Raw genomic sequence first — 70,392 nt, forward strand, 5'->3', positions numbered from 1 at the left:
GTGGCATTGGCACAGAAGAATTAGGAGGTGAATATTCTTCTGTAGTGCTGGACGTGGAGCGGAGCACCTCTGCAGCTGACTTCCACTAAAGTATCTGTGACGTACTTTAGTTTTTTTTTTTTTCTTGGTGAAGGTTTTTTTTCTTTTCTTTTTTTTTTTCCTTGTGAAGTAACAAACAACAGAGTCTTTTCAGGGCTGCTGACAAGGACAGAGCCTCTGCAAAATAAACATGGGGGTGAGCTTCCCTACCTTCTGGTTGGTCATCTGCCATGGGATGAATAAACTCCAGGGGCATGGCTTTGAATCAGAAAGTGGACCCAAGCGCCCCACACCACTGGGGATGTGGTGCTTGTGTCTGTGTCTTGGTGCTTTTCTGTTCTGCCTAATTTAAGAGCTGTCCCTGGGTCAGTGGGAGTTTAAACAAGGACAGTTTGACCCCCGTGGGCCCTCCTGTCCCAGCACTTCTGAGTGCAGAAGGCATCTGGGTGAGCAGCAGAGCCTGGAGGAGACCCATCCCAAACAGCCTCTGAGATGGTCCTGGAGGAACTCAGCTGGGAGCACGTCCCACATTGATTTGGAGTTGGAAACCTTTTATCCAGCTTCAACACCCTCCAAGACCAGACAGTATTTCTTGGAGAAGGTTAAAAAAAAAAAAAAAAAAAGATGGAAGCAAGATTTTGTTCCTTCATTTTTTAGCTTTAAATGAGCTTGGAGGAAAGCAACCCACAGTCATCATCCCTGAAAATGATCAGGGCAAGGAAACTAGAGTCTGTGGTTTCCATAAGAAGCTTCCTTCTCCTCTCATCTCAGGTGAAGCAAATAGCTTGGACATTTAACCCACTGGAAGGAGACATCTGCTGAAGGGAGCACCCAGAAATGTTCTTAGAGCAGCTCAGCTCTTGTCTCTCACAGAATCATGGAATGGTTTGGGTTGGAAAGGTCCCATGGAGATCATCTGGTTCCAAACCCTGCTGCCTCTCTGAGGAGTGCGCCTGTGTTTTCCCACTTGGGTTTGCAGTTTTTTGGGAGAAGAGGAAGCAACAAGCTTCCTGCCCATCGTTGTCCACAGGGCATCATGTATCTAAGGGACCAAAGCGTTTCTTGGTGCCGTCAAGGTGTGAGGCCTGGGGCTGGTTTTGTGGCTTTGCTGTCCAGTCCCTGAGGCTGCTGTACGCGTGTGAGAAGGTCAGTGGCAGCCCCATCCTTGCTGGTTTTGGAGCTGTGTGAGGTTATTTCTCTCCCAACAGTGAGAAAAAGGTACAGGGGCTCAAAGGAGCCCACCCCTCATAAAGGTTTGCAAGTGTGAGACAGACAGGGTAATCACGTTGCTTCTGTATTTCTACAGCACCTAGCAGGATGAGGAGCAGGTCCACAGCTGCGATTCCTGAGCTGCAATGGGAAATCACAATATCACATATTTAATAACAGTGCTGCTTGCAGCCAGGTGTGCGTGGCAGAGTAATTTCTCTATATCGCACACTGCACGAAGAAAGCCATTTGTTTCCCATCCGAGGTTACATGTGCGTGCATGCCTGTGCTGGCAGAACCGAGCATCTGCTTTCCCAGGAGCTGCTGCAAGCGTGTTTGTATTGATGCTCAGGGGAATGGCTTCACCCAGCTGCCGTGCATGCATGTGTTTGTGTGAAGAAGGGGTGCAGGCGGTGTCTGCTTAGCAGCACGTGAAGCTTTCAGAGCGTTTTTTTTTTTTTTTTTGGTGTTACACCCTCCATGTGTGCCTGAGCAAGGGACACGCTCAGCTGGCATGGGAACACGCGGGTGCGGGTCGGTCAGGAGCAGACATAGGTGTCGGGGCAGGTTTCTACCGTCAGAGCAGGCAGGGGCCACAACAGCCTTCGGGATGGACCGTGAGACGTTTCTGAGCACGGCCCTGCCGTGTGGCTGCCTGGAACAGCAGGAGGCTGGATTCCCCATCCCAGGAAGCCAGTTCCCACCCGACATCCTATGTGCCCAAGTTTCTTGGCGGCTGTCGCGTGTCTGTGTGTGGCTGGGTGAGACAGACCGTCCCTCCATAGATAGACCATCCACCTCCCCTCGGTTGTGGTCTGCATGTCCGTGCAGGAGGTTGGAGGCAGAGATGATTTATCTCCAGCCATCACCTACGCTTGCTGGGAGAGCTTTGGATCATTTCTCAGGAGATTTCCAAGCAGGTGTCGCCCCTGCGAGCCTGGGGGCTGAGCTGTGGCTGGTGCAGATGTACGTCTGTGCCTGCCTGTAGGCAAGATCTCCATCCACGACGGCAGGCGTGCGTTTGGCACGCGTACACGAAGGCATGTTACCCACGGAGGTGCGTGGTAGGCTCCAAACTCCCGTTGCACCCTCGCGTGCCGATGTGCAAACGCTGCAGCGGCACGCATCGATCGAGCTGCATTTCCCCCAGCTTTTGCACGCCCCGGTGTGTTCAGTTTGCATCTACCCGTGGGATCCCGTGGCTGCTGCACGCAGCTGCGTGTGCGTTGCCTCCCAGAGCTGTTGCATTTAACCCCCCCGAGTTCAGCCAGCCCCGGCAGCTGTTGCGTCTCCCCGCAGCTCACCCCAGGAGCTGCACCGCGCGGGGCGCGCGCGACTCCCCACGGCCGCTGCTTGCGGGCGCGCTCCCGGCCAGCCGCTGCCTCGCGTGTGCGCGCCTGTGCGGGGGCGCGCAGCCCCCCCTTCCACCCCCCCCCCCACCCCCCCCCCCCGGCGGCCGTGCCATGCCCGCCCGTGCCCCGCGGGCAGCCCCCCCGTTTCCCTCCCGCACCGGAGCGGGGCTGAGCCGGCGAGCGATGGAGAGCGGAGCGAACCCAGCGCTCGGCTTTTAAACGCCGATCCGGCCCTTTTTTGCCTTTTTTTTTTTTTTTTTTCCTCCCCCCCCCCCCCAGTGATGCGGTTGCGGAGAAAGCAGCAAATCCCCCGGCTGTGCGCGCCCTGCCCGGGATGCTCCATCCCCGCCTGTGCCGCCCGGGTGCCTGCGCGGCTGGGAGCGCTGCCTAGGGGCGGCGGGGCAGGGGAAAACACGGCTTGAAAGGGGGAGGCACGGGCCTGGGGGGGGCCACCTCCGAGGGGCTGCAGGTGGCTTCGAGGCAGGGCTTTGGGGCTCCTGCCGCCTCGTGGGGCATGGCACGCGTGGGAGCCGGGAGCGCTCGCCCCTGCGGGAGCAGGTAGGTGCGTGTGCGTGTGCGTGTGCCACGTTTGGGGCGTGCGGCCGGCTGGCGTGTCCCCTGCTGTCGTCCTCTCCGAGAGCTCGGAGGGGGTGCAGAGAGAGAAGGGGGGAGGACGGCTTTCTCCCCCCTGCCCGTGCCCCACGGCGGGGCGGATGCCTCCCGCCCGAGGATGAAGGCGAGGGGTGAGTGCGAGGAGGTGGGGAGGAGAAGCGGCCGGGGGAAAAAAGCCCACATGGGGAGATGGGAAGGGAGAAAGGTGCTCCCCTTCAGTGTGTGTGTCTCTGCGTGTGTGTGTGTGCAGCGCTGGGGCTCGGGATGCTGAATAGGTCCAGGGCTTGCAGCTGGGTTTGAGTGCTCTGCTTCTGTTCAGACTCTGCAAGAGGAGGGGATACGTGCATGTGTGGATGTACGTGTGTGTGTGTCTGCGTGTGTGTATACATCTGTATGCACAAATATATCCATAGGTACATGCGTATCCCCCGTATATATAGCTATGGATGCGCAGACACCTATGGATATCGCTCACAGTTATGGTGGGGAGAAAAAGACAGCCTCATCCCACAGCCCCCTGCCTCCTCGCAAACTTTGTCGGGGAGCCTTTGCAGCCGGTGATGTTCCCGTGTGTGTGTGCGCGCGCGCGCGCTGTGTGAACGTCTGCCTGGTTTGGATGCAGGGGAGTGAGTAAATCTCTGCTCTGCTCTTACACCGCTCTGCTGGGAGGCTGGCTGGCTGCAGAAAAGTCATTGCGTGGCGTCTGGCGAGTGCGTGTGCGTGGCGGTGGTGGTGGGATCTGGCTGTTTGCGTAGGGGCCCAGGACAGCTACTCGGGTGCATACGTATGTGCATATGCATTGCTTGCAGGGTGTCTGCGTGCCCGGTTATTCCGCCAGGGAAAGCGTGCCCACATTTTTATGCATAAGGATCCTCCTGCTTTGGGGCATGGGATGGGGGGGAGGAGAAGCTGAATGAATGAATGGGAGCAAGAGGAGGGGGAAGGAGGAGGCGTGGGGGTGGGGGAGAAAGGCGAACAGACGCATCCTATTCTCATCCTAGGACAGGCAGGAGTGCACAGCTGCTGCTGTTCCCATTCCAGAGCTTGGATCTGGTTGGGGAAAGGCAGCATAAATCTGCTAATGCTGCAGCAGGCAGCATATTCGGGAGCTGCTCTGCGTAATGCCCTCTTGTGTGTGTGCTGCCGTGGCTCCCCCCTACCCCTGTACGCACGCATGCATGCCAGCACACGTGTGTGCACGTGTGTACGTGTGCAGGGGCGGCGGGAAGCAGGCTGTGCACAAGCAAAATATGCCTGCAAACATCCTGATGAGCATCTGGAGAAGGAGGTGGTGGGGAGCAGAGCACCGCTCGGGCGCTGCGGGCGCAGGCATCTTGCAGCCATGGTCCATTTGCACCCTCACGCAGGCGCCTGCTGCTGCCGGGGGCCGGTGCGTACACACGAAGTGGGTGCACATGTGCAAGGCCAGGCTTAGGAGCTGCTTCCTCTCCTTTTTCCCCCTGAAGGCTGGAGAGCACAAGCCTTCTGCCCACCTTGGAGGTAGAGAGCTATGAAGCACGGACGGGGAGAGTGCTGCTGATGCTGGAGGAGGAGGGCGATGGTGATGTGCAGGGGAAGGGAGTGTGCGTGGATGTGTAGGGGGGGCCCGCGTCCCTGGAGGGGGCCTAGGGGACCAGGGAGCCTGCATTGCCTGCTGCGAGCCAAGGTATTTGTCATGCACGGGGAGGTGGGAGGAAGAGGGAGTGCGTGATGTGGGGGTGCTGGGTGGAGGGGGTGGATTGGTGCTGTGCCGGGGTATGGGGGGATTGGGGGTGACCCCCTCCCTCCTTCCCCCACCCCGTCCCTGTGTACCCCGCCACTCCTGGCTCTGGGCACACGCAGCCCAGCAGCATCACTAATGCAATATTCCAAGGAAGGCTCATTTGCATGGAGCATGCATTATTAATTTATTTAAATACATCCCCCCTCCCGCCTCACCCCCCCCCCCCCCCCCCCCGTGCAGACTGTACCAGCAGCGGTGAGGGAACTGCAGGGACCGGAGGGCTTCTGCCGCGGTGCCGGGGGTGAGAAGCAGCCACTCCAACCCCACTGATTTCCCTAGCTTAAAAACCTTCCCCTCCAGCCCCTTCCTCACCCGCCACCCTCCTCGCCCCATTATTTTCCCCCCCGCTACGTGCTCGCCTTTCAGGGCACCAAGCCCAGCAGCGGGCAGGTTTGCTGGGATGCGGGGAGCTGCCTTCATTGCTCTCCCCCCCCATCAAAAACCATGCCAGCAGCCGCGGATGCGTGGACTTTCCCTCTCTTCACCCAGCTCCGGGAGAAACGGGTATCTGGGGATGCGTTGTCTGATCTGGTGCAAAGCCACGCCGTGGAGCAGGAGCCGCTTGCAGGGTAGAGAGTGCATTTGGGGCAGCGGGGGGACACTGCGAGCTGTTGTGTTGGCTGTGGGGCAGCCTGCGGTTAAAATCTGAAAGGTAAAACCGCAGGCAGGGAGGAGGGAGGGCAGCAGAGCCGTGATGGTGGTCGTTCCTCCCCGGGTCGTGTCCAGAGCCAGCTGCAGCTCCGGGCAGGGCGAGCTGCCTCGCCTGACCCCGCTGGTGCATGGCGGAGCGTGCTGCCCACCTGGGAGCAGGGCTCGTGGTCACATCGGGGCCTGCCAGAGCCTCCCGGTGCCGTCAGCAGCTGTGGCAGAAAATATCACTACATTTGCTGAGACAGAGAGACCTGGCTGCTCTCTCTCTTAGCCCAAATATATATATATTATATATATATTTGCCTCACGTTAGCAGAGCTATGTCCATGTCCTGGCTTCCCTGTGCTCCCCACCCGGCGTGGCAGCTTTGTGCCCTGTTTGTCGACCCGTGGCCTCCTCTTTAATAGAGCAGACCCCACGGCAGGCTTTGGGTCTCCTGGCAGCTCGGAGGTACCCAGCCATTGCCCGAGATGAACTGCTTTGTTCATGAGTAGGACCGACCAAATAATTCGCTGTTGCTGAGGAGAAATGACCTCATTTGCTCAGCACTGACAAGCCAAGAGGAAGCCCAGTTCCAGCCGACCAGCTGAGGTACAGAAGGAGGGGAGGGCGGTTGTCACTCTCTCCCCGGCGTTACGAGGGGCTGGAAACAAGCTGTTAGGAGCCAGGTGAGTGACCAGAAGGTCAGGCCCGTCCAGGTAGTGGTGAGTGACCTGGAGGGTCTGTGAAGGTCAGGCCCGTCCACCCTCCTGCACTGCCCCAAGCGAGGTGCCAGGGCTAGGCCTTCCTGTCTGCAGCCACCCCACGAGCACATCTCCAGCCTTTTGGCACATAATTTAGTTCCAGGCGATGCTTTATGGAGCTGATGGTGCCACGTGAAGTCTCCAGAGGTGAGATGGGGTGTCTGGGGTCAAGAACCCACGTTCTCTAGACAGAGGCACCCACACTAGAAGTTAACACCTGTCTGAGTTGGTATGCCGTAGGGGAAGTACTCTTTGCAAGAAGCCATGGGTAGTTTTGACTCCTGTAGGTGTCAGTTATTCTGATAGCACAGAGATGGAGCAGATACTTTTGTAAGGAAGGGCCACCAGTAATGTGACATGTGGGTAAAGGGTCCCAGCACATCAGGAAGGATCCCTCGCTCTGCCACAGCTGGCCTGTGGGGAAATCCCTTCCCCTCTGTGCTCCTCAGCACCCACATCGCTTTTGAAAGGTGTTGGTGATAAGCTAATCACCACTGAAGGCACTATGGACATGCAGGCTGTGTCCCAGGATGATGTACAGGCTACCAGTTGCCTTAAGGCAAGGTGTCATATGTTTGTCTTCATTCTTTCTATGGCTCATGAGCTCAGTCTGTTGACCAGATGGGTCAGAGCTGCCTGTGTATTTTAGGTTACTACGAGGGCTCTGTGAGCTCTCCTTTCTCTGGGAACATCAGCATATGCATGAGAACATGTATGTGTGAGCAGGAAGAGTAGCTCTTTCTGCTAGACTGTCTGTCCTATCTTCTTGCATGCACAGGTTACGTGTGTGTGCAAAAAGTCTGCATGTGGCCATTCCCTTCTTTATAGCTTCATCCATATTATCCACATATATGAATGCCTGTGTGCATTTGTGTAAGTGCCTCTGGTAATTGTATGTGCATTTATTTCTGATATGAGTATGTGTGTAATGCACCTTTTCCATGTCTTGGACTTGATTGCTGTTCTCGAGGTTTGTGAGTGTGTAAGTGTTTGTAGCTGTGTGCCATGTTCAGCTGGATGCCATCCATCCTCCGTGTCCATATATCTTCTTCTCCCCCTGTCCTTAACGAAGCTGCTTCTTCAGGTCCCCAGGGAGAGGTCCTGTGCTTTTGGAGATAGACCTGAGTTGTATTCCCTGGTGCCACATGTATGAAGCGAGCTAGCCTTTCTGACATCTGCGTGCTCAGGTACATCCAGAAACATCAAGCCTTGAACCACGAGGCAGGCCTGATTCATGTTATTTCCAAGGCTGTAGTGAGGCCAGTCTGGAAAACCTGGCATTCAAACCTGGGTGCTATTCTAACTGAAGGAGGGTGATAAATTGGAGGGAATTCAGAAAAGAGAAACAAAAAATGATGAAAGGGCTTGAGGGACTTATGAGGGGAGATTAAAAGGACTAAATATGTAGAGCTTGGCTAGATGATGACACGACAATGGTTCACATGTATTTGAGGACTGTAAATACCGAGGAAAGGAAGAGATTATTTTGGAGGGGCAAAGGATGGGCAGAAGTGTGAGATGAGGCTGAGCAAGGGGAAGAACCTTTGGAGAATGTGCAGATAGTGTTGTTGAGGGAGCACAGAAGTGGTACGGGGGGAATGAGTAAATAGAGTCTGATGAGCCCATCCTTTCTGGCTGGAGAGGTAGTCTAGGAAACAATCCTGTGGGAAGTGCCTTGGGTGAAAAGGGGATTTGCCACAACAGCTTTCTAGAAGAGTACAGGCTAAACTTTCCAGAATTAATGGTTCCCTCTTTCCAGGCAAAGATGGTTTGGCATGGGGACAGTGGGGTCAGGAGGATCAGGCTTCTGTCCTCTGACTCCCTAGTCACAGATGGCTCAGAATTGGGACAACAAGGTCAGGAGGATTAACACCCCTCCTTTTTTTTTTTCCCCCATTGCAGTCACAGGCCAGGAAAATTGAGTCAGATCAGAATAAAAGGATTAGTGTGGAGAGGCTGCCGTGAATAGTGTGATAGACAGGTCAGGAAAATGGAAGGGAGTTCAAGAGGGGTTGCCCCCGTTACAGATGGTCTGCTGAAAGGGCTCTGTGTTTATCAGCAGGGAAAGGGGATTTGGTCTCACAAAGTTTGGAACAACACATCGAGGGGACTAGGCACAGATGTTATCCCCAGCAAGGATCTGTACTAGGATGAGTGGTTGAGATGACCTCAGACCTCCTTCCAGCTTTACGGCAGGGAGAAAAAACCCTTCTTGGAAGGGGGTCTGTTTGTTCTGTTGTCTATCCATCTCCAGGAAGACCTCATGCACCAACATGACATTGGTACTCATAGCTCCTACTTGCCCTTGACCTCTTGGTCAGTCTGTCTGTGGAAAGCCATGGGAATGTAGGAAGGATCTTCTGATCCAAGATGGAGGTCCTTCCAGTCCAGTCCAGTATCTCCAACAGTGGCTAACACAGGATGGCCAGAGGGAAGAGCATACCGACAGGAACACTTCCTCTGACCTCCCTTTTAGCCTCTAGTGATGTGTGGCTGAAGTCTTGTGCTAGAAGATCTGCTGTACACCTCTTAGGTCTCTATGGATTTTTTTCTTCCATGACTTTGTTCCACCACTTTTTGAAGTCAGTTCAAGTTTTAACATCAACAGAAACTTAGAGCAGGAAGTTCCACAGCTTAAAAATGCAGAGTGAAACAGCTTCTGCTTGTCTTGAGCCTGTTACATTCTTGTTTGATTTCCCGACCCTTAATTCTTGGGTGGGAGGAGACAGTCAATACCTGTCCCCTCTAACCTTCCTGTGTGGGTTTTATAGATCTCTCTCGTGTTGCAGTCTCTTATCATCTCTTTTCCAGGTCCCACAGAGGTGAATGTTTTTGTGTCAGCTGCAGGGCACGATGTAGAGGAGGGGAAGAAGCTGGGCAAGGGCTCTGAACCAGCTAGGGGTGCCTTGGGCCATAAAGACGGGACTGGGCAGGGCTCTAGGAGGCCTGGAAAAATAGGAAGGAAAGTGTTGAAGTGGACCTCAGGATGCAGGGATGGCTTATGTGGGCAGGAGCTGTGGTGTTCAGCACAGACAGGAGCTAGGACTGGCCAATGTGGAGCAGGTGAGGGGATTGACAGGCCAGAGGTGATGGAGAGCTGGTTAGGACTCTGATCTGAACATGACTAGGTGCTGTTCAGATCAGCAGAGAGGAAAGGGATGATTGATGAAGGGTCAGCCTGCAGACACAAATGCCTTGGGAAAATACGGGTTGGACATCCTGCTGGTGTGATGCTCAGTGAAGGAGAGTGGGAAGAGAGGGTAAGAGGATGTGGACTACATCTGAGAAAGCTCTCAAACTTAAGAACAGCACAGAGAGATCTTGACCCATTTGAAAGAGATGCCCAAGAGTCATCTCCCAGGTCAGCACTAGGCTTTTCTAAAGCAGACTGAGAGATTCAGTAACAAAACCCTCGCTGACATTAAGATTTTCTCAGCCAGCTGATGGAAGAAAGACGAATGAAAATGGAACACCAGCCATCTTGTGGTCATTCTTCAAAGAAAATAGGTTCAGAGGGAGGAAATGGGCTCATGCCAGGATGAAAAAGGGTCTGGGAGAGGGTGAAACAACCTTTTGGACTGGAGGGTTCAGGGAAAGAAGAAGGTACCTTCTGTAGCCCTTAGGACATCTGCCGAGGAAAGCTGTTCTGAGTAAGCTTTGAATTCAGGGCTGTGGGGGACTGAGGTGAGTGATGGGAAGCCTGCTCAGATGCTGTCAGATGGGAGCTGGGCCAGGGGAGGCAGCGGGGAGACTGAGGGATGGTAATGCCAGCAAGGGGTGAGGATGAGGGGAGAGGTTTGATGTGAAGGAAGGGGCAAGAGATGAAGGCAGAGAGGCTTGAGTAGCATCAGGAGGAGAGGCAGCAGCGAGGGGCTGGGGACAGAGCAGGGCTGATCCCTGTAGCAGCCACTGATGTCCTGAGATTTCAGTCTCTGTTCCCTGCAGAGCACCTCTCATGGGGCAGGGAGCTCGTCTCCAACTCCATCAGCGTGCTCCCTGCCCGCTGACACCACGGGGCAGTGCAGCAGCCTCACTCTTCCTCACAGACCAGGGAAGGTGCAGCGACACACTGCACCAAACCAGGTGTGTGTAAGGCTCTCATACCAGTAGCCGAGAGTGGGAATGGCGAGGGAGAAGGCATTTCCCTTCTTAACTTCACTTTCTTCTGCCTGATACCCCATGCTGTTGTAACCTTACATTCCTTTCCTGCCTGCTCAGTTAACACCGGCTGCACCCCGTGCCTCTGTTTGCTTTCCTTTAATCCACGGGATGGATCAGTGACAGACCCCCACTGTAATTTTTTAAATCAAAGCCCTTTATCTTGAATTGAGCAAGGTCGGGGGAAGCATCTTAAGGCATCAGCCGCATTTTCTATCTCTGCCTGAGAGCAACTTAAAGGATGGCTCAACAGGATTAGTAGAAAACGCAAGATTGGACAAATGGATTTGGCAGGGGCTGGCTGGTGGGCCCGAGGGAGCGGGAGCTTGCTGTGCTGGGAAATGGGAAGGCTGGGCTCTGCTCAGGGCCCTGCTCATCCCACTCCATCCCCAGCCTACCCGGCACTGCTGGAGGTGTGGATTAGCAGGCTGGGGGCACGGAAAACAGCCTGTCATTAGAGCCTTCTTCCTTGGCTTGGCTTCTTCTCCCTCGTTTCCTCTCCACGGCCCTCCTGCGCCAGCCTGGCCTCGTGTCCTGGGGCTCTTTGTCAGCGGAGAGCACCCCAGCCCGTGCATGCTGCCCATGGGGGATGCTCCCGCAGTTCCTGCACAGAAAAGGATTTGCATGCATGGTGGGGGAGAGCCGGCCTGGCCTGTTTATTCTTAACGCTCTGCATTATCTCCATTAATAATGCCACCTCTGCCTCACATGCTAATTAAGACTCAAGATTGTTAATGTAATAGGGAATTTGGGCAGAGACCACACAAGACTGGCTGGATTAAGTTAACCTTATGGACTGTTAATGGATCTCCTGGAGGGGCATTTCTGCCTAATGAGAATCCAGCTTGAATGGTAATCAGGGGCTTGCTCTGCCTGCTCAGCAGGGACCTTCAGCTGGAGGATGGGGAAAGGCATGGGCAGGAGCTGCTCACGGGGAAAGGGGGGAGGATGAGGAGGGGAGAAAGGGGCTCAGGGCTGGGGGAGAGACCTTAGGGTGAGGGAAGAGCGGAGGCAAATGGTGGAGGAGCTCCAAGCTGAGAGAGGAGCAGAAATGATGGTGTTGCTGCACTTGGGGAGCCCCAAGTGGCTGCTGTGGCTGGCCCGCACTGGTTGTGTTAAATTTTAACACAAAGCGCTGTTTTTCCTGGTCGTGATTGCCAGCAGTGAAAAGGTCACCCAAACTGCCTCAGCTACGTGCAGGGATCCTCTCTGAGAAAACCAAAAACAACAACAAAAACCACCTGGGGAGATCCTGGCCTGGCTCCCAGACACCTGCACCATGGGTCTGGAGAATCAACGAGATGGACCTTCTCAGTTGTACGGTGTGGGGAAAACATTGGGGAATGGATGGGATGTGCCACTGAGCTCTCTTATTTATAAGGAATTCAGTGTCTTGCTGGTGAGCAACAAGGCGAAAGGCTGGGTCTCTGTTCAGAGGAAACCTGGGGACAAAGTAAAGGAGACAGAATTTGAGTTTGGAGGCTTTCAGCATACAGTGCTGGGTGAAATTTGGGGATATCAGTTTGGTGGATGGATTTTCACATCTGCCTCCAGTGTGCCAGTTTTGTTCTCCACAGGGGATGGGAGCAGAATGGGACACGGGGCAAAGGCAAAGCCTGAAATGGAGGCCGATCACTTGTAGTTTAATTTGGGGAATTATTTAGATCATCGCTCGAACAAATATATATAGCTCAGGGTATGGTGTTTGGGAGGAAGGTAGTGATCTGCAGAACTGGTTAAAGGAATAAAGAAATGGCTTATTTATTTATTTATTTATTTTATTTATTTATTTATTTATTTATTTTTTCTTGATAAAGCCCAATGCCCCAGGATGTCCTCCCAGTGGGCAGGCTCCGTGCTTTGGGTCCCAGCTGGGAGGTTGCTCAGTACGTCTGGGATCTGGCCCTAGGTTTAGCCTTACGAAGTGGGAGCAGTGGCAGAGCAGCCAAGACATGTCCCTTTGGCTCTGGAGGCATGAACTTGAGCTGGGCTGATTGCAATTGGTGCAAAACGTTTCCTGCACCAATCCCGGCTGTGGGTGATGCTGGCTGGGGAATTGAAAATCAGTCAGGTATGACTGCAGGAGTCACTTTATATTCTCAGATACAGGGGCTGCTGTCTCCTAACTGTACCTTGGGCTGTCTTACCTGAGCTGTCTCAGCTTTAGATGGCCCAGGGGCTGGATGTGAACCTCGAGTCTGCTTTGTGGTGGAAATTCAGGGTTTGGGTGAAGGCTCGTGATGCAGTTTCAGGGGGCTGGAAATGGGTGGTAAGGACGCGGAAAAGGAATGGGTTCAGTTCAGGTTGCCCAGCGAGGTTTTCCTTCCTTTTCTGGCTCTTGGTATGGGAAGATACCAGGGAACTGCAAGGAAGGGAGTTCCCTTGCTGTGTGTTACTGTGTGGGAGTCGGTTCCCGGGGCAGAGTACGCTGCTGCCAGTGAGCGAGGGGAACCGAGGGAAGGCGAGAAAGGAGAAGCAGAGACCCGGAGGAGAGGCAGCGCAGGAGCCAGACAGACTCTTCCACCCAGAGAGGGATCCCTTCTCTGCGGACGTGAGCACATCCAAGGGGGCACGTGGCACAGTTCTGTGTGCACTCGTAACATCACAGGGATGCTCAAGCTGCAGATGTACACTAACACAGTCAGTGTATAGAGGCTGCCTGTAGGAAATGCTCACGCACACATGCACAAACATGGTCACACCACTCCCCGTGATTCCTGCACACCCACGTGCACACGTGGCACCACGTTGTCCCTCTTGTCCCCTTCCAGCATTGGCTCACACTCATGGAAACACTGACAGAGGCACATTTTTGCATCTTCCAGGTCTCCTTGCTTGCCAGCACAAAGCAGGTATGTGAGGATGAGGCAGAACAAATCCTTTAGAGATGAACAAGACGAACACCATGCAGATGTACATGTGCAAACACTCATGCACATCCCCCTTGCTCCTGTTCACCCTGCTGCCTCTTTCCCTTGCTGCTTGTTCAGCCCATCGTGGTGCTGCTTTCATGCCCCTGACGCGCAGGAGCAGATGGTTTGGAGGCCAGTTTAGGACGATGGTTCCCTTTTCCACCAACAGCTCTCTTCAGCTGCTTAGCTCAGTGCTAAGTATCTCAGCGATGAAGATCCTCCTTGCCTACCCACACACGACACCTCCGTCTCACCTCCCAGCTCCTATTAGAAACCCTGAGGCCAAAGCCCTCTTTAAATCACCCTCCTGACAGCGCTTTAACCCAAGAGGCACTTAAGGCCGCGGTGGCTTTTCCACCTTCAGCAGCACATGTTAGCTCTGACAAAATGAGGCAGCTCCTTCTCCGCTCCGCTCTGTACACGTGCCTTGCTGAGGCCCAAAAGGCTCTCGCTTGTCCCCTTTCAGCCTGCATTATTCATCTCCTGTAATGCACAATTGATGTTTGTGGGCAGAGGCGAGCAGGTACAGCTGAGCACAACGGAGAGGAAACGCCAGCCCTAGCAGGCAGAGATTGCCCGGCTGCATGGGCCAAGTTGAGACGAGGGAGAGGAAATACTCACCCTTTTGCAGGCACTTCTGAAAGGTAAATGGTGGTGGTGGAAGAGGGGCATGCTGGAGGGGTCGAGGCGGTGCTGGGGGCTTCCCCACAGCTTTTTTTTCCTGGCTCCTCGTGCGCTGCCGCCCGCAGGTGTGAGCAGTGCGTGCGGTGCGTGCGTGGGAAGGTGGGAATGCGCCTGGGGAGGTGTGAAGTAGGTGGCTCTGGGCAGCGTGCGTGGCTGAGTAACGTTGGGGAGGGTGCATTTGCATGTGGTGGTGGGGAGGCTGGGGGATGCTTTGTGAAGAGACATGGAAACCGGTGCGTGTGTGTGTGTGTGAGGGCAGGTAGCCGGCATCAGTCAATTTCAGAGCACTCGGGGCTGGCGGGACCTCGCGCTCTTCTTTGCACACAAATTACGCACATCAGAAGAAAGGTGGAAGGGAGAAGGGATGAGCATTTCACAAGCTCTCTGCTCCACCGACTTTGCCCCAAGGAGCTGCAACCCATGTCAGTGGACAGATACTTGGGCTTTGCTGGGAGGTGGTGGAGCAGGAAGAACTAGAGAAAGCGCAGAAAAAGGAAGATTTGGGGGATGGAGGCAGTAGGTGTGCGTGTGTGCACACGTGCAGGTGCACAGCGTGATGCAGCTGTCTCCAAAGTGAGTTCCAGCTTCCCAACTTCCAAGGATGATGTTATTTTTTTTTGGTGAGTGATGCCGGCTGTCTGCGTTTCATGTGTAGTTTGTGTTTGCCTGCCTGTGCTGGATGTTGATGAGTATTTGTGTTTTCCATGTGACAGAATATGGCTGGTGTTTGATGATGCTGGGGCTAGCGTTTAGGATCCAGAAGGATGGTTTGCCACTGTGTGGGCTGAGTTAGGTAGGTAACAGTGTCTGATGCTATCAGCCTGTGTGCTGCAGGCAATTTGTAAGCATAGTATATCCGTGTGTGATATGCAGCCAGCGGTGCTTGCTTGACTTATGTTCCTAAATGTGTCGGGATGTTTTATGTGCTTTTGTTTTCTTATTGATGGGTGCGTTGTGATATACTGGTGCACCGCTTGCTGCGATGTAGATGTGTGTGTGTGTAGATGGCAGTATTTCTGGTATTGGCACAGAGGTGGGTTTATTAAGTGACGTGTTTCTGTGCGGTGAAAATTATGGATAAGTGGTCAGGGGTTTGTGTGTGGTATAGATATGTTCAGGAATTCAGCATGCAGGGGCCAGCGTTCACTCTGCCACGCAGAAATGCTGCTGCTGCGTGCTCCGGAGCGGCGGCACAGGCTGCGTGTAGCTGATGTGGCTGCGTGGTGGTTGTCTGAAAGGTCAGAGGCATGCCCAAACAGCTGTGCAGCCCCGTCAGTGCGGCACACGCGAAGGAGAGAAGCCAACACCTTGCCTTTTGGGGGGGCTGAGTTGGCGGGGGATCCGTGCAAGGTGGCGTGGCAGGGGTGGGATGCTGGGGGGTGCGAGTGGCAGCACTTTGAGCGTGAGGAGAGCCCGCGGGGGGCACCTCGGGTGGGAGGCTGTGTGTCTGCCAGCCTGGCCCCTGGGGATGCAGGCCACCCTGTCTCCATCCTCCAAACCCCTTTCCGTCGGTCTGTCTGCCTGCTCCGCTGCCTGTGTCCAGCTGCCTGCTCCCACACCGTCTCCTCCGCCCCGGCTCGCTCGCACCCCATGCTGCCTGTGGACTCAGCAGCTGTGCATCTCTCCGTCCCTCCCACACACGCACATTCGCACACACACACACACCCTGGATCTTCATCTGTGGTATATTCAGTTGCCATTGGAAACCTAAGAAAGAAGTGAATCTACCCTCCAAGTCTTAAGCTGGTGTTTTTTTCTTTCTTTTTTTTTTTTTTTTCCTCCCTTTTCTCCTCTCCTCTCCTCGCAGAAGGCGAAGTCTTTCGCGATGAATCCCCGGCAGCTTCGATCGAGCGGTGAGCTGGAGCACCTACCCGCAGGCCACTCCTCGATGTGACTGCACGGAGGCCTTCGCCAGCGCTCGGAGAGGCGAGCAGAGCCGTGGATTTACCTCCCGCGCACCCGCAGCCCCCCAGCACAGGCACCGCCAGGTAAGCGAGCCCCGGCTCGGCTGCCTGCATCCATCTCCCTCCTGCTTGTTCCCCAGAGGTGCGAGGGAGGGGAGAGGCAGGGGATTCTGCCACACCACGGCTGAAGCCCCAGCGTCCCACGGCCACCCCGCAGCGAGGAGCTGCTCTCCCCCCCTCCGGCCCCCTTTTCCCCCCGCATGCATCTGCGGGGCGGGGAGGCTCGCGATGGAAACGCTGCATGGTTGCTGCGCGAGGTCCTGAGCCTCTTCCCCTCCTTCCTCACCCTTCTCTTTGCGCACACACCTGTCTGCTCCTCTCCCCGTGACATTTTTCCTCCTGGTTTCTGGGGAGAACGGGCAGCCGGGCTGATGCTGCAGAGAGGCGGCGGAGGAGGAGGCTGCTCCAACCCAGAACGGTCGGGCTCTGCCAGCAGGGCCTGGGTCCCCTCGGGGACACATCCTGCCACAGGGCATCACGCTGCCGGCTGTGGGGCAGGCGGGGGGGCCCCCTCCCTCCTTGGCTCGCAGGTATTTTGGGCATCCCCGTTCCCCGCGGAGGGTGCTGGCCTCCATTTCCCTGCCCGGTACCTCCTCTGGTACCCGGCCCAGCCTGGCACTGCTTTTGGATGCTCTCTGTCCCTGCTTATCTGCTGTCCCCTGGTGCTCCTGCCTGGCTGCAAGGGATGTTTTCCTGCCGGAGCCTGCGTGTTTCATAAGCCGGCAACGCCACCTGCCCTGCACAGGCAGCAAAGGGGCCCAGCCTGACCCAGTTTGGGGTGCAAAGCTTGGGGGGGGGGCACCTGAGCAGGCCGCCCACTGCCAGGACAGCCCTTGGTGCCCCCTACCACCGGGGAAGGCAGGATGATCAGCTGTGCTATTGCCACGCAGTATTTTTGTGCTGTGGCATGAGGAAGGGAAGGGAGCAAGGAGCAGCTCTTTCTCCCCCTGCCTGGGCAGGCCCAAGAGGGGCTTTTGGAGGGGAGGTTTGGGGGTTCGCACCTGGCAGGCTGTGGTGTCAGGCTCTGCGCAGATGTTCCTCATTTTTCTGAGTCAGATTTTGGGGCTGCACTGTTTTTCCTTGGGGAAGGGGCCACTAGCCCCCCACAGATGCCCGTTGACGGTGCCCCCTCTCTGGCCACCCCATCACCTCCCTCTCCACTCCCATCTGGTGGCGCTGGCTGTTTCTCTCCCTCTTTTCGGGTACCTTCGTGCTGCCTGTCCCTTCTTCAGCAGCACCCCTTCTTCCCTCCCTCTCCACTCCTCTTCCTCCCTCGTGACCACGCGGTTGCGCTCAGTGTCGTTACTGGGGGGTTTGCAGAAAGCAGGCTCCTCCCGGATGGAGCCTTTTTGGCGTTGGTTAAATGCCTCAGCCCTCTCGGGGCATGGCTTTGGCATGGACTCGGGGCGGACGAGACAATAAATCCAGCTCTAGGGAGCTCGGTATCAGGTCAAAAGTGCTGCGGCTACGTGGTGGAAAATGCTGATCCAATATGAACTCACTCCGCCGGTTCAGATTTGTTTAGAAAACAAAGTTGGCTTAACTGTGTGCTGGCAAGGTTTGCGTTGCGTTGGGCGTTATACATCTGCACCGCTCTGGCTTGATGCTGGCTCCGGTGTTGTTTGTCCTTCCACACCTGGCACGCGCTCCAGACAGTGTGTGCGCACTGGAGAATTTGACAGATGCAATGGCACATGGCAGCCAGCCCGCTCCAGTCCCTCCTGTCGGGAGAGGTGGCTGGAAAAGGGGCTGAACTGCAGCGTTAGCAGCGAGCAAGCCCCGTCCCACCCCGAGAACCTGAGTCCTCAACACCCCACCACGGCCCACGCATGGGGCTGGAGTGGCAGCATCGTTCCTCAGGAGCATGGTGGCAGAAAAATGGGTCATACCATGGGCAGGACAGCCCCACGGGGGACAGGTGCTTGCTTGGGACAGTGCGGGCACAAAACTTTACTGCTTGTTGCAGGGGCTTTTTCCAGACCTGCCACTTGGGGGCTTAGTTGCTGAGGGTTAGTTTTGTTTGCAGGTGATGAGTGGTTCACCTGGTGCTTGTGCGTGGATGTGTTCAATCTAGTGACAAGGAGTATTTACCGACCAGATTTTGCGGCATGCTTTCCTCTAAAGCCCAGCAGGATGAGCTACTGAGGGGCTCCTGAAATCCTGATCCCAGCGAGATTGCCGTGATGTGCCTCAGTTTCCCCTACCATTAAGTGTGGAAACCATTTCAGGCTGCAGGGGAGGATGCTGTGGGGAAAGGGAGATGCAGCCCTTCGTGGGGGGCTGGATGCTGAAGGAGAATCTGTAATGCCCGGGGTGCCGTGTGCCAGGGCCGAGGCGGTGATGCACTCAAGCCTCCGTTTGTCTTGGAGGAGAAAGGGAGCTTGTGGCTCGTCACTGTGGAAACAGAGTGGGGATTCAACGGCGGAGGGCAGGCTCCTCGGCCGGGCCCCCCCGAGCAGCCACGCCGTGCGTCGGCCTGGATGTCACGGGAGCCAAGGGGACCCTGGTACTGACTGTGACAGGCGGGTGGCCGTGCCCAGCCCCACGCCTCGCCCCACACACCCCACAGACACTGCTGGGCATATCCGAGGACAGCCGATGGTGCACACGTGTGACAGAGGAGCTGGGGACTTGTGTTGGGCGGTGGAAGGTGGCCTATCTGGGATACATGTCTTCAGACTGCTTCTGAGAAATATTTATGGCCGAATTACCTCACACAGGCAGTGTCCGCAAGAAGTGAATTCACCAGCTGCAGGAGGCTGAGCTTTCTCCTCAGTTGCCCCATCAGTATCTCTCTTAAGAACGGAATAGCAGCAAGAAAAGAAGAGGTTTAGGGAAGTTTCTTCTCCTCCTTTGCAGGATATACCTGAGTACACGTGCGTCAGGTAGGGCATGTATACCAGCTCTAACACAGAGTGTGGGCAGGTTTCCTACAGATAATCCAAAAGTGATTTCTGATGGGAGCGTGGCAGCCTGCAGAAGGCTTCCAGAAGCTGCACCACCCATCTTGGCTTGCAGACAGGCTTGCAGGTGAAATGCGTGAACATGTGCCCCCAGCTGGGCACACGTTCATCGCGGTGGATCTGGGACACAGACGTGTAGGTGCTGGTTGCCTGTTTTGAGCTTCTTCCCTGTCCCTGTGCTGTAGGATCCATGGGTCATGTGGCCTCAAGTCAGTGGTGTCAGGGCCATCGGGCTGTGCCCTGATTTGAACTGCCATGCCTTTTAAAGCCAGCCAGCGTGGGGAGAGCTATCGAGAACCAGCCCGGCACAAAGAGAGAAACACTCATATAATGGGGCTACTTATTTGAGTTCCCCAGCATTTCCTATTGCGTTTCATGTCTTGGGGCTTATTCACAGTTGAAAGGCAATCAATGGAGCTAACAGCCCAGCATTGTTCTGCTCACCTTCTGATTTACTTCCTTTCATCCTTGCTGGGTTTCATCTCCTCCCAGGTTCATGCATCCCCCAGCACTGAGGTCGCTTTCTTTTTATCGCACCTTGGGCTCTGTATAATCAAGCTAGCTCTGCTCTTGCCCTGAATCTTCTGGGGTCAAGGTGGAAATCACTATTCAGCAAGAGACCCAAACAAATGAGCAAAACTAGCCTGGTCGGTCGGAACAGGGTGGAAGTTATCCAAGAAATCTCACACTGATCAATTCCAGTCACCTCCTGTGTTTAAAGTGACTCAGTATCTCCAATTTTAGGATGTTGCTGGGGAGCTGAATTCTCTTATGATTTCTCTTATACCAGTCGTTCCTACCAACAGTGTTTGTGAGATTCTTTTCCCATATCTGCTTAGATAAGGAACTGTTGGAAACCATGCTGGCAGAATAAAGGGTGCTGGGACAAAGCCAATCATAAAAAAAATAACAACAAAAAGCCCTCCCACAAAACCTCCCCCGCTTCCCTGAACAATAAGTTATCAAGTCCAGATGGTTAAATCTGAGAGTTTGGAAGGAGCTTAAGTGATTGAGCTGCTAACAAAAATATGCAATCTCTTGTGGAAAAAAAAAAAAAAAAAGCTACTGATTCGGGGAATTGCAGAAGACCAAATGTTGTACCTATATTTAAAAAAAGACTCCAGTGATGATCTGGAGAATTATAGATCAGTAAGCTTTGCATCTGTATCTGGTAAACTGGTGGGGACGATAATTAAAAAACAACACAGGAGACATCTGGAAGATTGTGGTCTGATAGGGCCTAACCAGCGCGGGTTTCAGCAGAGGCAAACTGCGTCTTGCTAATCTCCTACAACTCTTTGAATGTGTCGATAAAGCAATGGATAAAGGAGGACCGATTGATATAATGTGTTTAGACTTCCAAAAGGCTTTTGAAAGATCCTACACAAGAGCTACTGAAGAAGCTAAGCAGTCAGTGAGAGACAAAATATTGACATAGATCAAAAAACTGAGTAGGAGACTGAAAGAATGAGGGGATTAAACAGCCAAGTTTCACTGTGGCAAGAGGTTAATGTGGCCTCCAGGTTCCCTTCCAAATCCCATGTGATTTAGTGCATTGTTTAATGACTTGGAAAGGTGGGAGGAGAGAGACGCTGTGTGAAAATCTGCACATGAGACCAAGTTATTAAGTTAGCTGTGGCCAGGAAGGGTTGTGGGGAACAGCAGGGAAAGAGCTATGTTAAGTGAATGTGCTGCTCTCGGGTGAACAAAATGCAGTGATGATACGATCAAAGTCATGGGTGGTGCAGGGCAGACTCTCAGCCCCTTCAGACACCCCGAAAGGTCCTGAATGAAGTGTGTACATACGTGGGCATATGTCAGGGAGCTCACTGCAGAGCTCTGCCCCATGTTCTCCTGCCCTTGAGCAGTTGAAGTAGCTGTTGGCTGCAGAGGTGGTGGGTAGAGAGTGCTTGGTGAGATGGAAAGCCTGTGGACACCCGAGTGAAGAGATGGGGAGAAGGGGGTTAGACAGTGAGCTGGGAGTGGCTGTTGTACGAATAAAAGTGAGATTTATGAGTACTGTCATCACACCTGAGTGAGGCAATGCACAGTGAAATCACATTGCATGGCATTGAGGTTCACAGAGTTGGTTTATGGAGCTCTGTGTCATGAAATATTGCCAGGACCATGAATTTAACAAGGTCCATAGTGGGCTTGTATATTTTTGTAGAGAGCAGGGATACACAAATGAATTTTAATAAAGGACAAGCCCAGCCTGAACCCTCAGGTTCAATCTTCAGAGCCTACATTAACCTGTAATTCCTAGCAGCTGATGGGAAAACCAAAATAGGAGCACATTGTCCTTCAATTGTCTGCCTTGATTTTTTCCACCTTTTCCACCTAAAAAAAATGGTGATGACTTCCATCAGACTCAGTGTGGATATCTCTGATCTGAAATGGTTGTTCCCCGGTGTACACCTTACCTTAAGAATACTCACTGGGATGTGAGTAGGGAGCTTCTTATGTCCTGACTCTTCCTAGCATCACTTGTGTTTGGGAGCATCCCCAGGCTCAGAGAAGAATGGGGTCACATTCTCTCTTCACCTAAACTGGCATAATCCTGCCAAAGTCAATAGTAAAACAGAGTTTTCAGCCTCGGAGTTTAAACTCAGTTGAAAACCAGACAACACACACACAAATGCAACAACCGCATCAATACTTGAAATCGCTTGAGGTCACAGACCTAAGCTGGAAAGTTTCCAGACATTTCTGGCAGGTTGCCTGTGCTTCCACATCCCGCCTGAGCTGTGGCTGCGGGAAGCACAGCACCAGGATAACCAGGTATTGCAGACTTTCCGTTTGCCAGGCCCAGCAGTCAAATTCTGCCAAGGGTGAGGGGAGGAGGAGGAGAGAAATCTCTGAGTGTATAGGAACTCTGAAGCCTTACCTGATTATTTCCTCTCCTCTTCAGTGCAAAGAGGTGAGTCTGTAAGCACCTTCTCCCTGTCCTACAGAGCTCCCTGCCCAGAAGCACGGTCCCAGTTGTAAAGGTTTGTTACTGAACACTCAATACAGGATGCTGAAGTCACTCATGGCTTGGCTAACTGAGCCTATTCGCAGAGTTTGGTTTCTAGCTCTTTGTGTGCAGCACACACGAATCTCAGGCTCCTCATTAGTATGTCTCCTTCCTGGGCAGCCCACGAGGTGTGAGTGGAGTGACTCCTTGTGCTGGGAAATGTTTTTAAGCCAGGAAAACAAACACTGATCAGCTCCGTGTGCCACTCTTGGCTGGATCTCTGTGATCTCTTGTATTCTTAGAGCTGTGATTTTTTTGGGGTAGGTAGCTGAAAGCTACGCCCACTGCATCTGATACAGATAGAGTGGGGGCAGCCAGGCTCGCGTCCCGGTGCCGAGGAACCTGGGGTCACTGTCACACCTTTCCACGGGGACAAAACCTCCTGCACTGCCAGGGGGAACTCTGGCGGCGTTTCGAAGCTGACGTCATCCCAGCCCCTGCGAACCTCTGGGGCTGGAGCGACATCTCCAGCACCTCTCCTGCAATCCAGGAGCTCGGGGCTGCGGGGGCTGCGAGACAACTGACGTCACCTCTGCTGCGTGCCAGCAACCCCACGGCTCGAGAGACGGCTTGATCACTGCTACTCCATTACGGCACCTAAAAAGACCTCTGGGATCGGGAGATGATTGCATCTCTCTGCTCCGTTACAGCAGCCGACGAACCTCCAGGGCCAAGGGATAAATGCACCCTTTCTGGAGCGTTACAGCACTCAGAAACCTCGCTCGCTGACTCACAGCTGCCTGCCCCCTCCTCCCCCCCCCTCCACCACCTTCAACTTGTCTTTGGCACCCAGCCGCCGTCGCCGCTGAGGTTTAGCTGGATAATCCCGGCACTTTTGCAGTCCCTGCCTGCCTGCAGCGCCGGGATGAGACCCCGATACCTCCTCGCTTGTTGTGGCACACGGGAAACGTCGGTGCGGTGACGCATGTGCTACCCTTTTGTTCTGCGAGAGCAGCAAGGGACCACTGCAGTAAACATCTCCGCTCTTCATACAGCATCTGTGAACCTCTGGTACTGCTCTGCAACGGCAGATGATCTCCTCTTGTATTTTACAGGGTGGGGACTCTTCTCACACTGTTACGGATGCTTCAGAAGCCAGTTCAGCACCTGGGAATGGCCATGTCATATCAGCAACTGGAGCTTACTGACAGGAAGGGGAATACACTGAGCGTCTGGTCAGCGATACTGGCATTTAGAAAGAACAAATTAATTTCTCACACGCCCTAGAGAGGTGGAGTTCTGTCATGTTACAAACCTGACTCGTAGATTCTGGGGAAAATCCTAAAAGCTTTTGGTAATAGAGGTTTTAGTGAGTTTAATGCCGATGGAATTAAAAGTCTCTAGGCGCTCGTCGTGAATGGATTTACATCAGGGAGATTAGAAAAAGGAAAACATTATTGGTGTCCAGGAAACTCAGGAGAGCAGCTGTCAGCTGGTTCAGATGGAAGGCTCCCCAGCGGACAGCCCCGCTGGCCATCGCGCAGCACACACGCACACGACCGGAGGGGTCGGCTCACATCCTCGCAGGCTGGGGACGTGTCCGATGAGTCACTTCTCACATGAGCTCTCGCAGCGGGATGGGATGGTTGCACCAGCCAGCTTGTATGGACTCATCGAACGCGAGCAAGTGTAGTGATGGACTCCCCATTTTGGCCAGCATGCTCTTATTGCAGACCCATATGCCTCAGCCAAGGGCTGCTGCCTTTCCTAGGTGTTCATCACCTTGGTGTTCATCACCTTTCATTCCTGCAGAGGAGTGTGGAGGAGGACTGTGTGGCCTCCTCCCTGCACATGGGGACACGCCACACGGGAAGGACTGGGGTCTTTTTCTGCCCCTTTCTCCCACCAGCAATACACCTGGTGTTAAAGCTATAAACCCTAACTAAAAAGTGCAGTTAAAGGGGAGCCTGAGCAAGAACCTTACAGAAGATTTTTTTGAGGCTTAGTAAATTCAGAGGGACTGCATCCAGCTCAGGAAATCCTCAGGTTTCAACTTATCACAGTCTGGAAGAGTGTGATAAGTGCCTCCCTCATGGGGAGGCATCATTGTACATTGCCAGGTTCTGCTCCTTTTTTCCAAGACTACAGCATACGTCACTGGTACGGAGCATCCTGGGGCCCGATGGCCCTCATCTGTGCTCTTAGATAAGAAAGGTGTGGTCCTTGAGGGTCTGGCCTTTCTTGGACTTCTCTGCTGGGGCTGTGGTGCTGATGCTGTGCTCTTTGCTGGGAGATGACAGAGGCAATAGAAGAAAAGACACAAAGAGACCAACAGGGAGAGTGAGAAGGGTTTTGGCCTTAAGTACATCAGCTGGTTGTGCTCCTCTCAGGGCAGCTCTGAGAGCTGATTTGTGTGCTGTCCCTCTTCTTATTTCTCTCCAAAGTCCTCACCGCTTGTTGGCGCGTTTTGCTGAGAGCAGAGATGAGGGTTAATTCACCCTGGTTTTCTCCTTAAGTGGGACATCATCAAGCTGAGGAGTCAATTCAAATCCTGCTTCAAGGATCTTTATCCCCTTGCAGCCTAGGAGAGCTGGGAGATGAGGATCTGCTAAAACAGAGAGCTCCTTGCCCTGGTGGAGATGGGCAGGAGAGAGAGCAGGGGCCTCACCAGGGCAGGGAGCTGAGCAGGGACAGGCAGGGAGGGAAAGGAAGGATTTGGGCCCTTGGCAGTGAGATGCCCCCCGACAACTACATCCCAGGCAGCAGGATGCCTTGTCTGTGGTGGACTTGATCAGCCAAGTGCTCACAAGCACCACCTCCATCACACCGAGGGCAGAGTTACCCTGGCTTTTGGGTGAAGATAATGTCCTCTCCACAGCACGGAGCTGGGGTTCATCCCATCCCTCTTCTTCCTACACACCACGGGTGGCTGCCTGATGGCTACTGGGGGGAGGGAGGGAGGGAAGAGCTCATGGACTGGGTGACAGTGGCCTCAAAACCAGGTGTCAGGTATTGTGTGCCAGGGACAGGCCAGGCTGGATGTCTCTGGTGTCCCTCCCAGTGCGTGGGTAGATGCCCTCAGGAGGTCCTCAGAGGGGGAGGAAGAGGCGGGAGAGAGGAAGGAGGGACAGAAGAAGGGTGAGCAGTCTCGGTGCCTCCCCAGGGGGCCCTGTTGTGCGGCAGCAGGAGCCAGAGAGGGAGGGCAGGGAGGTGGGATGCTCTGCTGTAGGCTGGTACCCCACAAAGCAGCAGGGAGCCAGTGGGCATTGTGGCAGACAGCCCTTTTCCCTGGGTGCGGAGGCTCCCCTTCATCAGCTGGGAATGGAAAAAAAAAAAGAGCCTCTTTGAAATAAAGCACAGGATTTAGAAGCAAAAATGTTAATGTGGTGACTGGGGACATAGCAGTGAGCACCGAGTGATCAGCACTGATGTCTGGGCAGGAACTGGAGCTATCCCTGGAGGTCCAGGTCTACTCTGCAATGGGGACATGAGGAAATCTGTTGGGGTGAGGGCTTGTCCCAGGAAGGTGTCTGACCTGGTACTGCTGAGGATATGTTTGTCCCGCAAACACACCTGAGCTGCTGGGCACGCAGGTGCCTGCCTTCAGATGGGTACACAGCAAGCTTGGGGCACACTTCTGTGCGGTCTGCATCGGCAGCGACAGAAGCTGTGCATCTCAGCAAGGGGAGCCTCTCCGGAAAGGGGTTTGCAACTTTTTCATCCTTCCTGCACCCAGATGAAAGAGTTTCCATGCTACCAATGACCTTCCTGAGGCACCTCGCTTTCCATCTGTCTGTCCACGCAGAGAATATCGGCGCAGGTGCCCCCACTCCTGCAAGACAGCTGCGCTGGCCGCTGTAATAAGCTCATTCAGGCGGGACGTGTTCCCCCCTGTAAACAGCAGGCGATGTGCATTCCCAGGCAGAACACCGCTTCTGGAGGACATCTAGCACAGCTAACTCATCGTGACAACCAGCAGCAACTCCGGGCTGCTTTCGCAGAGCTGTTTATGGAATCACCCCAGCCCTTTAGCACAAGATGCGCACACACGTACAGGAAGCCCTTCCACCGCAGAAGAGAAAGGTTTCTACTTTTCGGAGACTAATGTGTCCCTGGCAAGTGCTGGTCCAATAATCATAATCATAACAATCAAGAGCTGTGTTAAGGGGTGTGAGAGGGGAGAAAGGAGTTCTTCAGCTCAGTGAGACCGCTGAGAGCACATGGGCTTGGCAGCTGTAAGGACACCACGAAGCTGTCAGCTGCAGAAGTGAGCGATGGGGTGCGCTCACCTCTTTTGTGGAGGTGGGAAAAGTTATTTGAGGGCAGCCCATAGGATTTTTAGGACCTGTCAGTTGCTTTCTGGCACTGAGGAAACCTGACATCTCCCTGTTAGGAGTGACTAACATAGATTCAAAGTCCCCTCGCTTGCATAATTAGCAGTGTTCATGTTCATCGTTTTTCCAGGGACTGCCCAGTGCATGAAGCTTTTTGATTGACTGTAAGATTATGGCATTGCCTGCAAAATCCTTGTCTATGGTTTGCCTGAAAATCCATGTGGATGGTTTGTATTATCTGCACCGTGGTGGCACATTACATTCTCACAACACGCGAGAGGATGAGAAGGGGCAGACTTCTCATGAGGAGCCGCCTTTGGGCACTGCTAATTTTGCTTCATTTTTGGGGTTGGTGAGCCCGGTTGTGTTGCAGGGTGACATGGATGAGGAAACCTGACACTGAGCTGGAGGACCCATGAGGCTGTATCATGATGTAGCCAACAAAGTGAGCTGCTTGTTGTTGCTTTGATGTGATCATATGACAGCTTGATGCTTTATTCAAAGCACTGGGTACAACTTCCTTACTCTCCTTTCCCAAGCACTTTGAGGCCAACCGATGTATTAATAAATTAGAGGGATTAAAATAAACAGTGCTTTGAAAATCATTAGGCATCCCAAATGCCTGGAAACAAACAGCAGTTGAAATAAAAACACAAAATGCAAATGGGCTAAGAACTGGGCCATAAAATGGTGTAGCCTAGCCCTGGGACAGCTCTGGAAAGGTAAAATGTGTTCATTCTCTTGATTCTCCGGGTTGGACCAGATGAAATAGTACTGGGGTGCAGCGAATGGGGAAGAGTCCCTGCCCCAGCTCCTGCAGTGGTACAGAGCCAGCCCCACCAGTGCCTTTACTGGCTGCAGAACAAGGCTGAGGGGAGATGAGGCCGCAAGCACCAGCCACAGGGCTGGAGCTGAGGCAAGATCTGAAGGCTGCAGACTGGAGACCATCTGGGTGAGCAGCTGTCCCAGGCAGCTCCTTCTGCTGCTCTTGGTCCTGACCCTCACCCTCCAGGCACTGTACACCCAATTCTCTCCTCCCCTCAGCTCACTGCCTTTCCCACTCCGATTTCTTCTCCTCCGTCCCTCTCTGGAGATCTGGGGACTGACACAGTCAATTTGCACAGCATCCGTTTCATTTTCTCTGAGTGCTACCAAAACTTGTCCCCCAAGTCCTTGGTGGCCACGTCAGCAGAGATGCTGGCTGCTGCCAGGGCGATGAGAGAACGTGTTCCTCAATGACCCTTCCTCTTTCTGCATCCTGGCTGGGGTGATGCATTTATTGTTGTGACCTGCCTTTTGTTGTCTGGCCATACTAGCTCACAGAAACACCCTAACAGCACCAGCCCGATGAAGGATCACAGTCCGCAGGGACATCATGTGGGGTATGAGTAGTGGATGAGCGTGTGGCTGGCGACATGATTGCTGTGGTGTTTTGAATGGTGCTTACAAGAGGAGTTACTTGAAACAGAGATGTTTGGGAAGTGCATTAGAGTAACACATGCATCTTTAATGCGTGCAAAAACCGGTGGGGTCCTGCTAAAGAAGTGAAACCAATGAGGGCAATCAGTCTCGGCCACGTGGCTGCAGGATGATTTCAGACCAGAGAAGCATGAAAGAATCACGAGTGGCCGATGCTGCCAGCCCAGCAGGGAAAGGGGATATCCAGTTTTCCAGGCAGTTGTTAGAGATCCTGTGTTCATGAAGGAGATACTCACCACCTGCTGACTGAGCATCCTGTTGGTAGTTGGAGAAGACCATGTACTGCTGAGGAGGAGGAGGAGGGGGGCAGCCGCGAGAAGCCTGCCTGATTCAGGAATTGCCTGGACCATCTTGAGTTCCTCTTGCGTGACAGACTTATCAGGCATCACTGGCCAGGGAGAAAGCCGTCAGACAATAGGAGAAAGCTGACCTAGGAAAAGGCAGAGCCTGGCTGATAATTGAATACCTCTCCCTGCCTGGCCGGCATGCTGTGAGTGGAAGGCATCATGAGGCCAAGTGCTTGCCACTGCCAAGGGACTTTTCTCCTCCATGCAGCCACTGGGATTTCTAATCCAGGCTGGGTAGGACAATGCTGTCATGTTAGTAATAGTATAACTCTCTTAGCAGTCTACCGGTGTGACAGAGCCACAAAGAGAACAGTGTAGGCTGAATATGCACTCATGCTTGCTAAGCCTGTAATCCCAGCTTTGATTCTCTCTCCCTCTCCTTCAATTTTTTTTTTTTTTTTAATAATCAGTTCAAACTTAATAAGAGTGATTCACTAGTTGCCTGTTTATCTTTCCTCAGCATGGCATCCAATTTGGATATCACAGGGGAGGAGGATGGGGGGGAGATGGGGAGAAGACAGAAATGGGAGAGGAAAGGGGAGCCTGGAGGGTGTCCCTGTTTCCTCTCTCCAAAGAAACAAAGGCTGCTATCTTTCTGTGAACCTGAAAATCCCAGCTGTTATTTCAACCTGTCGTCAGAAGAGGTTGGCGATCAGCCCTGTTTTCCCATTCAATTTAGACCTTTTGTAGCTTTCTTACTAAAGGTTCAGCATCTGCAGGCATCTGATGAGAGTGTTTGGTGGTCTGTGGGATGGAAGGACACAGGACACATGAGTTCCCTGGACCTGTCTGGACTGTGCCATGTTTGCTGCATTCACATGAGACAAGGCAGTGATGGGGCTAAGCCTTTCCAAGGCTGTGACTGTGTCTGTACCTCCTGGAGGCCGACCTCTTCTCAGCAGATCCTAGCAGATCCCGGAATGTTCCCCAGCCCAGGCAGCTGCAAGACCTGTTCTAGGGTTGATTCCAACACCATAATGTGTTTCTGTTTTTGACTCTGGCTTCTTAGAAACTTGAACGCATCTCAGAAATCACTTGGACTGGGCAGGAACACTTATAGCTGGGCTGTACTAGGCAGGTAGACAGGTAAACGCTGGATATGCTTGTGAAGTCTCTTGCCCAAGAGCTGATGTTAAGAACCATCCTGCACTGCTCTCCTTGCCCTGGGCATTTGCTGGCCTGAGTAAACCTCTGCTTGTCTCACCCCAGGTGCTCCTCCAGAGCCTCCTCCCTCCTTGTCTCCAGGGTCTGGAACAGCTCTGCTGTTCTGCTGTGGGCTGCTGGCGGCTGTGCTTTTGGCCGGGTGACACTGAACACTGGAGACACGAAGCAAGTCATTTGGAATAAGCAGTTAAGTGTTGGTTGGTACATGGGAGAGCAGAGAACAGGAGAGGGCAGAAAGGTCAGAAAAACTACAGGTCCGGACAACTGTGGAGGATCACTGGAGGATTTATTGAGTTCAGCTGGCCTTTTGCTTCACCTCGGTTAAATATCATGTAACCGTGGCTCACTGGGACAAGACTGGTCCTGACTCCCAAACAGCCATGCCCAGGTGAGCCCCGCATGGTGCCGAGAGCCCGGTGTGGAGGATGCAGCTCCCTCCGAGCCGTGGGGCAGTGGCAGCATGTGGGCCACCCTCTAGGGGGATGAGTGGTGGTGGGAGAATGCGAAACGCAGCTCCTCTCTCAATCTGTCCGCTTCTGCTGCTGTCTGTGAGTCTCTTCTCACTGCTTACTCTCCCTCACGTGCTCATATCCCCTCTCTTTTCTCTCCCTCACTTTCTGTGCTTGATGCATGGCCCAGTGAATACAATCCATGCATAACCCTCCGTTCTCCTTCCCCTTCCTCACTGCTTTTCTCACTCATTCTTTCTTCCCGTCTCTCACTAACTCTCTGTTGCTCTCTCTGCCAATTTATTCTTCTCTTTCCTCCCACACTCTGTCCCCGTTTAATCAATCTTAGCACAGGCCTGTTTTCCACCAGAGCTGCTGTTTCATGCTTACTCTCGTGGAGGGAGGGTGGGCAGGTGTGTGCAGGGAGCAGGAGGGCTGAGATGAGACTAGTGGTCATGGCTGAGTCACATCACCCAGCCCAGGGCTTGGTTCTCTCCATCCAACAGAGGAACGTAGCAGCTATGAGTGAGTCTGCAGCACACAGAGGTTGTAAGACCAAGGCCCGTGAAGCTCCTGGAAGTGGGTTAGAGCTCTTTGGGTGCTTGTTTCTCTTTGGTGCCTGGCTATGCCCAGAGCCTTGTGCCCAGACTGACACATGGGAGGCACATCTTCTGCTCTTCCTATTCAAAACCTTTGCACCATCCAGTCTGTGATGAGAAATAACCCCATGGGGTATGGCTGCCATGACTCAGTCATGGTGTGGCTGCGCATCCCTGCAGACTAAGGGCAACTCCTGTTCCTGTAGGCGCTACCTTTGCCGACCGACGACACCAATCCATGGCCTCTTGCCTTCCAGCTCTTTCTCTTGTTCTGCCTTGCCCCATGTCCTCCTTCTCCTCTTTCCAGCACGGTGTCCGCCACTCCCTCTGGGTGCTCTGCGCTCCCCATGGCAGCACACGCATGGCGCCGGGGCCTGCACGGCCTACCGACGGCTGAGGGCTGGCAGGAGCCGCCAGATGCTTGCACCTCCTCGGCTCTCATGGGTAGGAGTTGCCATGGGAGACAGGGAGAGAAGGAAAGTGCCTTCCCCAGCAGCACCCAGAGCCAGAAGTCTTCCATTGAGTGGAGAACACCCCCCTCTTGTGTTCCTTCCTCCCCTCAGCCCCCCCTTTAGAGAGCACGCCGCAGAAAGCTGCCTTTGAAGCCCCTTAATTAGTGTCCCGCGTGTCCTGAACGGAGCCCTTCATTACCACCAGCGAGAGGCACAAATTGGCGTGTGTTTCAGGCTTGGGCTCGGTGCCAGAATTTTGTTCCAGTCCCCTCCCTCGAAACCTCTCCAGCTTCCCCCCCCCTCCTTGGCACACACACTCCCACCGAAAAACACACATACACAAGGGATCCTGCCAAATAGAGACCCCCCCCCCTTCTTCCTTCCAGCATCTCAGATTTGAGGGAGAAAACAGAAAAATACAACCAACTAAACAGAAAAATTAAAGGCAAAGGTCACTGCTCCCTGCCTTGTCCAGGCTTGCTCTTGGCTCTCCTGACCCTCCAGCATATGTGAGTGCAGGTTGGGGGTCATTATCAACCCCAGAGTGTCTCTTGCAGCCTGTGGATGTGCTCTGAGGGTGCTAATTAGTGAGAGGAAGGCTGATTAGGTTAGAAATTAAGTGCTTATTTTCTCTCTCTCTCTTTTTTTTTTTTTTTTTTTTTTTGATGTATGTGTGTAAAAAATCATGAAGCCAGCTGGAGCCTCAGGAACAATGGGAGAAAAGGCAAGCAGGAGTCAACAGAGGGTGATCGATGTCCCACCTCACCTCTCCTGCACACACGGGCCCTGGGCACCCAGGCAGTCTGTGAGCTCACAGATCTCTTGTTTTACCCCCTTTTTTTTTTTTTTTTTTTCTTCTTACCTCAATGTCTTTCAAGTGTCTCGGGCCCCATGTGCACTGCCTCCATCGAGGCATCCCACCTCAGATGGTCTTGCGCTGCCAGGCTGAGGAAATTCAGTCTGTTTCCACCATGGACTTTGCCTCTCTGTTCCAAAAGTTGCAGCACAGGTGTTTGATTTCTAGGAACACCGAGGCCTGTGTGCCTGGGCATGCAAAACCTGTTCCTGCCCTAACATCGGGCCTTGTGAGATTTTTCTCCTCTGTGCCCTTGCTAGCCTCAGTCTGTCATGGTGAGTGGGCTGTGGGATAAGGAAGAACAGATCAGGATGTGACTGAAGAGCAACGTGTCCTTGCTATAAGGTTATTCTGTTCTTCCAGTTCTCCAGGCAGCAGCTCAGAGCTGGTGAGGGGCAACAGAAAAATCATCTCCTTCCTTCCACTTGATCTGAAGGATACCTCTGGGACCAGTGCTTTGGATACGCTGGACCTTGAGCTATGCTGGACCTTGAGCTTTTCTCCAAAGGCCACAGTTGCAGTTGGGAATACTCAGGTCCCAGCTGGCTGGAGGGTAGAGAGGGAAAGAATCAATGCCTAACACAGCTTTACAGCTTCCTTTCTGGAGTGGGAATTGTGCTGCCAGACCCACAAGGTGGTGGCATCAGGTTGGAGGGTGGTATCTGCAGCCAGCCAATTTATATGACCCGAGGCCTTGCTATGATGCTGGCAGTGGATGTCATCTGTCCCAGCTGGGGACATGGCTGTTGAGACAAGGCTAAGTTTCATTTTGCAGTGGGGAATATTTTCCCATAGCTAACTGGGGTGTGTGGATCAAAAGGCAGAGGAAAGCTTTGCTGACGAAAGCTGGTGGGCCCCAGACCCTTTGTTGTGCTTCAGAGCTCTGTGTGTGGGGCACAGGGGCTTTGTATCTGCAAAACAAGAAGTCTGGCTTCTTGGGACAGTGGGAGAGCAGCCAGGGACCCCTGTGTACACACGGTGGGAGGAGAGTGCGTGTGTATGTGCTCATATTCCTTGGGCCGAGTGCCATGAATGTGAGTGCAGGCATGTTTTGGTGCTGCACAAAGGGAGGGCATATTTGTCTGGGTACAATTCAGGCCCCATTCCCTTTTCATCGCGCCGGTGTTTTTATACCATGTGCCTCCTGCAAACAGCCGAACAAACAAACAAACAAACACATGGGAACCCAAACTCCCTATTACCACCACACTGCAGATGCAGCCTGGTTTGGCCTGTATTTCTCCCGTTGCCACAGCAACGGTAAGCCAGGGAGTAAATCAAAATATCCTCTCCAGTGCTCAACACCCCCATATGGCAAAATAATAGTGACAGTGCGGAAAGCCTGGTCTGCCTCCCTTGCTTCTCCTTCCCAACCCCAGTTCAGCAGAGGCTCTCCGGAGACCTGTCACATGCCTGTCAGAGCCCCAAGGAGATGACAGGCCTCCTCTACAGGGAGTGAGGGAACACCATCTTCACTGTGACCAGCAATCACCCTTATTCCCTGCTCTGGTTGCTCTGTCTCCCACAGGGGGGTGTTTAGGTCTGATCAATGTTCAGCCTTTGTGGTCTCAGCTCAGCTGGCTTTTAACAAAATGAGGCCCGTCAGCTCCACTAGAGACCAAACAGCATCCAAACCAGGCTTAGCAACCTGCTTCTTGCTTCAGCAAGCTCTGCTTACAGCTGGGAGAGACAGAGCCTTCAGAGACGAGCAAAGCAATCAGAGCGCATTTAGGACCAGGACTCCTGTCCAGCTGAGCTCAGAAATATGCTCGCTGGGACAGCTGCCAAAAGGGCTCCACCAGCGACACTTTGCATTGGCCTTGGGCACTTCCAAAGTCGGCGATGTGCTTAGAAGAGGAGATCTGTCTGCCCAGAAAGAAGAGGCCTTGAGGGGAGAGGAAGGCTTGCTGCCCCTGGAATGGGTTTATCAGCCCTCTGGAAGCAGGGGCAAGCCAAACTTGCATTTTCTACAGCAGACAACCAAGGTCTGGGTGCTATTATAGCCCTGGAGGATGACCTGCATCCCCTTCTCTGCCAGCAGGCAATTAGACTGGATCCATCACTTGTGCCTCACTCAGCTCTGGCCTCCAGCAGCTTCATTAGGAACCTCTGTGTTCCTTGGCTGATTTTCCCCCAGAGTCCGATTTTAAGGCTCCCCAGTGACTGCTAATGTGTAAATACAGTGTGCTTCAACATGGCGATGTGATTGCCCAAGTGGATTGGAGCTGTTTACTCTTCAGCAGCTAAAGAGCATCCCCACCTCTCTGTGTTGTGACAGCCACTTCTTGCACAGGGAGATGGCTGGTGGGAGCCCAGCCTGGCTCCGGGCATGCTCACAGATCCATGTGGATGGGTGGACTCAGAGTCCTTCTTGTCTTTCTGTGGAAGGGAGGAGAAGAGGCAGGAGTGGCCCATGGAATATGCAAAGAGGGCCATTTGATGATTAAATGCTAGAGCACAGCAGCAGTGTAAAAATATACATATATCACAAGCTTTAATTAACACAAGCGAAGGGAAAAGGAGGAAAAAGAGCCACTTTTTAAAGGTTTCACAGAGACTATAAACTGGCAGCAGAGAAAAAAATGTAATACATGCAAATTAATGGCATAAATTTAGGGTTACTTAACTTCACAAATGTTAACAAGCTCATAAAAAAAAAGTTATTCTTTCCCAGTTTCCTGTCGCTGTTTGTTTAATTTTTTTTTTTAATTTTTTTTTTCCCCCGTTGAGAAGATTATGTTTTCAGTATATTCCTCCTAAATTAATTCTGGCTCTCTCTCTTCCTTCTCCCTTCCCTCCCCGCCTCCCTCCCTCCTTCGTCTCTGTCTCTTTCTCAGTGTCTGCCTCTGTCTGTTTGCCTTCCTTTCCTGCCTATCTATCATATCCTTAATGTCCCCATCATCATAGTATCTAGCCTTGGATACAATACCCTCTCATTTCTCTTCCTTTCTTCTTCCCTAGCTCCCACCGCACCCTTCTTCTCCCCTGCTTGCCGTCTTCTCCCCTTTTCTCCTGTATTTTTTCCTTAGCAGTCAGTATAACTCCAGCCTGATAATGCTACATGCAGCACCACCAATTTCCAAACATGCATTGTTCCCTGCCACCATCGGCAGACAAAAGAAGGCAAGGAGCAAATTGAGCGGTCTCCAGCTGAACTGCTCGTTTATCAGCCACCTAAATGGCTGGTTGCTGCTGCAGGCTGGATAGCTAGGGACATAGGTGAGGGTGTGTGGGCAGCCCATGTCAGTACACCGTGGTCCTGCCACCGTTCCCCTTGCACCGTCTCCTTTTTTTCCAGCCTCTGCCTCCATGCGATGGTGGATAACAAAGGGCACAGCCGCTCCTTGCTGAGCCCAGGGAGTCACGAGCCCCCGAGGTCATGGTGTCTCCGCTTCCCGCGTGTTTCTCGCTTTGCTTACGGATAAAACCAAGTTTCAAAAACTTGGGAGATTGTCTGTTTAGCTCTGCCAAAACTCATTTCTCCGGAAGGAGGATGTGTGCCTTTTGTTCTGCTTCTTTTAAAACCACCAAGGACACCCCAAGTTGCATTATCCGTGACGTAACTCATCCTGCCTGTGATGCTACAGCACTCTGTTCTTAGGCTGCTGTTCTCGTTGCTTGAAGGGAGAGTGGTTAAAAAAATCTCATTTTGACTTATGGACCAGACTGAGTCATAGGAAGACATCATTAAAAAAAAAAAAAAAAAGAGGGGGTGGATATCATCATTTTTGGCCACAAGCCATCCCTGGAGCTTTCAAAGTAGCCTGTGAACATTACTGCCAGCTCTGTTTCAGTATCACAGACAGCAGCCCTGGCCAATTGCTTTTCTCCTCAACACCCATTCGTCATTTCAGAATACTGGAGAGCAGACGGGGAAGTCAGCCTTTTATTCAACACAGCAGTCTTGGGAAAAGGGAGGTGAAATTACAAGCTGGCGTCCCTGGGCAGCAGTGAAAACGAGAAAATCCAAACAAGCAAAAGGGAAAAAAAAAGGAAAAGTCTCAATTTCTCAAAGTGAGAGAAAGGATGTTGGTGGGTGGGTAACAAAGAGGCTAGGAAGAGGAAGCACAGAAGGAGAATCTGTTATGTTTGGAAGATGTGGGAACCATCAACACAGATGTTGCAGAAGAAAGTGATTGAGAAGCTGAATGGGACTCGCCTAGGTTTACAGTTGGGTGCAGGCTTAAGCACATCACTGAAGAGAGACCTGGATGCAGGAAAAGGGAGCAAGAAATAACTGTGCGGGAGTCCCGTGCAGCATCAGTCTCTGTCCCGAGTGACATCACAGGCTTTCCCGCTGACAGAAATCACTGCTTTTACTGGGTAGGAAATGAGTCAGGGTGACTACAGATTTTAGGGCTTGGCCTATGCAGATTAAGAAGAGTAGTAAGGAATAAATAAAACATGGCATATGCAAGGGTGACTAAGGGCTGGAAGAGAAGCAAAGAACAGCTTGGGGGAAGGAATAAGGGCTATGGTAAGGAATGAGGAGGGGCTCCAGATGAATTGCTGACTAGGGCTATCTGATGAAGCCTCTGGAGAGAGATTTAGGGGGATATGACTTCACACCCTGGTCACAGAGCATGCCCTACCAGGGTTAGTGGGGAGGACACTCTTGTGCCCCTGGTAGCTGAGTGATATTACGTTTTTTTTTCCTGTCCTTTCAGCTTGGAAACAGTCTGGAACAAAGTTCATTTCTCACTGAATGTGTTGACAGCACCTAGCAAACCAGAGGCCCAGTACCAGTTGCAGCCTCTGTGCACCCTGCTATTAACAGCATCAGAAGATGCGGAGCAGGGAATAAGGGGAAAAAAAAAAAGATTGAAAACTGAACTGAGTGAGAACAAAGAAAAAGGTGGGGTCTTTTTAAAATCAGATCATTCCCTATTTTTGATTGCTTCATAGCTTGATTTAGCTTTGGCCTACATAACTAAAATGGAGGATGACAAGGTAGCAGCAAAGACAGGCATTATGGGGGGTTTGCACGGATCATCTGTTTGCTGCACGGCTGCTGTAGGAAATGCAATGCCACGAGTCGACATATATAATTGTAGAGAGGGGGAATGAATAAACGTGTTTCAAAGAACAAGGAGAATTCTAAATGTCAGCAAGGGGGTATATGACTCACTCATTGGGAAAATACTATTATTGGATACGTAAGTAGGACTGTACAAAGCACTAAGGGGAGGGATGCTACTAGAAAAGAAAAAAAAAAGTATTAATAAGTATAGGTAGCATTTGGATAAGTGACAGTGAATGAATGAGGAGATGTGCCACGAACCAACACAGGGCTTGGAGGGAAAGGAAAGGGAGAAGGCAGGGTGAGGGTGGTGAAGGATGAAAAGAGAGCGATCATGGAAGACAAGGAGTAGCATTGCTGGAGTCTGCTGAGATACAATGGGATGGATGAGGGTTTGTTAAAAGACTCAACTTGGCTTTTGGCAGAATAATGGTGACAAAACGTTTCTGTTCTACTGAGTCGGGATTAAGGAAATAAATGAGGCGGAACTTGATGGGGAGAGAGGAAATGACTGTGCTGAGGAGGCAGGAGGAGGCCCAGGACTCAGCTGGAGCTGGCCTCTGCAGAGGTGGGTGAGGTCAGAAGGCTGGGTTGGATGAAAGGTGTGGAGGAATACCTCCCTGTGCACACAGCCAGCTTTTCAAGAGGCAGAGGCAGCCTTTAATTATAACAGCCGGTGTTGTATAGATTACGGACATTGTTGAAATGAGCAGCGCAGGACTGAGGCATTTTACGTGAGTTCAAGCCAGGCATTGAGAATAATTGACTAGTGCCCCTGGTACATTCGCCGGCAAAGTTGCGGGTTTCTGGAGCCCAGAACACGTTTAACTCAAAACCTTTTGGTCACATACAGGGCACCATACCAATGGACCAGTCCAACGGACCAGTCCCATAGGGCAACCCAGCAGCCTGAGATGCTTTGCCAAGAAGTTTGCAGCAGGGGGCTGGGGGAACTCCAGTCCTGGAGGAGGAGGTCTCGAGAAGTTTGGGTCCAGCTGGGAGCAGCACCAGTCCATATTTTGGTTGCAACCCCCCCCCCCCCCCCAGTTTACCGTGATCTGCTTTTTTGGCTGGCTTGGGTTGATTAAGTCTGTAGAGAGACAGATGTAGGTGGATAATGGGGAGAGGGGGTGGTGAGTGGCAGAACTATTGCCTTAGCGAGAGGGAGGGATGCCGTGTAAGTACTGCCAGTCCCCATTCAGTGAGCAAGTGGTGAGTCAGGGGCAGGTACTGAGTCAGCAAGAAGGCGGCGGGGTGGGCGGGTAGGTAGAGCACCCCAGCCGACTCGACACACGCTGCTTGGCCATGCCAAGTTCATCTCCCCACAATCCAGGCAGCTGCATCCCTCTTTGTCCCCTTCCCATGCAATTCCTGCAGCTGCCTCTCCAAGCCACCGTGGCTGTGGAGATGGCCTTCGGTGGGACAAAAGCACATTTTCTCCTGGTGTGTTCGCCATCCTGCTTGCAAATGGTGCCTCTCTGCGAGGGGTGGTGGTGAAAGAGGAAGAAAGAAAACAGATGATGGAGGTAGAGAGAGCCCTTCAGCCTGCCTCAACCCAAAGAAACCGCTCATGCAGGCAGGGAAATGGTGAAAGGTGGGAGGAGGGAGAGAGGAAAGAAAGAAAGGAAAAAAGAAATGAGGTGGAAACGAGAGTGAGAGAGAGAAAATATTTGAGAGATGAAGAGAAATTACCATACGGCAGGATCCTGTTATTCAACCTAATTTTCAAAGGACTGCAGCTGTCGCACTGAGATAATCTGTTAATTATAACAGTCATTGTGTTTTGGCAATGGAAGAAAAAAACAGGCTCTAAACAAGGCAAGGTAGTGGTGAAAAGAGAGGGGAGGCATGGCTGTGTCAAAATGCATGTCACTTGTTAGCTTGAAGTATAGGTGGGCGAGCTGGCCGGGAGAAGGGTCCCTCCCCGGGGGGCTGAGCTATGCCATTGCCTGGGGGTGGAGGAAGGAGGGGAAGTGGAAGCAGCCGAGTGGAAACGTAATGTCCTGTCCAGCGTGGTGCTACTGGAGCTAGGCATGAGCAGAGGAAGACCTCAGAGGGGCTGTGGTGTCCCCACTGGCATGTGCTGCCACAGCATTTCACTCTTGGGTCATCGGAAGGAGCTTCTCCGTGACACCCCACGCCTGTCCTCAATGCAGCAGTGGCTCAGCCTCTGGACTTCTCCTGTTGGAGTTGTACCGGGGTGGCTGCTTGTCCTACTTGGAGAGAGGTGTCACTGCTGGCGAGGGAGCCTCTCTGATACTCGCTCAGGGGAAGGCTGGCTGGATGCCGAGAGCATGTTGAAGGATGCTGGAATGCCAATGCCCAGTGAGAGTCTGCTGGTCTGAAGGTATTCTCCACAGGAAGACTGGCTGCCCATGCACCTTACAAAGTGATTTCAGTCCTCGGCCAGCCCAGGACCTTTGTGATTCCTTATGCTCTGAATCCGTTCCAGCAAGAGACAGTGGTGAGCTGTAATGTAAGCTCTGCCCTTTCCTGCCACACCTGCAGGGTAGCATGTTTGGGGGCACTCCAATCTGGCATCAGGGTGGCTGGAGACATATTTAGCATCCAGAAACACCGGAGGGATGTTTGACTTGAATGAGGGCATCTCTCAAATTACTCGTGGACCTGCCATTCACAGCCAGCCCAGTGAAAACCAGGAGCTGCAGTTGTATGATACAGGGCAGCAAAGCCAGTGCAGGACAGCAGAGGAGCCAAGGTGACCGTGAAGGGATGGGGACCTTCTCAGGGGCATCCCATACAGCCGTGAATTTCTCCTGGCCTCATACAGGACATACTGCCCTCCCCTGTAGCCATGCCCCGCACACAAACAGAGCCAGTGCTCCCAGCCTGCTCCCTACAGCAGCTCCCTCCCACACACATGTGCACGGTGCCATCCCCTGCAGGGATTCACATCAGGACACACATCCAGAACTTGCGCTTCCCTCCCTTTTCCTGCAGCGTTTCTGCCATGTACTCGCTCACACAACAATACTCGTCCCCTGTGATCCACGCACACCCACGCGCGTCCTGCGCTCCCACCCCGCTCCTCGCGGCGCTTTACGCACAGCCAGCACTCCCACCCCGTTCTCGCCAGTGCCTGCTTCATGCAAACACACGCGCATGCACAGACCCTCCCGAGCAGCACTTTGCCTGGTTCCCCATGGCAATTCCTCCCCCCAGCAGCCAGCACTCACTCTCGGCTTCATAAAGCGATTAGCCCACGTACACACCCAGCCTGCACACCCACCTGAGCACCTACAGCGACTCCTCCACCTGCAGCCCCCATCCGCCTCGCACCCCGCAGCCGACACTGCCACCGTCTCACGCAGTGACTCACACACAGGCACACGGATGCACTAGCACACACACACACACACACACACACACGGCCTGTCTTGCTCCTCGTGACAGATCCGCGCGGACAGAAACACGGAGCCCGTGCTCCCCACCCATTGCCAGCAGTAATTATTCCTACGCCCTTCCACCGCCTGGTGTCTGGGCTCGTTGGATGGCACCAAGGGGAGTGATGTTTCCCATGTCCCCTCTCCCCTGGAGCGAGAGCAGTGAGGGTGGCTTCATTGCTGCTAATATTTTTATGGAATTTATAATCTCCTGATGTCCTCTTATTGCTTGGAGGAGGCTGTTCCCCGAGCCTAACCCCATGCATGTGCTTGCATGGGTTGCTGCTGTAGGCTGTCTGGGTGGCACTGGCTTGATGCAAATCCCCCTTAATCTTCAATAATCATATTAATATAAAAGGTAACTATCTCCCTTTGGAAAACAAAGGTGGCTCTCTGGCCTGCCAGGGAAGCAATGGCATATGAAAGACCTTTCTGCCAGTGTTTATCGCTCTAAAATAAGATTTACGCTTCTAAAGCTCTCTCTTTTCTTTCATGCTTCTGAGCTGCTTCATTTTCCTCCCCTGAGCTTTCCTATTCTCTCTTTCTTGCTGCCTAACAAATTAGGCATCTAATCGCCACTGGGAGGACGCGATGGGAGCGCGGGGAGGTCTCTCTCCAGCATCGTGCTGATGTGTTCATGGTTAGCTTTTAAGCTGTTTGGCCTAGCAAGGATTTGGGATTGGTGGCTTTGGTTTGCTTGAGCCTGGGTGCGTGCGTATGGTGGACATAGCTTTGGGTTGCCCAAACTCTTCCTGTACCCCAAACTGGCCAAAGGACAGGAGGGATGAGCAGCATGTCCTTGGCAGTCCTCTGCCCTTCCTTCATGCAGCCGAGATGGTGTGTGGTTTTGTGGGCTTCCTTGCCTCAGCTTCCTGCTGGGCTCCCAGTGCTTTGGGCTTCCTCATATCATGGGGACAGCTGGAGTCTGGGAGCTTCCTCCGACTCACGGCAGGGACAACCTGGATTTCAGAGGGATTATTTTTCTCCCAGCAGGGACTGCGGGTTTGTATGGTAAGATGAACCAGCCTGGAGTGGAACCACAAGATTTCTCTTACAGCAGCACTCTGCAAAAAACTCGCAGAGACTCTAGCACTGAGTGGCCACCATTCAGCAGGATCCATTGATACAAGTCCAGACCCTGTAAGAGGTGATGGCTTTGCTCAGTGACGTGAAAATGCCTTTTAATGCACAAGTTTCCATTGTGGCTCATTGTAGCCGTTTTTTTTTTTCTTTTTATGCTTTTGCCTAAATCGGCTCATCTGTCCTCTAGACTTTTTGAACCTATAGGGCCAATTTCAAACAAATCTGATGGTGGTATGGATCTCAGAGAAGCTGAGAACTCATGTGTTTTGTGAAAATAGTGGGATAAAATAGATAAGAGGGAAAGTCTCTCTTCTTTTCTCTTCATAGGCCAGGTTGGATAGGGCTTTGAGCAACCTGATCTAGTGGAAGGTGTCCCTGCCCATGGCAGCAGGGCTGGAACTAAATGATCTTTAAGGTCCCTTCCAACCCAAACCATTCTATGATTCTATGATTTTATAAAGTGAGAAAGAAACCTTCACAGAGTCCCATTAAAAAAAGAAAAAAAAAGAGTGCTGTGTGAGCTCAACCCTTGGTGGACATCAGAAAAGCTACAGTGGAAGATGTTTTTTCTCTCCCTCTCCCTCTCTCTCACAAATGTCTTCCATTTGGATTTATCACAAATCCACAGGCCGTCAGGCTTCCCGTTCCCACTTCTCTTAGTTCCAACCTTCTCGGGGCTTCTGGGGTGCCTCCAGGCAAAGCCACAGCTTTGTTGCCATGTAATTTGATGGTAACTCCTGAAATAAATGGGATCATCCTTCTACTGCTTTTGCTAGAGCCAGGGCCAAAAGCAAGGACCACCTCTGGCCATGCTGATGGGAGGACAGAAATTTGAAGCAGCTGCAGTGATGCCAGCAGGGCAGCAGGTATTACAGGAATTATCTGGCAGCTGTGGAGAATTCCTTCAAGTGAAGCAACGAACCCCAAGCACACTGGGAAAGGCGGCTCCCCTTTTCTGGAAAGCGGTTAGAGAAATCTTAGAAGGGCTCTGAAGCCAAAGCAGGAGAACATTTTAAAGGTGGCATTTGCATCCCGAGGCCTCCCGGCAGCAGGCAGCATGCTGAGCTGGGAGGGCTGATTCCCAGCTTCAGCACAAAGTGGAGGAAAGCAGCAGGAGCCTTGGCCTGGTTTCGGGGTGTCCCCAGGGGAGCCAAGAGTGTTTGGCAGGTTTTTAATGCATGCATTTCTAATGTGAGGCTCTTAGCACCGTTTAAGCAATGGTAGAATTAAGTGCTGGCTTTTTCAGTGCACTGGGCCCCAAGAGGACAAGGTTGGCAAGGTCAGGATTGCAGGCCCAAACTGCTGCTGTGTGTGGCTTTTCTGGTTGCCTTTTCACACCATGCCCCCTACACCTCATATCCTAGACCTCATACCCTCATATCCTCATATCCTAGGCCTCATATCCTCCCTCAGTCATGGCCTATCCAACCCCTGCACCCCTCCCCGGCCCCCAGGTTGTCCTCATTCCCCACACCATCCCTGTTCACAGTTTCAGTGTTTGTACTTGAACCCATCCTCGTCCCCGGCCATCTAACTAGTGTCTGTACTCCCGTGTCACTCCCTGTGCCACCTGGATATCTGAGAATTCCAGGGGCAGGGGCTGCAGGCCCCAGGCTGAGCTGAAATGTGGTCCTGGCCCACGGGAGCCACCAGGGAGGCCCCAGTTTGGGTTGCTCTCAGGGCCCTTAAAACCTGTGCAATAGCGGGGAGACAGGAGCTGCTGGGGGAATGGTAAGGGCTTGCATGTTTCTTGTATGACACTCTCCATGGGGGCCTAAAAGGATTGCAGAATCTGACTTCAGGAACATTTTGGCCTTTTCTTTGGCCTGCAGCAGAGGCAAGGTTGCAGAGGTGGGAGGTGGATGGGAAGCAGGACTTCTGTGCATGGTCCCTATGTTTTTGGCACATAGCAAGGATAAACACCACTTTCATTTCCTTCCACCCCCGAACCCAGCCACCTCTTTCCTTTCCAGGCTTCTAGAACATTTCTCCTTCCAAGCCTTCTCTGTGCTACCTGATCAGGATGGGGATGTGTCTCAGAGATTGCTGGGGCTGCTGCAGAGGATTGTGGTCATGGCCTCAGTGTTGTTCCCTGTGCACCACGAGCAAGCCACAGCAGGCAATAACAACTTTAGTACAGCATTTAGAACAGCCTGTGCTGCCAGATGGAGTCGAAGCAAATGGACTGGGACCTTTCTGTATGTAGCTGGATATATGGGGGGTTGGTAAGGATAAAGCCAAAGGGTAATGCTCAGAGAAGGATGCTAGCAAGAGAAACCCAGGCTAAATTTTTCACTGCTTGCTCAGGGGTTGCCCCTGGCCTCTCCTGGGGTGGACACACTTTGGGTACCGATGTGCCAAAAGAACGGTAGTATCTGCTGCTCGTTTATTCTGCAGAGAAGACTGGGCAAGGTGGAGGAACATTATAGGAAGGCAAAGGAGCAAAGATGGTTGGGGAAAAGGTGGGACGAGGGGCAGGGGACTGACCCTGAGGAATGCCAGAGCTCTGTGGGTGCCAACCTGTGGAGAGCCAGCTGTGCCTCCTGTCTGATGCATCTGGGGAGGCAGTGTCAGGAAATTATTTCTCATTGGATTATAAGGCTGAGAAACAAAGCAACAGACTAAAAACCTCTGCCTTCTGCTTCAGTGCTGGCTGATGCAAAGCTGAACACGAGGCAGCAGCTGGAGGCCATCATATGACAATCACAACTGGCCTGAGTTTGGTGGCCTCAGACGACAAGCCGTGGGGAACAGAGACTTTATCTTTTCCATTGGTCTAGCTCTTCTTCCCCTCCCCTTCTCTGTCTTGGCTTTCCTTTTTGGATTATTGAATATTTAAGTGTTTCTCTGTGACACTATCTCTGATCCCTTAATCCAGCTGGCCTGGTAATTCCACAGACCCAAATCAGCTCAGATTTCTCCACAGACGTAAGCCTTGTTCCTCAAGGGTTCACTCACTCCTCCTCCATTTATCTTCCTTCATTTTACTTCTGCCCTTTGTGTCTCTGTGCTAGAAATTGGTTCAGCTTTTGTGGCAAAAGCTTCAGCAGTATCTTTAGTGAGCAGCCTCCCCTCCCCCCAAAAAAGGCGCTAGAGGGGATCTTTATTCTTCACAAGTAAGAATCCCTTTTTTTTTTAAAATTATTTTCTATGAAAATTAAAACAAAAAAGTCCAGTGCCAACATATTTTCTTTGCTGTATGAAATGATTTTCTCCATGCTGCTTGAGGGCGCTTCTGCCAGGTTCCTGTCTCAGCACGCTGGGAGAAGGGTTGAAGCCATGGCCGGAGGGAAGGGTGCTCCAAGCTGCCCTTCCCAGTCAGGACCAGGAGCTTGCCCAGATCCCAGAGATGCATTAAGGCAAATGTCACTTTGGTGGGGTAGGTGGGCGACGTCCTTCAGCTCGGTACTGCTGGGATTGCTGGGTGGGAGAACTGGGGGCTGGTATTTGATACGCTGCCTACATCCTGCTGCCCTGCATGCTCTGACCAGGCTGGCTCACCTCAACAGCCTTGTCCCTGCACCAAGAGGCAGGAAAAATGTTTAGAGCACAAGTGGTTACACGTGGCTTGAATTATTTATCCCTCTTGCATCAAGGAAGGGAGGAAACAAATTAAAAAGTGCTTTGCTTTGTTTTTAATTTTGTTGGGGGGGGGGGGGTGGAGGCTTGTTTGCATTTTCATTGCTTCATGCATTCTGTGTACATGGTTTTCAGGCAGCTGAAAATCCTTGGCTTTGGCTGTGTTTGGGGCTTGCCTTTATTTACACTAGCAGTTTTGAGCTGAGCGCAACAGCAGCCATTTGTTTCCCAGCCTCTCTTCCCTTCCCCTCCTGCCCCCACTCCGCTGCCTTCCCCCGTGTCCCTGGCTGTGATTACATTGCATAACGGAGCTCAGGTACACTTCTGCGTACCCCCAGTAGATTATATGTCGTGAGGGTTCCCTTCTCAAAGGTTTATCAGCAAGGCAGCCGGTCCCACTCCTCCTTTGCCTGCACCCCCCCCCCCCCAGTGCTGTCTCTTCTCCATCTCCGTCTTCTCACGAAACCTCGTCATCTATACTCTTATCGCAAAGATCTCCCAACTGATGCCTCTTCTTGTCTCCCATGTGCTTTCTTTTCCAGATTCCGGTGACAGATGGATCTCTCTCATGTGCGCTTGCTCTTTCCCTCTCTGTATTTTTGTTTTCGACATGTTTGATCTGAAGCTCTGAAGCTTCTCAGAGGGAACCCAGAAGAGAAGGAAGAGGAGGAGGAGGAGGAACTGAGGGAGCGTGAGCGACAGAGGAGGCAGCCCTGCCTTATTCTCCAAATCACACCGTGGAGGGGCAGGGAAAGACTAGAGGGGGGAGGGCTTGGGTTTGTTTTGGGGTGGGTTTGGTGTGGGTGGGGGGGTGGGGGGGTGGGAGGACAGTGGAAGAAGTGGGACAGTCGCTCATGAGCATCAAAGAAGATTCTCTGTCCTCAGTCTGAATTTCTGTTTAGAAAAGAAGCACAAAGTGTTCCCTTCCAGACCACTCATCCTTGGTGGCAGCTTTTGGGTGTGCTGGAAGCAAACTGCATGTATCCTCCCTGCTCTGTGCTCCTGGCTTGACCCAGAGGGCAAGAAGAAATGATGGCGTTGACACCCAATAGGACTGGGGTGCTCATGCACTTCTGTTGCTAAACCCCTTTTTACTACCCCCCTTTCTCTTTCCTCTGCCCCTAATTTTCCTTTTGCTGTGGTCCTGGAATTCGTATTTTTTGTTACTTTTTTTTACTTTTTTTCTTTTTCTTTTTTTTTTTTGGCCTGATGAGGGCACCACTGCAGACCATGATGTGCCTGGGGTTGTGGGCAGCTGCCTTGCTCTGCTTGTTTTCCCCCGGCACTGTGCGAGGTGACTGCTGGCTGATCGAGGGGGACAAAGGTTATGTGTGGCTGGCCATCTGCAGCCAGAACCAGCCCCCATATGAGACCATCCCCCAGCACATCAACAGCACGGTGCATGACTTGCGTCTGAACGAGAATAAGCTCAAAGTGGTGCTGTACTCCTCCCTCAACCGCTTCGGCAACCTGACCGACCTGAACCTGACCAAGAACGAGATCTCCTATATTGAGGATGGGGCTTTCATGGGCCAGACAAACCTCCAGGTCTTGCAGCTGGGCTACAACAAACTCACAAATCTGACAGAGGGCATGTTGAGGGGCATGGCCCGGCTCCAGTTCCTATTCGTGCAGCACAACCTGATAGAGCTGGTCACCCCTACTGCCTTCTCTGAGTGCCCCAGCCTGATTAGCATCGACCTGTCGTCGAACCGTCTCAGCCGCCTGGAAGGCAACACTTTCACCAGCTTGAGCAATCTGATGGTGTGTGAGCTGGCGGGCAACCCCTTCAACTGTGACTGTAGCCTCTACAGCTTTCTTAACTGGCTGGCTCTCTTCAACAACGTCACCAAGAACTATGACCGGCTCCAGTGTGAGACGCCGCGGGAGTTTGCTGGGTACCCGCTCCTGGTACCTCGGCCTCACCACAACCGCAATGCCATCACCATCTTCCAGTCCATGTGCAGAGGTGGCACCATCCCCTCTCTCTCCAGGGTTAACCCCACCCCTTATACCCCCGACTCCCAGCGAGACTTGGATGAGGGCTCAGCCATCAGCCCTGGGGACTTCCTCTCTGTCAAGCCTCCAGCCTCCTCCACCACTGACTCCTCCTTCAGTCCCAGCATCAAGCTCCACGATGTCACCATCACCTCAGCCATCCTGATGGTAACCATCCCCATGCCCTACAGTAAGATGTATGTGCTGGTCCAATACAACAACAGCTACGTTTCTGACATTGCGACACTGAAGAGCAAGAAGGAATATGTCACTGTCAACAAGTTGAAGGCCCACACTGATTACACTTTCTGTGTGGCCTCCATCCGCAACAACAGGCGCTACAACCACACTTGCCTGACCTTTGCAACCAGGAGCAAAGGCAGGGAGGACCCCATTTCCAGTACTTCCACCACCACACACTATATCATGACCACCCTGGGTTGCCTCTTTGGGATGGTCATTGTCCTGGGGGTGGTGTACTACTGCCTGCGGAAGCGGAGGATGCAGGAAGAGAAACAGAAGTCCCTCAATGTCAAAAAGACCATCCTGGAAATGCGTTATGGGTCAGATATTGATACCAGTACCATGGTCCATCCTTCCCAGAAACTGGGTGAGCCACCAGTGATCCCTGTCTCACGGATGTCCTCCATCCCTTCCATGATTGGGGAGAAGTTACCCCCACCAAAGTCAATGGAGGCTGGTATGGAGACCCCCAAAGTCAACCACTAAAGGCAACTACATTGAGGTGCGGACTGGTGGTGGGGATGGTCTGGAACGGACCCAGCGGGATGAGGACCTGAGGGAGCTTGACAATGGGCAAGGCTCAGCTGCTGAGATCTCTACTATTGCCAAGGAGGTAGACAAGGTCAACCAGATCATCAACAACTGTATTGATGCCCTCAAGCTGGACACGGCCTCTTTCTTGGGTGGTGGGACTGGCGTAGACTCAGACATGGCCTTTGAGTGCCAGTCCATACCTGCCAGTTCCTCGGGTGGGCTAGAGCGGCCCAGCTTTCTTTCCCCACCCTACAAGGAAAGTTCCCACCACCCTTTGCAGCGCCAGCTCAGTGCTGATGCTGCCGTGGCCAGAAAGACCTGCAGCGTCTCCTCCAGTGGCTCCATCAAGAGCGCCAAGGTCTTCAGCCTGGATGTGCCTGACCACCCACCACTGAGCAAGTCTGACTCCAAATACATTGAGAAGGGCAGCCCACTCAACAGCCCTTTGGATCGTCTTCCCTTGGTGTCCCCGGGCGCCATCCACCACTTGGAGGTCAAGCCTTCGTACCACTGCAGTGAGCACCGACACTCCTTCCCGGCCCTGTACTACGAGGAAAGTGCTGACACCTTGAGCCAGCGCGTGTCGTTCCTCAAGCCACTCTCCCGCTCGAAGCGAGACTCCACGTATTCCCAGCTCTCCCCCAGACACTACTTCTCGGGTTACTCCTCCAGCCCTGAGTACTCATCGGAGAGCACCCACAAGATCTGGGAGCGATTCCGGCCTTACAAGAAGCACCACAGGGAGGAGGTTTACATGGCGGCTGGGCATGCCCTGCGGAAGAAAGTTCAGTTTGCCAAGGACGAGGATCTGCATGACATCCTGGATTACTGGAAAGGAGTCTCTGCTCAGCAGAAGCTGTGACTCTCCCCGTATTCTTTTCCTAAGGAACAATACAAACAAGACCCCCCCCCACAACCAGAAAAAAAATGCCCCTTGACTGTGAAAAATAAACCAACAACAAAATACTCCCGACAAATACAAACTGACAGAATTGTTTCTTAAAGTGTTACAACACAGAAAAACTCTCCACACACAGACACACACACATATGCCGAATTGTCTCTACTGTGTTACGGGGACCATTGTTCTGCCTGCAGATGGTTGGGAGGAGAGTCCTGCTCTGACACTGTGGTAACAAACACTGGAGTGCGGTGTGGGTGCACTGGGAGGGGGTGGCAGTGGTGGCAGGGGATGGGCAGGGACAGACACTCACCGGGCATGGAACTCAGCTGTGAACTATTGCTCTTTCTGTTCCTCTTGCTGCTTGAGAGATGATTTTTTGTTTTAGTGGGAGGGAGAACTTCGGTTTAGAGAGCTTCTCTGCCCACTTCCTACACCTACTTTTCCAAATTTCTGTCACATTAGTTTCCCCCCCCCCCCCCCCCCCCATATCCTTTGGCAGTCGAGGCTTTTCTCTCTCTTCTGTCCCTTTGCCAAGTTAGGTGGGATTTGTTGGAAGAAGTTCTCTCACTCCTTTTCCTTTTCCTCTTCCCTACCCCATCTCCCTAGGCTTGCACTTTTTGTCTAGATATTTCAGGAACCTCCATCATCCTCAGAGGAAGGAGAGTGTGATGGACAGGAGGTAGACTTGCCACACAACAGGCTCTGTGACCTTGCTGCTCTCCCCTCTCCCCTTCTCCCACCATGCTATTGATGTTGAACACCAGTGATCCTGGAGTGATAGGCCTGCTTAGAGCCAGTTATCTGCCAGTCCTGAGGGGGTATGTCTGTGCTCTTTTGCACATCAAATCAGGTCCTCAAGGAAATGTAGATGAGGAGTCATGAAGGTCTAGTCTTTCAGAGGTGCAAAGGGTTCCCATGTCTTCATGGGTGTCAGTCATAGGTCATGGGTCCTATCATTTCCCACCATGCACACCCATGCTGAGGCTGACCTGAGGAGTAGGTTTGGTACACTGCTTTACCTCCCTTACGATGAGGAAGGACCTGGAAAGGAGCTAAGCAGAACAACTTGTATGTGAAACTTCTGCAGTTCTTCCCAGCTGACTTGCATCATGTTGGGAGAGGGGGTAGAAGAGCATCAGGACATCCTCCTTGCTTTCCTCAGGAGAGCTGAGTGCAAAAATAGGGTTTCTATTGCTTAGAAAGCACTGGTGTTCATAGGAAAAGACACCGAGTGGCTTCCACTTGCATAGGCCATGGATACTTTGGCATGATAGGAGGATAGCATAGGGTGAAGGCAAAAGCACAGGAAATAAAAGGGATGTGAGAGTGGGCCTGGGAGCAGCCCAGTAAGGTTGGCTCCAAGAGAAGCTCCCTTTGTGTGTGCAGCCATATGGTATGCTGGATAGAGGATGCTGGCCTCTGGATAGCAGTGTTCCTCTGAATACTTAAGAGCCCTTAATACTTAAGAGTCAGAACAAACTTACCACCTCCTAAATCCTCCACCTCCTCACAGTTAGCGGTGACAGACTTTTCTTAGGGACTCTTTAACATCTTGTCAAAAAACCCACAAGTTTTCCTTGCTAGGTCCCAGCCTCTCTCCCTTGGATAAAAGAGCTGCCACAGTGTTGGGAATGAGCATATTGCCCTCTCCACTTCATCCTGTTTCTGAGCAGCCCAACAAAGCACAATCGTGGCACCCTCTCTCCCAGAGTTTCCTTGTCAGGCAGGGGTGGCTGCCTGCTGAGTGCATCTTTAGTGCATTTTTTATGCAGCACTGTGGGCTTCCTCTCCATGAGCTGCACACCCCAATCGCTCTTGACTATCGTTCACACCTACCAGGATGAGAGTGAGGGCCTGTGCTGTGTTGGCCTTTCCCAAGTGGCTATTTCCTTTCTGAGGTGCTCCTCTGGAGCTCCAATGTGTTTGGGGGCCCTGGGAAAACGGGTGTGAAGTACCTTCTCTGGGAGTTGTTTACGTGCTGCCTGCACATTATCTGTCAGGTAATGGTGTTGCCAGCTCTGGCAGCTGGTTTCAGTGCTGGAGGTAACATAGCTTCATCTTCTAAAAGTGAGGAGGAGCAGTAGGCAGAGCCTGGTGTGCAAAAATCAGAGTGGTACACCTCAAGGTCTAAACCTGTGAAGATCCTTAGCATCCCTTCCTCGTAGGGATGCTGAGAGTAACAATCCTAAGCCAGCTCTGGATCCTATAGCCTCAGCCTCCTTCACTGTCAGCCACATTCCCCACAGCCAGAGCATCATCTTGCTTTGAGTTCAGAGGTATCTGTGGGACTGACTCCACCCTGTAAGAGTCAGTGCAATGCAGCAGAAGGGTGTGTGTGCAGAATGATGAAGGACATCGCTGCTGCTGGGTTTTTCCTCCATGTTGGGACAATGCAGCAAAGCAAGGCAGGCAAATGCTGTGAGAGGTGCTTAGGCACAGCAGAGACCTCTCCAGCTGCCATGTGGAACAGGCCCAGTGGTCTTCCAGAGTGGCAGCTGTCCGAACTGGAAAGACTAATGGCTGGGGCACAGAATTGGACAGGAACAGGAGGATGTCAGGCACAGGGGGATGGAGTCCTGTTCCGCTCCCCACCTCTTCCCTCCCTGTGCTTCTCCCCTGCTTTATGGTCTTGTAATGAGTTCTGCTCATATAGGTTTTTGGGGGAAGCCTTAACCTGTAATGGTTTCTGCTCCCTCTGCTCATCACCCCAGCAAGGCAGAGTGGTCAGGAATACAAGTGTCATCAAGCCCTTCTTTTGCCTGTGGTAGGGTAAGGCTGGGTGCGGGGGCTAAGCCATTTCTCTCCCCACTGTAGCCCTCCACTCCAAACCAGTGGGTGAAGTTTGCACAAGATGGACTGTTCTGTGGGAGGAAGAGGGCAAGGAAGGGGAACAAAGTGTCCCACCTTCCTTCCTCCTCCCTTCTTCCTTGTCCTGCTCCTTCCCCAGGGATGAGGGCTCACGAAGTGATGCCAGCCCTGTTGGAGGAAAGCAGATTTAACGTTTATTTGCATGATGATTTTACTGTATTTTTCTGAGCAAACCCTGTTGTATATGTGCCAGTTTGTTGGAATTTAACCTCCTCCCCAAAGTCTCACCCATCCTTGTCCCTGTTTTCCGTGCACCTTTCCTTCATCCCTGATGTGATTTTATGAGAGACTCCTGCCAGTTTGGGAGGGAACACAACCCCAAGAGATCCCAACCCAATTAGCCTCATAAAAAGCTCCCCCTCCTCTTTTCACTGCCCCTTCCCCTTGCCCTAAATGTGGTCTCTTAGCCGCTTTTCAGGATTGTGTGTATGAAGGGGGATGTGTTGTATACCAAAGGCCTGTTCTTTCTAGTGGTCATCATTTCTCCTAATTATTTAGAAAAAGGAGTGAGGTCCATCGAGACAGATCTCATAAGAGAAATGGTCACTACCATCCATCTGCTCTGGTTTCACCTTCCCCAGATCTACAGGCAAGGCCATTCTTGGGGAGCAAGGACTACCTCACCTGAAGAGAAGCCTCTGTCACAGTAAAAGCTTGATTTGGAGCCTGGTGCAGTCGCTGGAAGACCTCCCACCACCTTCCTCTCATTGATTGCAGGAGGCTCTGGGTCAGGTCTGTCCTACTCCTCCCCTCCTGTGGGTGGCCCTGGCAGAGGGCAGGGCCTGATGACAACTCTAAGACCTCCATGGTGGGAAAAGGCTCAAAGAAAGCCTGAAGTCTCTAAGCCCTCTATGGCCGGCTCACCCCTGCCTTCTCCCAGGGCAAAGTGAATCCATGGGGCAGAACCAGGATCAGCCCCCTTCACATTTTATTTCTGGGTTGGTGACTCCCAACAGGGAAAATCAAGGGTTTAGTTCGCCTCACTGAGAAGAGCGGAGGGTGAGGAATGAGAAGGGATGCTGACCTGCCCTTTCCCCCAAGAACAGGCCCAGGGGAGCTGTGCTAGATTCCCACACCCATGAGAATGAACATGAGACCCTAGGTGTGCTGTTCCCATGGTGCAGAGCCCTTCCCCACCCCTGCGGGTGCTGCCCCAGCTCCTGCTCCAGTGCCACGTTCCCCTCGCCCGTTCCCCACTCTTCCGTGCTGAATAAATCCCTCCCGAGGCAGGTGTGAAATATTCATGACTGACAAATGAAGATTTATGTCAGGCTGAGGAGGCTGTGTGTTTGCAATGCTAATCACCTGCCTTCCTGGAGGAGGCTCTGCCAGGAAGGCTTGGGGGAAGGAGGGGGAGATGCAGGAGGGAAAAAGGAGCCAAGGAAGAGAAAGAAGGGGCAGAGACAGCAGTGAGGAGGGTCTGCTGTACTGAAGGACCAAGGGATGGGGGGCGCTAGGAGGAAACAGGGAGGGAGGGGACAGAGAAGAGGGATAGGATGGAAGGAACAGGGAAGAGATGGACGCACATGGAAGAATAAGAAAGAAAGGACCAGTGAGAGAAAGGACTGAATGCACAGGCGGTATAGGAGGTGGGGAGTAAGTCAGTGCCTGAAGAGAAAGCTGGACAGACTTCATGATGAGCTGTGGCCCCTCTCTGTAGGGCAGAGCTCAGCGCTACAGGTCGGGCAGCTGCCACACAGGCAGGAGCTGGAGCCACGGCCCCGAAAGCACATTTGCCATGCTTGTTGCTGACCGGAGAGCTCGGCTGCGTCTGGAAGCACCCACGGCCTCTGGGTGAACCTGGAACTCCCCTCCTCCCCACAGCCACCACCTCCTTCGCACAAGCTGCATTCATGGCCACGTCCTCTTGCAGGAGCCAGCCTGCTGCTGATGTCCACCCCTGAGCAGGAGGGAGCATCTTCGGGGTGACTCAGTGTGGGAAAGACACTGAGCGCCACCCTCCACCGGGCGGGGGTCTCCGGGGCTGGAGGATCCTGCCCCACCTCAGCTGCCTCCTCCCTACCCTGGTGAGGCAGGTTTTTGGGGTTTTTTTTGCCCAAAGAAGGGGCAGAGGGGGGTGTCTGTTGCCTCCCCCATACACACACACGCACCCTGTCCCTCCAGCCACTTTGCTCTTGTGCTGTGAGGAGCTTTCTTCATCTGCCTCCCCATTTCTTCCCCTGCCTTGTGCTGTGGGAAGCTCTCCCTATACCTCTCCCCATGCAGCTCTGGCCATGGCAGCTCTAACCCACCCCCATTCAACCCTTCTCCTCTTTCCCCCTCTCACGAGTCCCCCTTTCGTCCGCCCCATCCTCACGTGTTTGGCTTGGCCTTCGCCTCCCCGTTACCACCACCGCCACTGTGAGGCCTTGCTCTTCGGTGGCCTGCTCCCACCGCCTGCTCTCCCCCTGTCCCTGGGGGGAAGAAGGAGCCGGCTGGGTCAGGCAAGGTCCAACCAGGGCTGGTACCGCTGGTCCATCCACAAGCACAGCACCTGGGGCGAGGGGGTGGGAAGGGGTGGGCAGCTGTGGGGGGCAAAGAACCAAGGGGGGGGCTCCCCTTGAATGTAAAGAAGGGCCTCGGAGGCAGCTGCTGGGACTGGCTCCTTGTGGCCTCTTTGGTGTTCTCTTTCCGCAACAACCCTGTGACCCCCCCTGGTGTGTATGGACACATTTGAGTTGGAGTTATGTTCCTTTCTCTGTTCTTTTATTTTTTCTTTCGTTCTTTTGGATTTCCTCTTTCTTTTCTCTTTTTCTTTTTCTTTTTCTTTTCTTTTCCCTTTTTTCTTTTTCTTTTCTTTTCTTTTTCTTCTTTCTTTTCCTGTTTAAACTGATGGCACGAAATCGTTTTTCCTCAACTCGGAGATTCCTGTATGGAGAAAATCAATTTCTATATTTGCAATAATTTCTTATTTAAAAAAAAAAAGCAACAAAAAATCCAAAAAACAACAAACAAAAAATATAAAAAGCTGCTTCTGAGTCCGTTTGTCCCAGCCTGTCTTGCACAGGAGGTGGGATGGGATGGGAGGAACGGGGTAAGGGGGAAACTGAGAAAGCTGGGTGAGGGATGTGGGAGAAGGATTCTGGACATCTGCTCCCCACTAATACACTTTTCTGTGCACTTGGAGGTTGCCTTATTGTGGAGCACTGTTTGGATGCATCTTCAGTTTTGCTGAGTCCTCAGTTCTCTCATGATGCTGGTCCTCTACTGCTCAGCACCCATCTCACATCCCATCCCAGGCATGCATGCACCACTGCCTGGGTGTAGGACAGAGCTTCCTCACCCATCAACAACACCACAAATCCTCAGCTGGTGGTAAGAGGCATCCTCTGCCAAGCTCCAGAGCTGTCCAGAGAAACTCACTCCAAGCCAGGTGATTTGCCATGGGTTAGTGACTAAGCAATCTGTAACTAATCCACCAGCAGATATCCTGATCTCAGCTCTTCCTAAGCATCAATATTTCAAGGCAAGAATACAGCTAGCAATCTGTGTGTTATTGGTGCATTTATACACATAATTAGGCCAATTTGTTCATGGTGACATAGCAGCTATTCTCTTAAATGTCTTCTCTCTTCTCCAGCTCCTGATTTTTCTCATTTCTAGTCTCTCCAAGAGTGGTAGTGCTGCCTGGCTCAGAGATTTATGTCTTTTGCCCTTGCATGTCCAGCTTTGATCAAACAGTCTACGGTGGCTTCTGAGCTTCCTTCTTGGAGGCAGCTGCTAGGCCTAGCTGTTCACAGCCTCTGTTCCTGGAGCAGAAAAGGGCAGAAATAAGCAGTCGGGGGTGGGGAGGTGAATGTGAATATGGACACAACATTGACTTTCAGCTCCTGGATATATATGCCACAGAAGCTGCAAGTGTTATTAATGCTTGAATTGATTTTAGAGCAGCCTTGGGGGCAGCTTGCCACTACAGGCAGATGCTTCACAGTCTAATGTGTTCTTCCTTGGTCCTGGGAAGGATGACTGAGTGTAGGAAGGAATGGTTCTGGGCTCTGCGTCTCTAGGGGATGGACAATAATGCATAACAAAGAGGAGCTCTGCTGGGGTTCATTAGAATTTCAAGTGCTTGGTGGAAAGTTGGATCTTTGGGTCAGAGAGGAATTCCTGACACCTGCATCTCTGCAGTGCAGGGATATGGGCCGTCAGAAACAGGGAATCTCAACCTTGAGAGGAATTAATGCAACAACTTTTAAACTGGTGTAATCTAATTCAGTAGAGTGCCCCCATGCTGTTTATTTGTTGCTAAATTCAATTTTGTCTCCACAGTCCCTGCATTTTGTCTGGGTGCTCTGCCACAGGGATGAGAAAGGACAAGATGTATTTGCAGCTGCTGTGTGGGGGGAGCAGAAAGCTTTGGGAAGGAAAGACTGTCAGGGCTGGAGAAGTCACGAATGTCCTGAAGCCAGGCAGAGATTTTTGAATCTCTGTGTTGGGGGCACACTGGAAAGACAGTAGTCAGCCAGTGATGGTATTTAAGTAGCCTTTGGCTGACTCCAGAGACCCTGGGATTTCCTCTGCTCTCCACAGGGCTGTGTGAGTCTGTGTGCCTCTGGGGAAGGGACGAGGTGTCAGCGGCTTCGGAGAGTCTGCGTTGTTCTCTCAAGTGCCTCTGAATACGGCTGTGTCCAACTGATGCAGTCCCTGCAGCAAACCATGGTGACCTCCTGCCTCCTGAATCCACTTGGTGCACCACGGCAGCTGCATCAAGGGGGGGGAGAAAGGCCCAAGTGCTGTGTTGGGAGCAGTGAAGTGGCTGCAGGAGACAGTGTGATGGACGAAGTCAGCTGGGTGGCCAGTGTGAGCTCACTGAGAAGAACACTGCGCTTTATAAACCCATGTTCTAGGCTGGCTGCAGACTCAGGAAAAACATACTGTGTTGTCTTGTGCTTGGTGTCCTGCTGTCTTGCTGTCTTGGTGCTTGGTTCATGCTGTTTCAGTTCTTTATCATCCCCATGAAGTTCAGTAACTTATCCAAGCAATCATTTGCTGCAGCCAGGAAGGGCTAACTTAGCCACAGAACCTTTTGCTGGAATCATATCAGAGACCTGGGATCCCTTTGTGTAATGTGTGCACACACATGTGCATATGTGTTGTGAAATGTATAGGCAATGTGGGCAATATTGCCCTCTCCTGGACTGACTGTCTGGACTGGAAGAGCACCACTGGTGGAACTGCAGCCTGACAGATGAATTCTGTTTCCCTGCTAGGGTAACATCCTCTGTGAGCCTTGATTTCCTTTCCACATCCTGCTGGCTGTTATAGCCAGGTCAGGTTGGGGACTAACTGTTCTCTGGAGCTGCAGCACCTGGGGCACCCTGAGCAATCTAGGCTCCTCAGGTTCAGGTAAGGTCTAAGGGAGCATGATGAGGAACCTGCCCCCTCCAAACAATGTCATCTCCAGTGGAAACAGAAACCAACAGCTCTGAAGGCAGTGAGGAACTAGATGAGGTATGAGGGTCGCACTGCTGCTATTGTCCCACTGCTGATGTATTGGTCTCCTCAGAGGGAGGAGCATTGCAGTCTGGGGAACAGTCAGGCCCACATCTCTCCCCAGGCTTGGGTGTGCTCTTAATTAACACACAAAGCCGTGGGTCTTGTAGAGCTGGAGGACAGAGTGAGATCTGTATAGAGCCCAAAGGGATTTTGGAGAGTAATTGCACAGGCCATGCCCACCCTTATCAGGGGAACAGAGGGTGTCACTGAACAACCTGTACATCTCCTTCCTCATCCGTGGAAGAAGCGCAAAGAGAGAGAAAGCAAACATGAACAATATGAGTGAAAGATTTAGGAGTGAAGGGATAGGAGGATGGAAGGAGCATTTGAATACCCAAGCTTCACATACATATTACAATGATGCTCCATTCCTTGGCTTCCCAAGTACAAAACAAGGGACTGTGTCCTCCCTGCCCTCATCGAGCTCCCTGGGACAGGGTCTGTCTCTCACAACATGGTTGTATGATGCCTGTTATAGTAGAATTGCCAGACTAGTCAGGGACTGATAGCACACATCTTCAAAGGAGGAAGGAGCATCACTGAAAGTGAGTTGGAGGACCTGTACTGGTGACTCTTGCTGAGCAAGGCAGAAGTAAGCAGGGGCCCAGCCAACATTACTGTGGAAAATGGATCGAAAGCTTCATCATTTTTTAAATAAGAACACTTAAAAAAGAAAAGCATTCAGCTCCATCTCGCTGTATATGTCACCCGAAAGGGCATCATTAAGAATTCATTGCAACTTCTGCACCCAATTTTCCGGCCCAGTGCCTGTCCCGCTTGTCTTGCTCCAGCTCCAAAGACAGTGGAGGCACTGGCCATAAGTACCGAGGGACAAATGGGAACTGAATAACAAGATGGAGCTTGGAGAAAGGACAGGGGGAACTGAGGACCTCTGGTGTGAAGTGGCTGAAGGAAGGAGAAGCACAGCTAGGCAGGAAGAATGAGGAAGAGCCAGGGTTGCCCACAGACCTGTGAGCAAACAGGCATGAGCCAGCCCCAGCTGCTGGCTGTCGTCTGCTTGCACAGCAGGGGGATTTCCTTAGACTTTATTCTTCCCTACTCAAATGGCTGGAGTTTATCCAGAGGTGACTCTAAGGGTGTGACTGGGGATCCCTAACAGCTGGAAATGGTCCACACGCTGTCTTGAGCTGCAGGACAGTGATTGCAGCTGCCCAACAAAAATGGCCAAGCCAAGCAAGCTATGTCATAAGGTGAATTCATCAGGGCAAGGAGGTGCTAAGCCTAGCAGGTTAAAGCTATAAAGGCTGAAAAGGCTGTACATGTATTTGAAGGACTTCAGTTGAAGGAAAATGGCTGCTTATTCCCATACTATCTGGAGGAAAACAGGCTTCATGCAGGGCTTTGCTCAGATTGGGCACTGGTCCAGAAGATGCATGAGATCCCAGCTTCTCACCCCCTCCTCGTAAGGTGGGCAAAGATCTGTTGCCTCAGTTTCCCTGAAAATACATTTTCTCTCTCTGTCTTCTGTCACTGTAATCCACCAGGCTTCCTGCCTGTGACACCCATTTCTCCTTTCTCTCTGCTTCTCAAGTGGCAGCCAGGGAGATAATTGGTATTTTTGACACTGTCTGTTGAGCACTTTGTGGCAGGAGCTGCCAGGATGAAGTGGTGGAATTAGATAATTAGGGTTAATTAGAGGCTTTACAGGGCTTTGTTACCATACTCCATGAGAATGATGCAGTCCTTTCATGGCCATTACATGGAATGGTGCCATCGGGGCAGAGGGGAGAAGTGAGGAGCTGCCAAAGGCATTGGCGGTGGCAACAGGAAAAGGGCAGTCCTGCTTCTTAGTGGCATTGGAGGTGCTGTGGTGGAGCAAGCTGCTCAGAAAAGTGAGAAGCAAGGCTGGACACAGAGCACATATAAACAGAGGCCTGAGTGACCTTCACTAGGCCCTGAAATGCACCCAGTCACCCACTACTGCCGGTGGCAGCTGTGCTCTGTCACGCAGATCCCACTTCTGTAAGAAGGGGTCATGGGACCTTCCTGCCCCTCTGAGAAAATCAGTCTACCTGGGGCTGAAGGTATGGTGGAAAAGGGCACCAGGCCGGCGGTGGAGTGTGACAGGGATTGTCATCGTTGTCCCAGAGCTGTGCTGTCTGCACCTCTCCTTCTTCTGCCACTGTTTCTCTCCGTGGATGGTGGAGACACTGCTTTCTCACCCCCACCCAGATCCCTGATGGAAAAAGGGCAATGCTTTCTTCAGCCCTGTTGTGCCAGCCTGTGAAGGAGGTTTAGATGACAGATCTCCAACTTGCAACTGTTGGTATGTAGGGGACCTCTGAAGAGGTCACCTTTGCCAGCTCGGCCTCTCTACACACCTGTACCCTCTCAGAGGAATATGCAATTGGTCTTGTTGCTAGCAGGCTTTGGAGTGATCAGTCAGCATATTAGGGAGTCTTTCCACAGAAGAGTATAAATTTCAAGGTCACTACATTGCTGCCGAAATTACCCCAGTTGTGACACTTCTAGTAATGGCCTTGATTGTACAGTAGGGGAGGCAGGGGCAGGCCACTTCTATCATGGTGGCATCCCATCGGAACCAGGAAGCTTCCCTGGAAAATACTTCCATGAGGGATTAGGTGCTTCTCCCTGCAGACAGTCCTATCAAGTGCCCAGGTCTCTCCTGGTTCCTTACTGAATTCTTTCAACTGTAACCAACTTCTTCCATGCTTTGGTCCTAAAGACAACCTACTGCAGTGTCTGGGCAAGACCCACAGGCTGGAATTTCTTTACAAAGGGCACAACATGGAGGAAGTCCAACAGACTTGAGCAGAGGCATCACCTCAGAAATGACCGAAGCAGAGGAAGTAATTCTTGCAAGCAGGGGTCAGACTCAGCACCTATAGTCTATAGTGAAGGATTTGACTCCACGCGTAATAGCTCAGTTGGAGAGTAGCTTTGGTGGGCAGAGAAAGAAAATCTCAGTGACTCCCTCAGACTCTTGTGTTGCAGTGATCTATTAAACAAACAAGCACATCTCTGCATAGAGCTTAATCCCACGTGATTCTGGTATTTTTAGCAGCTTGTTCATGGATAGGTTAACCAGGACTTTTTCTTGCTTCACTTGCAGGAGCCCTGAAGTCAGACTCCAAAGATTCCAGTGGTGACCACTAAGTATGATGGCATGAATGTAACCTAATGTACTGTTATAACAACTGAATTAGGCCAGCACAAAAGTATAACTAGTCCAGTATCTTGTCTTGCGCAGAGAGAAGGAACTGAGGCTAAGGGTGTTTGAATATTAGAATAGGGCAAAGATGTGGCTGCACTTTTTTAATAGGCTGTCCATTGAATTATACCCAAGTCAGAGAGACGTATTTGAAAGTGTAATGTCTTTTCTTTCTTTCTTTCTTTCTTTCTTTCTTTCTTTCTTTCTTTCATTCTTTCTGTCTGTCTTTGTCTGTCTTTCTGTCTTTCTGTCTGTCTTTCTGTGTCTGTCTGTCTGTCTTTTGTCTTTCTGTCTTTCTGTCTTTCTGTGTCTGTCTGTCTTTTGTCTTTCTGTCTTTCTGTCTTTCTCTTTTTCTTTCTTTCTCTCTCTCCCCTCTTTCTTTCTCTCTCTCTCTCTCTCTCTTTCTCTCTCTTTCTTTCTCTCCTCTCTCTCTCTTTCCTTCTCTCTCTCTCTCTTTCTCTCTTTTCCTGTGAATTCATTCAATTGGCATTTTAACCAGATGTCTGGAAGTCTTTAAACTGATGATAACCAGAATCAGGGAAAATAAAACAGGGAAGGCTCATGCCTGTTCATCAGAGACAGAACACTGCGACAACTATACCTCATGCTGATCCAGTACATTCATTTTTCTACATTTCTACACATCTTGTTCAACATCTGGCAGCCTTGTATCAAGGTCTATCCAGCAAGGCTGCTGCAGCAGTCTGAAATGCTAGATAACTCTTAGCCTGATGCTAAGATCATCTGACAGACCTGATGGAAAAACAGCTGCATCTGAAGCTTCCCAGCATTGCAGCAGTGAGACTCATGGTTTCAGAACAGGGCTTCTGCAGCTGCTGTTGACAGTTCTCCCAGGACACAGCAAGTGCTTGAATAAAACTCTGGCCTTGCAACTACTTGGCATGGACTGAAAGGGCAAGTGGGATGCTCTGATAGAAAAACAAACAAACAAACAAACAAAAAACCTAAATGTACATGGCAGCAATCAAATGAATGGGAAAGAGAGCTGCGTGTAGCTTGGGCTTCTTGTCAACAAAGCCATATAAGTCAGGACAGTCCTGGAGACCTTGGGCACCAGAGGTTTCACAATTACCATCACCAGCACCTTGCCAGGTGTTGTGACCGAGGCCAGGTATGCCAGATCATATGAGAGAGGGAGAGCCACGGCACTGGGGCAGGGGAATTCTCCTAGCAGCAAAATTTGCCTTGTGATGGAAAGCTGATGTCAGTGACTGCTGACAGTGAAAGACACTGGTGTATGTAGGTGGAGTGGAAAGATAAAGAAATCAAGATTTTTTTGGTGAAAATAGATCAACAAGAAGAAGATGAAACGCATGTCCATGACCTAAAGCCCTTTCTGAACCAAGACTGGTCTTAAACCAGGAAAGTTCCTGTGGAATTGATCCTGGGAGATGAAGATCTATGATAGATGTGCTAACGACTTTGTTTGCAGTCAGCTTCTCATCCTTTCTTGAGTAGATGGTAGGTGTGCTCTGTACTACTTGCCTATGGGACACAGTGCTGAATATCTCTGAGTAAGCCTCCAGGTGCGTTCTCCATGGCTGTCCAAAACTTTAAAACTGACAAAAATATACAAAAGTATATAAGTGGTAAAAGGAATACTTGTGAAAATGTGAGCTGAATGTGGAATGTGCTTTGGTGATATAGGACATGGAAAAGGCTGAGATACTGAACGCCTTTTTCACCTCAGTCTTTGCAAGCAAGACTGGCCTTCAGAAATGCCAGACCCTGGAGACCAAGGGGACAATATGGAGCAAGGAAGACATAACTCAAGTGTAAGACGATCAGGTTAGAGAATATTTAAGCAGATTGAACGCTTATAAGTCCATGGGCCCTGATGGGATGCACACAGGAGATGTCTTTTTTGAGGTCACTCCTGATAACCTTTAAACAATCACAGCGACTGGGAGAAGTGCTTGGGGACTGGAAGAAAGCAAACACTACTCCTATCCTCAAGAAGGGCAAAAAGGAGGACCCAGGGAACTACAGGTCAATCAGCCTGCCCTCAGTCCCTGGGAAGGTGATGGAGCAGCTAATCCTGGGAAGCATTTTCAGGCACATGAGGGACAAGAAGTGCCACTAAGATGAAGGGACTGGAGCACCTTTCCTGTGAGGAGAGGCTGAGAGAGCTGGGACTGTTCAGCCTAGAGAAGAGAAGCTCGAGGGGGATCTCATCAGTGTGTATAAGTTGAAGGGTGCTACCAAAGAGGACAGAGCCAGGCTCTTCTCAGTGGTGCCCAGTGCCAGGACAAGGGGCAATGGGTGCAAACCAGAACATAGGAGGTTCTGTCACTTAGAACAGCTCTACTGTTAAAATATAAATTCTTATTTTCACAGAGACCTGGCTGTAGAAACGATAACATACCCTACGCTGACTGGTGAGCTGGAAGGAAAAGGAAGCAGAAGACTAAGGAATTGTTTTGATGATCCATTTGCGTATGGGTACCCATTGTGATAATCCACACCTGGAGTAAGGAGGAAGAGGGTTATTTCTTCTACCAGGTAGCTGAACTGCAGTTTGACACTTAGTTTTCAGAGCAGTTCTTTGCTACATGTACTTTGTTTTCACATTAGGTTAACCTGGCATTCAGGCTGAAGCATGTGAACCTGGCACGTGCTGTGAGCATCACTTTCTGATAGGTAATACAGCCAAACAGACCCGGCTCTAAAGCAAAACCCTCATGCACCTGCAAATGAAGGCATGTCTGGTGAATCCTAGGAACTGAGACGTGTTTCTTGCTAAGCCATAAGAGTTCGTGTTGCTCCTTGAGGGGAGGGAACTGAGCCTTAAACAAAGGAAGTAGTAGTAATACATCAAAACAAATGGTACAGACTAGCAGGGAGTGAGATACTGTGAACAGAGGGAATAAGACACAGCCTTGTTCCTTCAAACTCCCACCAATGCCAGAAAGAAGACGAGGCAGTAGAAAAAGAGGTGCATGCAAGCATGGGTGTGAGGGAGAGAGACAGTGTGTGTGAGACACTGTGAAGGAGCAGGATCCTATACAATGTGTGAGAGACATATATCCTATATCTTTTGTGTTTGTGTTAGAGGTGTGTGCTTGAGAGACAGACTGTGTGAGAGAGCTCAAGACAGCTACAGCATGCATGTGAGAAGGAGCATGAGAGGCAGACAGAAGGAGGGAGGTGAGCTGAAGTGCTGCTTTCAGAAGCCTCCTCTGCACGGCCAAATGGCCAGCACAGCACAGCCAGGTCCTGCAGCTGGCCAGACCCAGCCTTGTTTCACCACAAACTCCTGGTGTTTGGGAGATGGGAGCATCGTGTTCCTTTCCAGCACCTGCCGGGCTGGAGCACATCATCTGTCCTGCTCCTGTTGCCTCTGCAGAGATGATTGCCTGCCATCCTTTTGGGTCTGTTCTTTTCCCCAGTCAAATTGCACTACTTATAAGGATGAGGTTAGGAATTATTGCACGTGGTATTCAGGATGTTGAGGGCCAGTCTTTCAGTGCTAAGCCCAGAAATCTGTCCCACCTAAGTTTGCTTTTTACAGCGGCTAGCAGAAACGTGATCCTTACATTCTCTTTTGCATGAGGCATCCCAGACCCTATGGGAGCAGAGCAGGCAGAAATCAGAGGAGAGGGGGGAGATGAAAGGATTGCTCCTCAAGCCTCTGAGCATAACAGCTGTTTGCCTTGGACCACCCACTGATGTGGAGGGAGAAAACCTTTTTGGGAGAAGCTGGAGACAAATGGCAGGCATTTGATGCAGCCTGTGGAGTGAGTTAGTGGTGTGTTGGCAGCTGTGTTCACCTTCGCAGCGCAGTGCTTCCCCAGTGTATATGATGCAAAGATAGAAGTTCTCAGGGACTCAGATGTGATAGAGAGAGGGAAGATGATGGACAGAGGTCACACTCAGGGCATGGCTCTGGTCCCTCTTTCTCTGCCAGTGCTGACAGCTCATGGAGGTTTAAGGATTCAAGTCTGGTGCTCAGGGACTCGTTCATTTTGGTCAGGGCTCAGCAACAGATCCCCCCCAAACCCTGCAAGGGCAAGGGAAACTAAAGTGTGGTGACAAAACAATGGTTTCTGCAGTGCTCATGCACTGTGAAATGCAGCTCAGCTCACTGCCAGCTGGAGGAACAGCAGCACGAGCCAGGTGGTGGGAACAACCCTCCACATTTGAATGGTTGTCCTCAGAAGAGAAGAAAAACTGAAGGAAAGGCATCCCAGCAAGGCTCTGTAGATGGCAGACAGCACCTTTGCTGCAAGCCCCAGGGAGCTGGAGGGTGAGATTCTGGCTCCCAGGTCCATTTTTAGTGCCCTGCGTTATCTGAAACATTTGCTCAGGGCTGGCAAATGCCACGCAAGACCTGTGGGAGATATTCTGGAGGAGAAACCAAAGCCAGGTGGGTGACCTTGCACCAAACACCAGTTTTGGGGCCTCTGACTCACTCCTTGACTGACATCATTTCTGCTAACCCTTTAAACCAGGGCCAGCATCAGCACTGCAGATTTGCAGAGGGACCATGTAACATCATCCCAAAAAGCTCTTCAGAGCCTGTCTGATGTCATCACTGCAAAGTCCTGGTGCAGGGCTGACGAGCCCGTTCTTTCCTGGAGACAGAACAGGTCTTTCCAATGCTTCTTTATCTGGTCACAAATTCACATGTATCTTATCACTGCGCAGCAATAACGCAAGGTGAAAACGTCATGTGGCTTTTGGGTCTGGTTGGGAGTATGGTTTGTGAGCTGTATCTTTGATTTGAGACTGTGATGACACATGCAAAGACTCTGGTTTGTGCAAGGGGCATCTCCTATGTTGCCCAGGTGCAGGTCTTTTGAGGGTGCCACGTTTCTGTGATATGTCCCAGGCACATGAGCACTTGCAGGCCATACCCAGCCTATGGGCTTTAGAAAAAAAAAACACAGCAAAATGAGGTCATGTGTGGCAGCCCTAAGGGTGGCTGAAAGACAGACCATCAGCGTGAGCTTTCTAAGGAAAAGAAAGACAACATCATACCTTCAATCTGCAGTAAGAGATTCCAAGAAGCAACTTTTACTAGAAGGCAGCCACATCACCCATGTGAGCCTCCAGAGATGCTGAATGATGTCACCGACTTGCAGTCAATTGCAAGGTCAGAGCTAGAGACCAAAGACTGGTGATCCACTTGAGCACAGTGTAATGCCCAGCTGACCACTCTGAATCAGGATGATGGCACTAATGAACACTTGTTATGATTACTGAATCAGAGCTAGCTGGGGAATTTGAGCTCCTGCCTTCTCGTTGTACTGCAGGGCAAGTGTCTGAATGCAGCTACCAGCAGGAGTGCCTCGAGAGAGAGGTGTGGTCCTAGATAAATGCCTGTTTCTATGCCTTCCAGAAATCATTGGTTTATGTAAGATCCACGTTGCTGTACCTCACATGCAGAGAGACAGATGTCCCTGGGTTATACCTCTTCCATCCAAACACGCATGTTGCTGCTGTCCATGGGGTGAAAGAATCTTTCCTCATCACTGCTGCTGCAAGAGAGGAACAGTATCAGTACCTGTCAGTCTGGGCTGTGGGTTAATTCAGCAGGGCTGAGATTTTGATGAACTTCTAGGGATATGCAGAAGTGCCCCTGGAGCAAAAGCTGTACCCAAACAAAAAATCAGACTAGCTATCCGTATTCAGCTCTGCATAGCATGCATGTGTGCAGAGGGAGGTAAGGTGCTCCTGTCACAGCCCCCACACTCTCCCTGGGGTGCTTGCTGCAGTAACTTGCCCTTTACAGCAGCTCCTCTCCTTGGAGCCAAAAGGTGAGTCGTGGTCTTGAATGTTCCCACCATGCACTTGCTCTCTGGTGCCCTGCTCCACTGCTTCTCCCTCAGTCTGGTGCCTCCTCCCTAGTCACATTCCTGTGCCTGTGACCTCCATCAGTATTACCTGTCCATCCCCATCAGCCTCCGAGCACAGAGACAACAAACTGACGGGCACGAGCCAGCCCTGATGGGAGAGAGAAGATAGTTTCCACCACTCTCTCATCAAGAGGCCCCTCTAAAACCGCCCTAATGAGATTCTCCTTGCGGCCCCTGTCAGCTCTGCCTTTCTTTGCTGGCTCCTTTGACAGATGGATGTCAGTTCGGGGAGAGCTGTTTGATGTTCTTCGTCTTAATGAAACTGATCCTTGGGCAGGCGCTGTCTCCTCTGCCTCTAGGTACCTGTGGTCTAGCGGTGTCAGGCTACTCCGTGCTTTGTCATACTGGCTCCTAATTAGTGGCTGGCTCCTGCTGCCACTGAAGTCAACAGGGAAAACATCCCTCTGGCTCCAGTGGAGCAGGAGGTGGCAGATAGGAAAGTCGGTGCACAGAGAAATGGCAAGGGTCTGTCTGATCTTCCCATCCCTTCCAAATATTACAGTCATCTCCTTCTTTCTCTCTGATCATCCAAAATACAGGGATGGATACGTAGGCAGCTCTGTGTCTGCTCCCTGGCTGCTGCTGACCTGTTGTGCATACACTGTGCTGCGGGGGAGAGAGAAAGAGCAGAGCTCCCCCCGGCCACTGACCTGGGGCTAGCTAAGAGCTGAGAAGAGATGAAAGTAGGGGATAGACAAACAGAATGGGAAGGAATGCCGAAGGAGGACAAGGGCAGGTGGAGGACAGACACAAGTACCAAGATGCTGCCTTTATGCTCCAGGAAGGAGGAGCCAGTTCCCTGTCTTTAGAAACCCTTGAGCAGAGCTCACAACTTTGATATTTCCCAGTCCCTGCCAGCAGCACATATTTTTGTTTGGTAAACAATTCCTTGCCAGATTCAGCTGAAATCTTGGTCTGTTATTATTAGCATTTGTTATTACACAAATATGGGGAAATGCAGATGATCTGAGCTATACAGGTGGTCAAGATAAATCCGGGTCCACAATTTTTATGCTGCAATTGGCACGATAAAAGTTACAAGAAGTAGTCCACATTTGATAATGATGGGTGTCATCACTGGCACCAGCAGCTCCCAGCTCCTCGTTGAATGCCCACTTTTTGGATGTATCTGCAATCCCACCGATGGGAGGTGTGTGGTAGGTGAGCAGATGTACATTACAGGGTCACTGCTCTAGACTTATGCCCAGAGACTGTGCTGCATCTTTTTTCAGTTAAGTTGTTGGCTGAAGTTCAAGCTCCTGTATGTTGTTTTCCGCTAAGGAGACAAATTAATTATGGATCTAGAAAGTTCTCTGGGGATAGCCTCTGCTTCCCAAGGAAGCACAAACTGCTCCTTTGATAAGCCAAAATCTAGGAGGCAATTTCTTTGCTTAGAACTCCAAGTTGATGCCAGCCACGGTGATGCCCCCTCAAATTTCTTCAGGCTGTTCTTAGTGCCTTTTTGCTTGATGTCTTTCTTCTTTTTATCAGGATGCATTTCCACTGTTTGAATGCTTTCTCATACTCTTCTTTCACATACATCTTTGTTTTGGGCAGTGATGTATGCCTGTGTGTAGGTGATGGCCACCATTGCCTCATAGAGGAGGTTAATAGCATCCCGGAGCTACCTAAAACGACAGCATCTAAATCTACATGATTAAAGGACATTCGATCAGATCGTAGCAGAACTTATTCAAAATCCAGTCAGATCATCCATCTTTATCCATAAACAAATGCAGGCTCCTTAGTAATCCTTAAACCTGCAGCATCTTTTTTATTCATCCCTGGTAGACATGCACAGCCCCGTCCTGGATTCCACCCTGCCTTTCCAGTAGGGATGCACCTACTGAAGCACGTGGCACCACAAATACTGGGGTATAATGGAAGGTCTTTGGGTTCATGCAACTGAGCAATGCTTATCATAATGAATTTTAAATGATAGTTGGATTACTTGGTGCTTTTTGTCTTTGAGCTTTGTTTGTATACAGGCTTCTTATTGCCAAACTTTTCACAGCCACAATTTTCCTTTTTGTTTTACAGAAGCACATATACTTTTAAATATACTTCTCAAGAGCTCAACATTGTCCCCTCTTCATCTGACACAAGGAATTGGTTCTTTAAAGGAGAACAGCCATTGAGAGACCTGGAAGCAAAGTATAAAGCTCGGCACAAGCCATAGAGAAGGGAAGGGTAGAGATTACAAAACAATATCCATAGCTGCTGTTTGGAGAGGTGGAGCAGAGCAGGAGAGGGGAGGCAGAGGGAAATGGTTATCCTTGAAGCAGAGAGCTGCTGGCCCCTCTCGGGAGGGCTCTGCTTGGCTGGGCAGCTTATTAACTGAAATGGAGAGAAAATAGGGAATATTCAGGACAGAGCAGCAGATAGAGGGGCAAAGGAAGGCCTGATTGATGAGGGAAGATTAAACACTAAATATGTTTAGCTCTACTAAGTGATGACTAAGAGGATGCGTGATAACCATCCTTCCCAACTGAGAGACGTGAATAATCATGTGCAAGTGTGTGTGTGCATGTGTATGCTTAAGGAGAGTGATAAGGACAGGGCATTGCTTAAGAGAGAGACTGCACTGGCTACTTTGCCCCTGTGCAGGCTCCAGACAAGCAGAATCACCCCACAGCATCAAAGCAGAGACCAGTCCTGCTGGGAACCAGAGGAGATGGGGGGGTGGCTTTGGGTTAGTTGGGAGATGGGATGGAAAGGAGGATGAAGAAATTTCTTTGTTCTGTCTCCAGATACAGTTCTCTCCTTTGTCACTCTGCCCCTCTGTTTTTCGTGTTGTCTTTTACTCTTCTGGGTTTAGTTGCTCTGCCTCATTTAGTCTCCAAATACCAGTCTCTTTGTCCTGCCACCCACGCTTCCCTGCATATCCTGTCTTCATTCCTGGTTGCTTTGTTCATGATCTCTTCTCTCTGTTTCGTATGTCCCTCTTCTCCTTGCTTTTCCCTTCTCTTGCCTCTCTCTCTCTTTCTCAGCAGGTAGATCTGCATCTGTGATTGAAGGTTCATTTTCCTTTCATTGTGTGGGTGACAAATTCTGACTTGGATAATCACTTATGAAAAATCAAGAGAGAAACAAACAGCTCCAGTGGCACAGAAACTGGCTGTGATGTGCATGAGTGGAGGGGTGGGAGAGGGCGAGGGGTGGGAGCGTGCTGGGCAGGGTGGGAAGATGTTTCAGTTCTCAGGATGGGAGGTGGAGGTCAAGGATGCCGAACAGATTTGGGGCAAATAGGAAATCTCTTCCTTGGCAGCTTTGACCCAAGTGAGCAGAGTGGAACGTGTTTTCTGAGCTCTGGCTTCCCAGAGAAAAACTGGGTTTCAATCTTCAAACTAAGAGTGAAGTAAGCTATACTGGTAGAGCTTTGTAGAAGTTTGACCACACTGAGGTGCAGGGCTGGCTCTATTTATCCATATTCCTAGCTCTAGCTTGACTTAATAACCCCACAGAGTGCTTAGGCAAAACCCCACTCTGCGTGTTGCTGTTATGCCATGTTACAGCAAGCATTTGGACAGGTCCCACTGCATCCAAGCTGTGTGACCACGGGCCTGTTAAGGCACCACCAGGCAGGTTCATTCCTTCCCCAGGGCTCCAGCAATCCCTCAGCACTTGTGTGAGTGGTTCTGATGCGGACAGTATGTGCCTTGTTCCTGTTCACAGGACTTTGGCAAGGTTGACTGCCCACAGAGCGCATCTCTATGTAGTAGTATGATCCTTCCTTCTACCTTGTAGGAGCTGAGTCAGTGCTGCTCACACAAAGTGGGAAATCTCCGTGTCTCCTGGCATGGTGGTGCTCAAAGAAGCAGAGTCGTGATGATGGCACGGGCATGCTCTGATGCTCTCCTCTCCACAAGGACGACTAGTGTCAGACAGAAGATCCAGGCCTGATGGTATGCCACAGTGAGCCTCAGCGCTATCAAATGGAAATACTTGCTTTGCTACACACATAGCTGATTTGGATTCACTGGAAAGCCACAAAGTTCTCAGTGTGAATAAACCTGCTGCAGTAAAGTGCTCTTGTTTCTCTCACAGTGCCTCCCTTTTGCTTTAAGATTTTGGGACTTTCAAAGTCAAAGGTTCACCATCTTGTTGGTGAGCAAGAACAGTCAGGGCTGGGGTATTAGGAGACCATGGCAGGTCCAGACAAAGAGAGGCCACTGCTCCACTCATCTATCTTTCTACACAGTCCTTAGAGACCCCAACCTGCAGGCCCCAATGGCAGGCAACACCTATACCCTCAGAATTAATGCCTCTGTCTGAGAAGATATTCCCTCATGCTCTGAAGGAATCCTTCTTCCTGGGACACAGGGGAATGAGGTGACTGTGGGACTTGGGCTGGTGGGTGTGTGGAGCTGTGTCAGGCCAGGGCGCTTGGGCAAGGAGAAAACAGAATTAAACAATACATGAGCATGAGCAAGGCACAATGGCAAAAGTTAGGGGAGTTAGAGACCACTGTCCTGCAAGGGAGAC

General features: G+C 51.7%; 1 protein-coding gene and 2 long non-coding RNA genes across 3 annotated transcripts; all 3 read left to right on the forward strand.

The window, feature by feature from the left end:
- The first annotated feature begins 2,882 nt into the window (after positions 1–2,882).
- On the forward strand, positions 2,883–45,569 carry LOC121063931. Its single transcript, XR_005816227.1, has 3 exons — positions 2,883–3,158; positions 15,951–16,131; positions 45,335–45,569. It is a non-coding gene; the product is annotated as an uncharacterized LOC121063931 (long non-coding RNA).
- A 55-nt stretch (positions 45,570–45,624) lies between these two features.
- On the forward strand, positions 45,625–53,865 carry ELFN2 (extracellular leucine rich repeat and fibronectin type III domain containing 2). The gene is given in 2 exon segments (XM_040544794.1): positions 45,625–47,510; positions 47,512–53,865. Coding segments are annotated over 2 exon segments (2,427 nt in total). The 5' UTR covers positions 45,625–46,001; the 3' UTR covers positions 48,430–53,865.
- A 7,414-nt stretch (positions 53,866–61,279) lies between these two features.
- On the forward strand, positions 61,280–63,271 carry LOC121063932. The gene is made up of 3 exons (XR_005816228.1): positions 61,280–61,510; positions 62,387–62,551; positions 62,624–63,271. It is a non-coding gene; the product is annotated as an uncharacterized LOC121063932 (long non-coding RNA).
- Positions 63,272–70,392: the final 7,121 nt, after the last annotated feature.

Source organism: Cygnus olor, chromosome 1, assembly GCF_009769625.2.
Source record: "Cygnus olor isolate bCygOlo1 chromosome 1, bCygOlo1.pri.v2, whole genome shotgun sequence".
Classification (NCBI taxonomy): domain Eukaryota; kingdom Metazoa; phylum Chordata; class Aves; order Anseriformes; family Anatidae; genus Cygnus; species Cygnus olor.